The sequence below is a fragment of the Dipteris shenzhenensis genome, chromosome 6, assembly GCF_047967505.1.
Source record: "Dipteris shenzhenensis isolate YYH24624 ecotype China chromosome 6, Dip_SZ_1.0, whole genome shotgun sequence".
NCBI lineage: Eukaryota > Viridiplantae > Streptophyta > Polypodiopsida > Gleicheniales > Dipteridaceae > Dipteris > Dipteris shenzhenensis.
Genome location: NC_141601.1, coordinates 35,300,264 through 35,372,352, shown reverse-complemented (window position 1 = coordinate 35,372,352; position 72,089 = coordinate 35,300,264). Strand labels below are relative to the sequence as shown.

The 72,089-nt window shown below is 43.8% G+C and overlaps 1 protein-coding gene across 3 annotated transcripts; it reads right to left on the bottom strand.

Moving 5' to 3' along the window:
• Window positions 1-18,025: 18,025 nt before the first annotated feature.
• LOC147901110 (myb-like transcription factor family protein) lies at window positions 18,026-61,275 on the bottom strand. 3 transcript variants are annotated; one of them, XR_015541171.1, is made up of 17 exons: window positions 60,746-61,275; window positions 60,542-60,631; window positions 60,343-60,408; window positions 60,151-60,210; window positions 59,940-59,996; window positions 47,437-47,566; window positions 31,640-31,707; window positions 24,603-24,695; window positions 24,361-24,408; window positions 24,079-24,270; window positions 20,347-20,457; window positions 20,051-20,146; window positions 19,475-19,555; window positions 19,310-19,388; window positions 19,119-19,153; window positions 18,834-18,984; window positions 18,026-18,305 (listed from the first exon to the last, which is right to left on the bottom strand). XR_015541171.1 is itself a non-coding variant. In XM_087376004.1 (16 exons), the coding sequence occupies exons 1-16, from the start codon at window positions 60,860-60,862 to the stop codon at window positions 18,904-18,906; spliced, it is 1,404 nt and encodes a 467-aa protein (XP_087232130.1). In that variant the 5' UTR covers window positions 60,863-61,274; the 3' UTR covers window positions 18,026-18,903. The 3 variants fall into 3 exon arrangements, 2 of the variants coding, with proteins under 2 accessions (XP_087232130.1, XP_087232132.1); XM_087376004.1 differs by having other exon boundaries at window positions 18,026-18,984; window positions 60,746-61,274; XM_087376006.1 differs by having other exon boundaries at window positions 18,026-18,984; window positions 24,361-24,405; window positions 60,746-61,274.
• Between the last annotated feature and the right edge of the window lie 10,814 nt (window positions 61,276-72,089).

The following is a 72,089-nucleotide window of genomic DNA, read 5'->3' as shown; positions in this document are numbered from 1 at the left end:
TCGATGCTTAAAATTTTGCTACTCCCGCAAATTTTAAATTTTCCCACCTCCCGCCCATCGAATCTAGGAAGATTTAAGTAGCTGCAACCTGTCCCCACCCTGCAATGCCCTACAACCCACACGCACCTTGACGTGACCTTGCACAGACTTTGGTTTGCCATTGTCTTCTTTCGGATAAGTTGTCTTCTATTCTTCGCTAGCCTCACCAGAGCTAGCTTCTCTAGGTGTATTCTGGACTAATCGTGGGCATGGCATCAATGGCAACATCATGCAACTGTAGGTTGGATTAGCTCAATCGCCAGTGATATGATTGTCCTGAACCAGCATGGTTGAACAAACATTAGTTGTTGTCCAGCTCGATGGCATGGTTGAGCAAAAATTAATAGCAATATATTTTTATTTTACTAAACTAGCCCGGTGGTTGGAACATCATGCAACCGTGGCTGCTTCATCTCAATCACTAGCTATGTGATTGTCCTGAACCAGCGTGGTTGAATAGACATTAGTTAATTGACCAACCCAGTGTTTGAAATTATAGTGTTTCTTAGTACTTAAATTTGTTAAATTTAATTTTCTGCTATTCGGGTTATATACCACTGTTAAATTATGGAATTTAGAAATGAAAAGCAATATATTGTTATTTTCTAATGGTGAAATTCAGAAATGAAAAGCAATATACTTCTTATTGTCTAATGTGTGAAGTTGAGACCATTAGGATAAACCATCCTGGTGGTTGAAACTGTGACAGTGTCCTAAACCATCCCGGTGGTTGAAATTGTGACTGTCCTAAACGTGTCCTAAACCAGCCCAATGATTGAAATTATGGCTGTTCTAAACCAGCATGGTGGTTGAAATTTGTTTTTCTTCATTATATACTTTAATTAGACTGTGTTTTGTATTCTTTTAGTAGTAGCAAAAAGGGGGCTCATTGTTTTGTTGTTCTCACATATTGGGTCAGCAGATGGAGTTGTATCTCAAGTTTATGGATCAGAATATAGACATTTCAATTGGGCAGAGGAGCTTTGAGCATTGTAAGCCCTGGTACATCAGGAAACTCAAAGACAAGAATGTTTGTTGTTGCAAAACACACATAGACTTTGGCCTGGTGGCAAGCTATGAATGACTTGAGATCTAGTCATGTTGGAGCATTGCTCCATGGGGATCGATGCCCATGCCTCCCCAATGAATGCGCAGTCTGTAGGCCACTTGGATCCTCATCATGTGTTGTAAGGGAGGGCAGGTTTTGTAGCCTGGGGTCTCTATGGGAGCTAGTGGTTTGTCCAAAGGGAGACCGTGAGTGGCACAGGATTGAATGCATTCACGACACATGCAAGCATTGCAGTTTGAAGCTAAAGAAGAAGACATTCAATGTCTGTCCTAATGAAATGAGGGAAGACAACCATGTTGCTCTAAAATGGAGAAGACTTGAAAATGTCAATGTTGAAGGATCTGATAAAAAGAAATACTGTCATATAAGAGCACCTAGCCAAGGGAGTTTGTAGGTCATGTGGTTCAATCCATCCCAAAATATGTGCTTCACAATTTGACAACCAACTAGCAGGATAAGCAGTTCAGGATGTGCCTTGCCAATTTTCCCCATGACACTATTTTATCTGTCATAGATTTTGCAAAAAATTATTCTTTTAAAGAACAAGATGAGATGCAAATTGCTCACTGGTACAACAAGCAGATAACAATTCTTGTGGATATCACATACAGTCATTTGCTTGACTCTTCCACACATGATGCCAATCTACTTGCTGACTCATAGGAGTCCATGTCAGTGCAACACACTTACCATTTCTACATTTCAGATGATAGGGAACATGACACCCTATTTTTGCAGCATTTTCTACTACATTGAAAATGGCTAAAAAAGAAAATTTCCCATGCTAAAAATATAAAACAACATTGGATGTGGTCAAATGGTGCTCCTACTCAATTTAAATTAGCACGTGGATTCTACTTCATCTCAAGGTTCAAATCCCTGATAGATCTAGACATGATGTGGAATTTCTTTGAGTCTAGCCATGGCAAGGGTAAACATGATGGATGTGGTACTGTTATTAAGCAAGCTCTGTTTAAACACCAATTAGCGTGCCCTCAAGAAAAACTCAATGATGCCCATGATGCTGTAACATGGCTTACAGTCCAGTCAACCTCTCCATAAGCGCACATTCACCATATAATAAACAAAGCCTTAAGAATAGTGTAGTACGCAGAGTGTTCCATGAAGTGAAAGTGGATGAAGTGCAAAGGAGAAGCCGGCACGATTGCGAGAAAATTAAAGGAGCTCATGGTCTGCAGAGCATATGGGGCTTTTCAAACAACCAATTGATGAAAATGAGAAAACTTTCTTGTTTCCGTAGTGCGTGCATCATAGGGGATCATGACGATTGTGAGAACATTGCAACTGCGAAACATGGGAGCAAGTTCAAGTTTTTCGTCTACATTCAGATGGAGTCACAAACAATGGAGAGACAAACGACTCACCACAGTTTGGGGAGAGTTTCAATGACCTCACTAACTGTTTGAAAGAGGAGGATAACTTTGCAGTTGACGTAGATTTCGGGGAACAAGGAAAATGACCCATACTTTTTGTTATAGTTCACAAAACCTAAGTACAAGGTTGAGGAAATATCTAAGGATAATTGGGGAACAACCTATACAAGACAGTAAGGAATTAGAACAACTGAAAGATAGTAAAAAATAAGCGAATTAAATCAAGGATAAATTTTAAAAATAAATTAAGGGGAGAGATTTAAGAGGGGCGTGGAAACCAAAGGTCATGAATCAAAGGGGGGGAAGAGGGGGGTAAATAAAAATTTAAGGGGAAATTTAAATTTTAAGGGGGTTAGGTTGGTGGGATAGGAATTAGTTTAGGGTAGTCAGGGAAAGTTAAAGGGAGAGTTGATTAGGGAGAGAAGGGGGGTTTAGTTAGTGAGAGGGAAGATAGGAAATATTAGAGAAAAAATGAAAAACTAAAAATTAAGGGAGTATTAGTAAGATAGATAATGAGTTTTGGAAGGAAAATGAAGAGATATGAGGTTTGGGAGAGAAATCAAGAGACAATATATATATATAGAGAGAGAGAGAGACAGAGAGAAATGAGGTTAGGTAGAGAAGTAAAAAGACGAGAGAGAGAGAGAGAGAGATCGTAGAGAGAGATAGGGAGAGGGTAGAGAGAGAGAGAGAAAGAGAGAGAGAGAGATTGAGAAAAAAAATACAGAGAAAATTAGAGACAAATTAAGGGGAGAATAAGGGAATTTGAGGGAAAAGAAATTAGGATAATTAAGGGGAACAAGTGGCCAAACCAATGGAGGAAGGGATAGTAAGTGTGTGTGTTTTACTTATCAATTCCATATCCTTTTCTACTATTTTTCTTTTCTCCTTTTTTTTCTATTTTTCTACTCCTCCTTTCCCAATCCCACTGTGATCATATGCACCCAATTCCCCTTCCTTTTTTTTATTGCTTGTACCAAGCTTCTGGAAAAGTAGTAGCAATAGTCTATGGTATTTCTACCTTCATAGCTTCCCTATTCTTTGTGTGTGATACTTATCTTAACACTAGGGTTAGCAGTATGGGGAAGTTCCTTCCTTGTTCATTTTAGCTTCTTTTCTTTTCCAATCATGGGTAGAACTTTGACGGGGTTAGGGTTCTAATTAACTTCCGATTATGAATATGATGTCACCCCACCTATATAATAATCATTATGGTTATAACAGGTTTTTCCAGAAACTTTTCAAGCTCAAGGTCAATCCATCCAACATCCTGATATAATTCCTAAAGAAATATGGAGTCTTCAGTTTTTTACAAAATGTTTTTTCAAAAAAACTTGTCAAAGCTATACTAAAATTTCAGAAAGCAAGTGTCTTCTGGAGAAGATTCTGTTACTGCTTCCCCATAAAGTTCTGGTATGGGGCAGCAGCAGATAAAGCCATCCATGTGGCTCCAAGAAGAGTGGTTTTTCAATGTCATATGTTGTCAGTGGAGTGTCCCCATTATCTCCGCATCTGTCAAAAGGCTGGGAAAGGTGGCCAAACTCACTTGCGTCAATCAAGGTAAAGCAATAGTTAGAACCATTGTCTGACGCTTGTAACTGCAGGCTTCAATGCCCAGCCACGGTTGTTATCCCTGTCATTCCCAATATTTCAATAAAATAGAGGAGTTTGCACGACAAGTACCATACAAAAAATAAAGAATAGTATATTTGACTTCCAAAGGATATTTTCAATTTCTTCATGTACTTTTAATAGAAAACTAGTTACCGGTCCCTTGTCTCAAATTTCATAAGATTTCAATGATATATTGCTTTTGTAGTCTCTCTCTGCATACTAAATATGCATCTGCTTTAGTAGTCTCTGTAAATTAATCAAATCTCATTTTTCAATAGAGTGTAAGATATTAGTAAACTTAAACTAGTTTGTTGTAATATAAGTTCCTAAAATACGTAACATGCATCGTTAAGATGAGACCCTTGTATGGAGTATACTGATTACAGTATAAGCGAGCATTGCTCATTATCCTCCTGCCCAGTAGCTGGTCCATCATCAAGAGGGGTTAAACTTAATAGACATATACATATTGTTGTCATGTGAATAAAGCCGATGTCATCGGCTGTATAGGGTCGTTATAAAAGTTAGAAGGAGCTATATTGATCGAACTATTTATCATCAGCTCACTCTTAGATTTTAATACCGTAGTTCAAGTATAACCTAAGGCTAAGAAGCAAAATCTGCGCACTATTCACAACAAAGTCCAGCTACTCGATTTTTAGAAGCCCCACTTTTATCAATCACTAGTACGATATGTAGAGCTAAATCCGCCGAGTATTGTGGAGTGTGGAGACTTTAGTAAACAAAGCGACTCAGTGGATTCGAGGTAAAAAAGAGCTCAAAGGGCGCCTATTTTATAGAAGGTCACGACTTACAGCAACCTCTGTGGAGAAAGCTCATGGACAACAATCCTGAACGGGAACTTGTGATGAGCTGTGGCAAACAGTTTCGCACAAGAGATCCAAAAAGCTCAGGGAGAGCCAAAATGGTGAGTCATGAAGCCTGGGTGAGCTCAAGAGGACTCATGCCTATGTTTGGGTCTTCTTTACTCAGGGGGAGCTTCCTAGAGGTAGAGAGCGCTTGGGAGGACGAGATCTCAAAGGTGGTCGTGAGGTGCACTCTCAAGTAAGAAAAACTCTAGTCAAGATCAAACCAAGTCGACGAGACTAGTGGGCTGAGAGTTTGAGTGGCATCAAGAGTTGTAAAGCGACAGGCAAGGCTTTCTATGTGCATGACTCGTGAACCCCTGTTATATTCTCCTTTTGGTGGAGCTTGCGTGACCAAGCACGTAAACGACCGTGAACTAGGCATCTCGCAAAGGCTCCATGAGTGCTTCATACAACAAATATGGAGGTCCAAACCCGAAAAGTTAAAACATGCAGCTTCTCATAGCATCTCGGCCAGCCTTATCGATCGTTTCTTCCCTGCATATGTAAATTAAGCGAGTTCATTGGCCATCAAACATAGACTGTGTCAAGCATCGACGGGTCTAGTCTATACCGCTTCGTATGCCTCGACTAATGCTTGCTAAAGCATCTTGGCGTCTATCTTCCATCTACTATGGATGCCAGTACCTAGTAATATAGAGTATGCAATCTCATTGCGTAGTTCCTTCATCGCATACCGCCGGAGATCTGTAGACCCCATTGTCACATAACCAGTAAAAGGGCACACGAAATCCACAGTCGATCATTGACTATTGCCCATCACACTTAAACCCGTGGGGTGTCTGTGTGGGAGTTCCTTGTGAGATTTGGTTGCGGCCAAATAGCAAGCCATCTCATCTATGTGCCTCCTGCTCACCATCTCGAGGCTCAAGCAGTCATATACGATCACGTAAACTACAATACAGCCGAAAAGAGGAGCGAAAAGCGTCTTGGCTGTAGAAGCCTTGCTGGAGCATACGAAGTCCACCGTCGGCCGCTGAGCATTGCCCATCACATTTGAGCCCTCAAAGCCATTCTACTTGCTGCGCTATCGTCACCTTGCTCCTTTTAATACGCATGTCTATCCTATCATGTTTTTGCTTCTTGTCTTCAGCTTCCCAGAGCGCATATGGGCTCTCAGCCTTCCTTAGACAAGGTCGGCGACCTACCAACGGAGCTACCAACGGGTGGACAGAGGGGAGGGTGAAACAAGGTATCCATCAAGGGCCATTTGGCGTTTTAGAGGTCGCCATTCTCCTCGTGTCTTCTCGAGCTCTCAAACGGTCCATATTGCATAGGAGGGGAAGGGTGGCGTTGTGCAAAATATTCACAGGGTCATCGAGGTTTCTACGTTTCCATAGGCGCTCAATCCTCTCGACTTGGTACTTCGTAGCAAGAGAGCAGAAATGCTCAGCACTCTATACAAAGACTGGTGCTCTAGTCGTAGGGGTTTTCAGATGAACCAACCAATAGGCTCGCCATATGCTGAGCATCTCGTTGTTGGCAGGTTGTGGCGTGGAGGTAGGTGTATGTCAGGGATTTTTCGCCTCGTGCTCCGCACCGTGGGCTGGCCTTCAACTCTCCAAGTCGTTGCCTTGTGGTTTCTGCAGTCAAGGAGCCCTTGCTGCTTTGTTGCAGTCGAGGTTTTTGTCTCTCCTTGATTGCTTCTAGCAACCTGGGGTCTGGTGCCCTTGCAAAAGGAGCTGTGGATACTCTGGTGTACTATGGTTCCATCTCTTTCCTTCTCCGCACGCGGGGGGCGGGAAAATAGTGATTAATATGCACATCTCCCCATAGTGGAGTACTAGGCGCTTTAGCGGAGGTTTATATCTTCCACGATCCTTGGTTTCAAATCCATCCGTTGGTGTATTTCCAAATATACGTATATTTTTGCATTGCAAGGCATTTCAATCCACAAGTTCTTGTACGTATGCTCAAGTGCATATATCTATGGTGTATCCTGTTCCTGGTTTTCCCTTTTTTTTTTTAAGAAGAAACAAAAGGGGGCATATAGGTTCCAAACTTTTGTGCCTTACTACCAAGGTGGCTTAGTGGCTCAATCCTTCCTTTTTAATGCCTACCAGCCCTATGGTAGTCCTACTTATTGCTTTCATGGGACCTTTCATTTTGCTTATCATCGATGGTGTTTATCATCCAATCTCTTTGTGCTCCCTTCTTGTAAGGATGGGCTCATGCCATTCGAGTTGGTCATGTCCCTTGGGGAGGCAAAAGAGAGAGTGTGTGTGTGTGTGTGTGTGTGTGTGTGTGTGCGCGTATGTGTGTGTGAGTGAGTGTGTGTTGTGTGCAGCATTCTAATCAAGTGCCAATTGGCAAGATATCAAGTTTTATAAAGAAAAAGCATTTAGTTAGAGCTATTTCAATTGAGAACTTCTATATACATGTAATGGTATTTGTTGGCCATTATGAAAATATTAAAAACATAAATAAGGATCGCAACCAACATGGTGGTAGTACAGCATAAGTGGTCTCATAATTTAGGATCGCAACCAGCAAGGTGGTAGTACAGGATAAGTGTGTCACCAACATGGTGGTTGGTTGCATATGATATATGGCCTCCCTCTAGGGGGAAGGGTCATATCGACATGCCCTATATGTCCACTGGCATGCCAATATGGCCCTTGCCCCTAAAGGAGACCCCTCAAGGGCCATATAAACAATTGCATTTATACAAGTTGTTTTAGGATCACAACTTGCACAATGGTTGGTTGCACATGATACATCATCTAGGACTAATTGCCACCAACATGGTGGTCTACTCAAAATTTAGTACAAGATAAATGTGATCCCCAGCCTGATGGTTTTACAAGATAGGTGGCATACCTTTTTTATATATATACTTTTGTAAGAGTAGAATACATCCAATCATTTGGGATTACTAAAAAGCATGGTGGGTTTGGGATTTACTATAAAAACCAAGCGCAATGGATGTAAAACAAGCACGATGTGGATTTAATATTTGGGATTTACATAAAACAAGTACAGTGGTTAAACAAGCATGGTGGGTTTGGGATTTTTTCATTTTTCTAGGACAAGTGGAATGCATTTTCTTGTACCGTCATAGTTGTCCACTACTCCAAGAGACCCCATGATGTGCTCATGCATGTCTAAATCATTTGAAGATACTCTTGCCCTTCTTTTGTCTAGGAATAGTTTGCAACTAGAATTTAATAGCTCTTACTGAATGAGAGTACACAAATGTTTGCGGACTCTTATGTAACAGTTTGTAATTGTGGCCTCTCTTGGATGTTTTTTTGTACCAAATGGCTCCAACTACTACATCTCACTTTTCATAGCTTGTTCCCCAATGATCCTTAAATGCTTCCATAACCTTGTGCTTGGGTTTGGTACACTGCCACACAAAGTATGGGTCATCTTCCTCATTCTCCCCAGAGTTAGCGACAACTACCAAGTTATCCCCAACTTCCAGGCAATCAGTGAGGTCATTAAAAGACTTTCAAAACTATGATGACTCATCGTTGTCTCTCCATTTTTTGTCACTCCATCTTCACGTAGAGGGAAAACGTGAACTATCTCCCATCTCTTCATAGTTGCAATTGTCATTATCCCTCCTCACAATCATCATGATTCATGATCCCTCCTCACAATTGTCGCCATCCCTCCTCACAATTGTCATTATCCCTCCTTACAATTGTCATGATCCCCTGTGATGCACACACTGCAAAAACAATAAAGTTTTCTTGTTTGAGCACGTTGTTGTTTGAAAAGCCCCATATGTTGTGCAAACTACAGATTTCTTTAATCGCTCTTTACATCCACTTTCACTTCATGGAACACTTTGCACTCGACGCTATTCCAGAGGCTTTGTTTATTGTATCTCGATTGTGGAGAGGTTGGTTGTGAGCCATGTTACAGCATCATGGGCATCATTGAGCTTTTGTCGAGGGCATGTTAGTTGGTGTTTGAACAAATCTCACTTAATAGCAGCACCACATCCATCATGTTCTCCCTTGCCATGGCTAGACCCAAAGAATTTCCATGTCATGTTTAGACTGGTTAGGGATTTAAATGTTGAGACAAAGTAGAATCCACACGCTAATGAAAACTAAGAGGAAGCACCATCTGACCACACCCAATGATGTTTTATATTTTCTTGTACATGGGGATCATCATTTTTTAGCCATTCTAGATGCAATAGAAAAGCATGCTGCACAAATAAGGTGTCACGTTCCCTATCATCCAAAATGTAGAAACCGTATGTGTATTGCACTATCCTGGCCTCTAAGTCAGCAAGCAAATTGGCATCAGTCGTACAAGAAACAAGCAAATCACTATACATGATATGCACTAGAATTGATATCTACTTGTTGTACCAATGAGCACTTTTTATCTCATCTTCTTCTTGAAATGAGTAAATTTTGCTAAAATCTATGGCTGAGACAATAGTGTCATGGAGGAAAATTGGCAAGGCACTTCTTGAACTACTTATCTCTATGAAATTGTGAAGCATGTATTTTGGGATGGATTGAACCAAGTGCTCTACAAGCTCCCTCGGCCTAATGCTCTTATATGATAGTAGCCATCTCTTTTCCTATGATCCTTCAACATTAACATGTTCAAATCTCCTCCATTTTAGAGCAACAACGTTGTCTTCCTCACTTCATTTGGACATACATCATATTGCCTAATCTCTAGACTACAATTCGTACATGTGCCATGAATGCATTCAATGCGGTGCCACTCAAAGTCTCCCTTTTTGGATAGACTACTGGTTCCCATAGAGACCTTAAGCTACAAAACTTGGTCTCCCTCACAACACATGATGAGGATTTGGTCATTCAAAGCATGTCATAGTCTGTGTGTGCTTATAATCTCCCAAAAGTTTCGGAAGAAGGCCGGAGTCAATCCATCCTCACCAGGACACTTCTAGGTTGGGAGAGCCTTGAGGGCTTCCCAGAGCTCCTCATTCATGAAAGGCTCAGAATCCTATTGCTCCTGTCTGAGGGGGCGCAAGACTCTAGTCTGTTGGCTCTATCGACTCTGTGGGCGAGGGGGGGAGGCACTCGAGGGTGGCCATGGGGGTAATCTCTAGCGAGGTGACCCATCTGTCTTCATCGAAGGCACTGGCTTGGTAGCCCAAAAATCTCCACACGCTGGCAAAGTGTGCCCCCTTCAAGGGTCTCAACTCTAGGAGGACTCTGGGCTCTCAACCACCAGTTTAATCTTGGGGACCCCATCATCTGCTACAATTGAGGCAGCAAACTCTGGCGGGGACTCGAGCACAGTGCCAAATGCTCGACCAATGGAGGGTAGGATGGCTCGATACTCCTTAGGAAGCCTTGGGAAGCGGAACGAAATCAGAAAGAACATGGTGTGTTGTCCTCCACTATAAACCCATGATACCAAGGAAAGAGGTAAACTAGATGTAGGCCAAGGAGGATGGGGCTCTGCTCCACGAGTGTTGAGGTAGTGTCAGGGGAGCTCGGCTGGATGAGGAAAATGCCTCTTCCATAGATGGTGACCTCCTGGATGTGGTTGCCTTCTAATGTCAAGCTCGCCTAGATCCACTCTTGCACCTATCTCTATGTAGGCATGATGTCCACAATTTTGCCCACAAGCGCCTTGTCTTGGAGGGACTGAATTGTTTGCTGTACCTGTTGCTTGTCAGTTGGGGAAAGAAGAACCTTAATGGATGTGGGAGTCAAGGCTGCTACCATAGAGCCCCTCTGGCCAGACCAAGGGTCACCACCAAGATTTTCTATCACCTTAACAAGCACAAATGCTCCCACTGTAGGGAGGAAGATGAGAAAAAAGGGGAAGAGGAAAGAGGGCATCCGAGGGGGAGGTGGAGGCGAGGCGAAGAGGCAGAGGAGAGATGTGGAGAGGGTAGAAGGGAAGGTGGAAGGGAGAAGGAGAAGGAAAGAAGAAGGAGAGGAGAAGGAGAGGAGAAGGGAGTGAAGGAGTGAAAGGAAGGCGGGGGAGGAGAGGCTTCGAGTGGAGGAAGAGGGACGGAGAAGGCGAGAGAGGCAGAGGAAGCGGAAGACCACCGCAGTGGCATTCACTCTACTTAAGCCTCCATTATTCCATTTCATTTACCATTCTTGACTTCTTTCACTATTTTGTCTAATTACTCCTTTGCCAATTCTGACCATTCTCTCTCCAACCTGTCTTTGTTGTACTCTTCCTACAACTCTATCCCCTCTCACAATGGATCCCCTCCCAAACATGTCATCCTACTCCTCCATCTTTGCATAATATGAGAGTTTCTCACACAATCTTTCCTCCCCCAATTCCTCCCCTAATCTTGAAATTGTGACATAAGAGAGCTCCTCACAGAGTCTTTGATAGCCCGATTTGGATTCTCTCTCCAACTTCACCAAGTTCATAGGTGAACTGAACATGAAGGATGGATACATTGTCTGTCAAAGTTAGAAGATTAGCATCAATGAAAGCATGATTGAAAAGACATAGACATTCTTGGAGGAGATTTGCAGCACAATTCTTGGAAAAATCGTGGAAGAGATCAGATATTTTAGATTTATACCTAAACACTCAGATTAGTGCAGATGGTGGAGTCAAGGTTTCGAGCTTGGCAACTGATGTTGAGAATGTATTAAAATAGACAAGTCAATACTTTCCTGATGTGAAGTTCTAGCATGCTCAAGCAAGAGTAGAGAAATTAAGTGGACATAGGTCTCTTTTTCAAAGGCGATCTCCAAAAGCATGATGACAAACTGGAAGAATTACAAAGGATGGCAAATCCAAATTATCATCTTAGTCAAAAAAAATTGATATGCACCTAATGGGGACTTCTCCCAAATCAATTTTTGAGCAATATGATAAGAAGATGAATTTTCTACATATGAAAGCCACCAATATAGTAAAAGACAAAACAAATGAGAGAATGCTCAGGGAGGGCATAGAAGCCAAGGTAGAGGAGGCAGAAGTGAAGGCCCTGCAGGCACTAGAGCAAGCTAAGGCCATTGAAAAAGTGACCGAGATGGAAAAGCATAGAAGAGAAGAGCTAGAGAAGCGCATCAAGCCACTACATTAGTAACTTGATGAAGTTAGAATGGACAAGGAAAAAGCAGAACAAGAGCTAGCAGGGGTGGAAAAAGTTATTGAAGATTAGAGAGCCAGCAAGGAGGCTCTTTACTAGCTCTAGAAAACGTAGAACACATTGGACATCAAATGATAGAGCAACTGAAAAGGGAGAATGCAAAAACCAGAGCATTGATGCAGGAGCTTCGAGAGAGTTTCAAGTCAAGGAAGGACGCACGTTGGGCAAAGAGTAGTGTGCAATTTTGACGGCTATGAACAACTCCATGAAATCGGATTATAGTAGGGCTGTGCAAGAGCTTGCCATGGCTCTTGAAAGTTTTGGCAAGCGGTCCTCTATCTTGTCTAAAAATCAACATAAAGTGGATCTCTTGGAACATGCCTATAAAGAAGCTGCTACACAATTTCACTAGGTTCACTAGCAGCAGTAGCTAATAGAATCAAATAGAGCTACAGCAAGTGAGCATCGAGTGGAGGTGCTGCAGGAGAACATCCACACCCTTAGTATGAGGTAGGAAGGAATCAAGAAATAGCTTACTAATGCATATGGTTAGAACATGGTATTGGAATCCACAATAGTTAAAGTGGATGCCTATCCTCTTGAGATATGATAGGGTCAAAAGTGCATTGTATGTCGTTTACACATCATAGATGAGTGCATGATCTGACAGCCCACATCATTGAAACATCAATTGTGCTATGTACTGCATCTATCCATAGCAAAAGACGAGATGCTACAGTAGAAGCTGCCAGGTGGGTCTACCAGGAAAAAAGAAAGGGCCTTGAAGGGAAGAACCAGGCCCCTAAAAGAAGGGAGCCTGAATCAAAGAAGTCCAAGCTCAAGCCTAGGGAAGAAGGGCCAATCCCCTCAAGAAGGGAACGTGAAGGGAAGAAGTCCAAAGTTGAGCCTCTGGAAGCAGGGCTGAACCCCCCAAGAAGGTAACTTGAAAGGAAGAAGTCCAATCTCGAGCCTCAGGAAGAAAGGCTAATCCCCCCTTTAGGGCCGATCCTCCCATCAGGGACATAGACCAAAGAGCTCGAAGCAACCTAATAAAGGGAGCTCAAAGTAGAAAGTAAAATGTGGAACCAACCCCCTAAATGAAAGGAGCAAGAAGGACCCATCCTCTAAGCGATCGGATGAAGCTAAAGGAAATCCAACTGATAGGATGTAACCAAAAAATCTCAACGTATGAGATGGATCTGTGCAATTATTAATGAAACCATTTTTTAATTATTGTCAAAGTTGTTGTATCTGAGAAAGCTACAGTTTTTATACCATTCAATTTTCCATACACACATCATTTGAAAATGATACACCTCCGAGGGCTTCTCTTGTTCACCACCCAACCACGACTTCATAGAGTGCTCCCTCATTCATACTCTGTAAACTCCCTTGTCCTGAGTTCCTTCTTCTCTTTCTTTCCTTGTGGAGCCTTCTTTGGAAGTCTCCCCTAAACCCAGTGCTTGCCATGTGGACCCCTTTTATGCCGAGTGTCCTTTCAAAGGACCTTACTCTTTTGACCCCTCTTGGCATCCTTCTATAATGCTAGGTCTATTTTGCCTAGGCATTATTTCATTTGGTGTCCACCATTGCACTGTCAAGCCCTCTTGGTCTCTCAGCTCACCATAACCATGCCTCAGACTTGCGCAATTATGGCTGATGTAACATTCCCTTCCCTTCAGAATGGTTTACGTCCTCGAAAACAAAATTAGAGAGAGAGAGAGACAGAGAGAGACAGAGAGAGACAGAGACAGAGAGAGAGACAGAGAGACACAGAGAGAGAGAGAAAGAGAGGCACACATGCATTTTGTGTGTGTTTGTGTGTGTGTTTAAGAAAACCTTATAACCAAAAAGAAAAAGAAATAAAAGTGACCAACTTGATGTAATGAATGAGGCAATAGGAGATAATGTTTTGTTGAGTCTCATGATCCACCGATGATGATTATACAGGAGTACCTACATTTAAAACCATGCAAATGATGTTGTGCCAAAAAACGTAAACACTCTGTCCAAGGAAATTTTTATTCTTTGAAATCAACCCTTCCCTCTTGGCCATCGTAGGCTAGGTAATAGTATTTGCATTTAATTTTTTGTACTAATCCCCATTTGCAATGACATCATTGCCGATTATGTTGCTTAAGTCATCATCATTTCTCATTGAAAGATTTATATTGCGAGGAACAATCCTATTCTTCTTGTTGTGTGTGTAGCATTCCGAGCAAGCCATTAGGAAAAGAGGGAGCTCATTTTGGGGCTTTTTAGCCTTATCAATTGAGAATATTCTCTCAAAAAGGAGGGCATGGAAAATATTTTGCAAATTGTCTCAAAACTTGTCGGACTTTGCATTTTTAGAACCTACTCATTATGTGAAATATTCTCTTATAAGAAAGGAATCTTCCTTGTATATTTCCATCCCCTTCTCCAAACCCATCATGGTATTCAATGATCATTGGAAACCTCTCATGCCCCCCTTTTTTGAGAGAATATTCTTAAGTAGATTTCTCCCAAGGCCCCAAAATGAGCCCGAAATTTCCCTAATGGCCAATCGGCAAGATCTCATGTTTTATTAAGAAAAGCATATAGTTTGAGCAAGTTGGATCTGAAACTTCTATATACATGTAATGTTATTTATTGACCATTATGAAAATAATAAAAACGTAAATATGTGAGAAAGCTATAGTTTTAATATCATTCAATTTGCCATACAAACACCATTTGAAGGTACATTTCAACCGAAATTCCTCACGTATGATAATTTTAAGTATTTCAATGAGAAATAAATCAAATTGATTTGCTCATAGCTATATTTTAATCGACAATTGTTTAACCTTTTTAATCAATTAAGGCTATCTTTTTCATATCATTAAATTTTGTATACACACATCATTTGAAAGTACATTTCAAATGAAATTACTCGATCATTATTCTTTAAAGTATTTTTGAAATAGAAATAAATCAAATAAATGTCGTAAACATGTTATTTTAAAATATATGGTCCCCTATGATGTGACTTACATAACATCTAATTCTTTAGCATAGGTAACTAGCCATCCAACGTAGTTTTTATATCATTCAATTTGCCATTGTTTCTAAAAAATATATGGTCCCTTATGATGCGCTTTACATAACATCAAATTCTTAGCACATGTATTTAGCCATCAAAACTCTAACTCAATTAACATTTTGGTTGACAAAATCCATTACAAACATTAAAGTCAATTGTTTGGGACTTGTAAAATAGTTGTATGCTATAGCGATTGTTTTGTTTTAGGTATCTCTATGAATAATAGTATAGCCTTGTTAATGTGTGTGTGTGTGTGTGTGTGTGAGAGAGAGAGAGAGAGAGAGAGATTGTTTGTAAGAAAACCGTAGCTACAATGAAAAACTGATAAAGTTGGAGTTGCATATAGCCATGTTTTTTAAAAATATATGGTCCCCTATGATGCGACTTACATAACATCAAATTCTTGAGCATGTGTATTTAGCCATCAAAAGTATAACTCAATTAACATTTTGGTTGATGAAATCCATTGCAAACATGATAGGCAATTGTTTGGGACTCGTAAAATAGTTGTACGCTATAGAGATTTATTTTTTTCGGACGTGATACTTTCTTCCCCTCCCCAATCCTCGTCCCCACAATTCTATTTGCTTTCCGTAGGTTCTACCCCTTTCCACCCTATGATCCTTCTTTCTTTCCATAGCATCTCCCTAACCGTAGCACTCTCTTTGCCCCTCTCTTTGTAGTGCGAAGACCTATGTTCTTTTGCTTTTCCGCTTCTTTATATATCTTTTACTCCATTTGTGGAATTTCTTTCTTTGTCAATTTCTATGTTTCTATTGCTTTCCATTTCTCTCTCATCCTTATCTCTATCTCTATGACCTCTTTCGGACGTATGGCTTTCTCGCTCTCCCTGTTCGACAGTATGTACCTGAAAAATCTCTCGAATTCAAGTGGTAGAAAGATTGTTGAAGAGCAATTCATCCCATCTGTGAGCTTTTGAAGGCTCATGTGGAAATCTGAGTCTATTTGCGTCCTGACGAAAGCAATGCCCCAACTAAGAAATTGTCAAAGTGCTCGACAGCAGGTGTCCGTTCACATTTTCGTATATGTGATCGTAAATGTTCGTAGAATCTTCTCCTCATTCCCCAACGCAACTACTGCCATGGCAACACTAGCGTATGTCCACGCCTAGTTGGTTGATTTTGAGAGATGGCATTCCTCTTGGTAGCGCTATCAAATGCTACTTTATTGGTGGTGTTGATAGCCACCATGATCTATGCCTACACAGGAAATCTATTCCTAGACAACTTGTTGCTATCGTTGGAAGATGGCAATAACCCACGAAGGTAATTCAAGTTTCCTCATCCACATATCACGCCTTCTATCCTCCCCTCCCACCTCAGGTAGAGTAATTTCTTCCTCTCCTTTCCCAATATTTTAATTCACTTCATCATCCTTTCCCTATATTTTAATTTGCTTCAAATGAGATAACTATCCCATAAATCTCCCCAATTGTTTCAAAGTTTTGGGTGCAGAGGCTTTTGTAATTACCTATATCTTTTTGGGATCAATGGCCATACCTTCCTACGATATGATGTATCCCAACAAGGCTCCTCTTTTGACTCCAAAAACACATTTCTTAGAGTTTAGCTCGACCTAGCTATCCACTTTTTCAAAATAGAGCTTTAAATGCTATGTTTTTCCTTTTTACTATACACTGAAATCATCTAGAAGTACTCACATAAAAACAGTCACAACAAGCTCAAATACATCTTGAATCCATTTCTAAAAAGATTTTTAAGGCAACAAGCAAAGGCATCTTCTATCTTAAGGAGCCATCAAAATTTGATTGTATCCACTAAATCCGTCCAAGAAGCCATATATTTCATGATTTGCAATTACATCCAACATAGCATCACAAATGGAAGCGAAAAAGGGTCTATAATTGTAGCAACATTCAATTTCCTATAATCCAAAGAGCAAATTACAACTCTTCTGAGATACAATTCAAGCCTTGTCTTGCATTCACACCTCGACAGAGAGAAAAACGATAGCCATGTGTTGTAAGAGAGATTCCTTTCTTCTTGTTACAAGCTATTGCGCCACTTTTGTGTAAGAACTTTATTTGAAGAACGAGATAAACCCTATATTTAGCCACTCACTATGTTTCATATACTCTTGATGGTAGAGAGACATGTGCGTCTAATGAGTTTCACACCAATGAATTTTGCAATTGCCTATATAAGAAAATACGAGTTGCCAACTCTACATATAAGTCAAACAACACAATCATTTGATCCAACTAGCACATATATCCAACGTTGGATACTTGCAAGCCAATCAAGTAGATTACTAGAGTTTGAAACCAGATTTGTGGTATGTAGGACCTCAAATGGACGACAAGGCTGAAACGCTCCTCAATGTTGCAATTTACCTATCACCACCCTTCTGAGTAGAGGCAACAATCAACCAAATAGTAACATGCCCTAGCATTTAGGTGGTGAGAAAGAAAAGACCATTAAGATCTCACAATTCACTTCAGTGTCCCTTATCTCACAATTCACTTCAGTGTCCCTTAATTCATTATGCATAAGACTTAAACCGATTATTGACAATGTATTTGAATCCAAAATGTGCTACGTGCCCCAAAAAAAAATGTTCCTAACATTTATAAAATAAACATATTGGAAAAAAATACCTTCATCAACACATAAGCGTCACACCAAAAACTTGACCATGCATCGCAAGAATACATCTTTACGTCTCCATCATCCAAAAGTCGATGTAATATTTCTGGTAGTTTTCAACTTTTCATATCAATAAACATGCTAATTTTGCATTCATATCCAAAGGCCAAAACCAAGCTGAACCGTGATAATGGCTTAACATGCAAAAACATAATTAGATAGCCACCATAAAAGAGAGAATAATGAGCTAGCAACTTCAAGTTGGGGAAAATTTCAAGATGCTCATCTTGTCTTCACTCAAACATGTGCCCTTCATTTCGTATTAGTCCATTTGACTTTCAAAAAAATGGCCTACAACATACATCTAAGGCCTAGGACAGCCATTACTCCAGTAAATATGAATAGGTTTTTCTATTATCAACATGTGCCTTAAATAACAATTTATGAATATCAACCTTTACATATTGAGAATACATCTCTAGTTATGGGCATGAAATCCCCTTTACAACAAAGGCTGGGCCAGGAAGTGGATGCCTCCAAAACCTCATATTTTGCGACTTTGCTCTCCTGTGTAAGACTCCAATCTTCATCCTCTGCCACAAATAGCCTTTTCAGGAACGAAACATTTTTGTTTCGACGAGTACTACAGGGTCTTACTAAATGGCACAGCAAAAACCATCCCTTAAGAAGTTTGAAAAGATGCCAAAAAAAATTTAACAGAGGTTCCATACAGGCGAAAGGCATCACCTAATCTCTTGACTGACATTGAAAGCAATACCAGGTGTACTTATCCTCTATGGCATCAAAGCCAATAAAGCCTTTTGTTTATCATCAATTTGTTGCAATATGAACAAGGGAATTTTACATCCAATTCGGTTTCTCACGTGAACTTAAGCTACCCGGAAATAAAATAAACGAAAGCTGCTTGGCTCAAGCAAGACCACAGAGAAGGATTCGGCCTCCCATTTTGCAGCTAAAATTAAACTCCAAATAGAGCAATGATGTCAAGGGGACCCTGTTGCTCAACAATGCCTATCCTATTCAGACAGGTATCGAAGAACCTGTGAGGTTGTGCATCCATACAATCACAGACGAGCATAACTTAGCAGGTATCAATTTACCCTTCATGTGAATGCATATATACAGTCTGTAATATCGCTTCATGACCAGGCCACCAGGCCCTAAATCACATCATCCTTCTGATGCCTTCAGCTTCCGAGATCGCTTACTGCTTGGTGGTGACGGCGGACCTTCAGCAAACCTTGCAGGCACCTAATCAGCAGGTAAATGTGTGGTTAGATTATATGTTGAGTATAGCTTTCCTTTTTGCTTGCTCTATTCAAAATACACATCATCATATTGGCTAGTAGGCCAAGGTTTGCATACCCAACCTAATGCTATCTTACCTTTCGTTTGTGCTCCCGTTTGCCAGCCCTTTCCCCTGCAAAGTATTTCAGATCTCAAGAATATGTGTAAGTCAAAAATTTGAGGATGCTATTCAGCATGGAGTTGTGTTAAGAGAGAAATGAAGATGAATACAGATTCACAAGCAGCAAACAGTGCACAAGCCAGAGTACAGCATCGAAATTAATCTCACCGGGGAAACTATCAATATCACCTCCAACTGCTGTTGCCCGTGTAGAGATACGATCATGATCACCCCCACGGTGAGACCTCTGCAAACTCTCTGGATTACTACAAATATGAAGCCTTGGATTAAAAAGGGGGGGCAACAAGAAAACCTTTTCCAGTTTTGACATACCTTTGGTGTACTCGGTGTAGGTGGGATATCTACATAAGGATTGTCCCTTAATACTGACACCTCCGTTCCCCTCCATTGCAACTGCTCATAGAAAAACAATCACGTGAAGAGAACAGTAGGGCTACTACAGTTGGACAGGACAGAAGGGTGCATAAAAGGCCAATGTAGATCCCTCTCATATCTATAGATCCCATTTACTCAGTAGATATTACAATTACATTTGCCTGCTTAAAGTAACAGATCTGATCATCAACAGAAACATAATTTGCTCAAGAAGGTTGCATAAAAGGCCAATGTAGACCTCTCTTATCAAATTACCAACTAGATTTGCCTGCTGAAAAAACAGAACTAATCTAACAGAAATTTTGGCTCCAAAAAGTTGTGCTTTAGATAACCAAATAGACATTTCACACTCGTGAGCCAAGAACAACAGACTGGAAATCAATAAGGGTTTGAGGAAATGAGACTACAAGGCTTTCAGAAATCATACTATAAAAATTAATTCGTTCAAGAAAGCATTCGTGGCATTTGAAAAAAACCCCGGATCCCAGATTTAATGGAACAAGGAATCCGTACCTGCTTCTTTAGATTTAACATCAAAAGCACATCCTTGCGAAGTTCCAAGTGTTCGGCACAAACTGCCTGTGTAGGGACCTTGGGCTTCGTCTGAACCTGTTGCAGCAGTCTCATTCTCGTGTTATATATGTACTTTAACTCATCCATACAGTATTATCACAATCTACATGTCTGACACAAAGAGATCTTTATAAAACCAGGAAGAAAAAGTAACTAGGAGGTCCCACACAAAATTATCCAAAGGAATAAATGTGCTCTCCAACAATATTGTTCATAGAACAAAAAAGGGGAAATACCCCAAGTTCTTCCAGTGTTTGTTCAATACGCTTAGCTAGCCGTGCTCCACCTGCTGGAACCATTGCATGCACTGTTTGTGCCAGCATTGCAGCCCTCATATAAACACGCGGCTGAAACACAAAGCGAACAGTTATTAACCAACTCCAACCGGTCATCAAAGATGGAATCTAAAATGGCCTGTATTAGCAGTGTCATTTTAAAGAGTAATATTAAAGAAGAAACAGGTCACAGGAAACCTCAAAAGATTTCAATTGACCAGTCACCAAATGCTCAGATTTTATCAGGAAGGATTGGGTAACCGTACAGCATTTCTGCATCTTATACACTCAAGGCTTTATTATGGATAGCAAATTAACTGAATGAGTTTATTGTTGTCTGATTCAGGTCTATGGAGATGCCATACCTGAGGCTAATCACATGAGAAGACTTTAAACAAGGTACTGCCAAGGCTGGTCAGTTGAAAACACACGTACACTTGCATGTCGCGCAGCATAGCTAAAACAACATCTAGATAGAACAATGTCCTCGCAATTGCAAGACATCTAGTGCAGAAGATATGCCATGGACTGCCCATGGTACAACACCCAATCATCTCGCTTCAAGATTTGCACAGATACAAGAAGATCAGAGAGAGAATATGCAGATGGACAGCCAAAATCGATCTCATCTATAGATATGGAAATCTGTACTCCCAACACGTGCAGCAAACATCTGCTTGAGATATGGCGCCAACACGAGCTCTGTTTGCTGAACCCTCTACAGTAGAACCCCTTCTGGATCACCACATGCCTCTCATAGGCTTCAGTAGCTTGCCCAAGGGTGCCCACATGCTGCTCCCTCCTGCACTCACATGTACTCTCCTACAGCCTGTAGGTATGTACGCTGTGGAGCCCAATACTGGCTGAGACTGCAAAACTGAAGTAAGGACTGCCCCCTCAACAGCCTTTTATAGGTTAGGAAGCCTTCCAGACTGGCCGGCCAGATATATAGGTCCAACTGACTGGGCCGCACCAGTCTGCGTATATTGACTGCAGTTCCTGCCACGGACAGTCTGCCACTGGTCTGATCCTGTCTCTCCTCTGCCCACCTGCCGACCTGCAACCAGGCTGTTCCAGGCTGCTGCCGACCTGTCAGGTCCATTCCAGGACCTGTGTAGGATTTGCTATGTAGCTGCCTCTTTGCTGGATCTGTACCAGCTCTTCTGCACTCTGAGTGGGCCCATGGCTGGGCTTCTTTCATACCCACAGCCAGCCTTAAAGATAGGCCCCTAATGAAGAACTGTAGCCAGGGTGGCTGCCCTAGGAAGACATATGATTGCTGCCCCTGTCTGCTTCCCACGTGGCAGCCTCTCTCGATCCCCAGCATGTGCCAATGTGGCACAGTCTACACCCAACTCCTATAGATGTCAAACCCCATTGCTCTATCTATTGGAGGCTCACGAGTGGTGCATTGACCCTAGATTCCCAACACCCCCTCTCAATGACCAATACCCACTCTATTCAGGAGCTGTTTCATCAGCTTCCATGCAGAAGCTTTCAGGAACAAGTGGAGGATGTCTTCATCATCTGGTCCACAAACCCTCCAATATCTCCAGATCTTCCAAAATTGGGAACAAGCATACGAGTCACCATGGTTACTTCTGTAGATTCTATCACCTTTGCACTCGCAGCTCACTGAAAACCTCCCTCGATCAATGCACGCCTACTAATTTAAAGTCATGTTTAATTTTAGGAGCAAGGGCCTCCACCTTCAATCGTCTTCAAAGCAGATATTTACCACCGACTCTTGGCCACGATTGGAGTCTCTTTTCCAGTTGGTCACAAGGGTTCCCCCTCTCCCTGGTTTGCCTTCTTCTGCAACAGAGGCAGTCAGGGCTGACAGGGTACCGACAGTTAGCTGACCCTAACATCTCCCATGACCACATTATGCTTTAGCAACCAGATGGCTCTCTTTTACAGTAGAGAGTTTAGATTCAGGATAAGTGTCAGATTTGTAGACTCTTTGGGCACTTCGCTAGAGACTGCCCAAACAAGAAGAAAAGACCCAAGAAGTTTTCAGGCGGCATCTCCTCAAATTCAGTTCCAGCAAATCCAGAGACCCCTCCGCCGGATCTTGGCCCCCATCTCCCCATCAGCAACCCCTCTCCACTTCAGCTCAGCAGGTCCTCCTTGGACCTAGAGTGGCCTCCAACTCCCTCATCACCGTCTCCGCAAGCAGGGACTCCCAAAGGTTTGCAACCACTTTAGAGGTTGGTGGCAATGGGCAATCTAAACCACTATACCTTTGACCACCTTGTCATTGCAAGAAGAGCAAAGCAGTGCAAATCAGAATGCCTCTATCAATGGTGATCAAGCATTTGCTACCCATCATAAGGGTACTGGAAAGACAACAAAGACTCGTGGGAAATTCTGGTAACAATTCTTATTCTAGTAAAAATGCAGACAACAAAAGAAAAGATGCAGCAGCTGCAGAAAGCCAAGACATGACATATCTGAATGCAAAAAGCACATTGAATCAAAAAAGAAGAAGCAATCTAGCCTTCAGTGACTGATGCTTCACCTTCACATGAAAGATGAATCAACATATTGTCCATCATGATTGGGCTTTTATTGTCACATACCAGTATAATGCTTCGGTTCATGATTCATGCATGGCTGTCACTGATACATTTACTACTTGGTACTTTGATGGTGGTGCTTCCAAGCACATAACTTCATGCAAAAAGTCGTTTCTTTCATTGAATGATTCGGAATACCTGTGGGGGACACTTTGACTAATGCCAATAATGCTTCTTATGCCATGAAAAGTATTGGCCGAGTTCAGCTCACTTCAGCATCTGGTGTCTCTTCAAGATGTTTGATATGTTCCAAGATAAAAAAGAATCTCATATCGGTTTCAGCTATTGCTATAGAGTTATTTCTATGGTTACTATTTTTCGATCAATGATTTGCAGCAACATCATCGTCCTTACAAGAACATTGACTAAGGATCTTTACAGACTTGATGCCTATGAGAGAGAGAGACTGTCATAAAAGCACTTGCAGTCGAGGATTCAATCATTACAGACACTCAGTAGTGGCACAAGCATTTTGGACATCTTAGCTATGGCAGTTTGGTGGGTTACATTCACAAAATATGGTTGTTTATATCCACAAGATGCATTATCCAAACATGTTTGTAAGCAATGCTTACTTGGAAAAATGCATCGGTTTTCTTTCCCTAAAGATGGAAGTGTTAATGCATCCCGCAAGTTGCATTTAGTTCACAGTGATGCTCTTGGGGCTTTTTCATACTTAATACAAGTCTTTTTCCCCAGGGTAGGGAAAAAAAGAAACTCGTAACATTCTCCTTTGAAAAAAACCAGGTCTGACCAGTCACCCACAAACTTAAAAACCATAGAACTGATTGGCCAAGATGTCATCCCCATTGAATAAACTCATAACATTATCCTTTGAAAGAAACCAGTTCTGACCAGTCACCCACAAACTTAAAAACCAAATAACTGATTGGCCAAGATGGCATCCCCATTGAGGCAATTAACACCCGGTGGTAAATGCAGAACATGTATAAATATCCACACAGCCAGAGACAGACAAGAGAATGCATTGTGAACCATACAAAGAGTACAACCAGATACAACTTCAAGATAGATAAATGCTTGAAAAGTGTTAATTTAGAGCAAAGGAACTGTTGTCTGACAAGGAGAAAAAGGTTGTAAAGTTAGGAATAACCAGTCGGAGTCCATTGGATGTTGTTGCATTAGCTGAAGGTAACGCAGGTGCAGCAGTGGCAGCAGAAGGACGAGGAGGATGCACTGGAGAAGGAGATCCTGGCCTAGCAGGAGTGGAAGGTGCTTTTTCTGCCACATCTCCATCTGCAGTAGCTCCAAATACAGAGCCAGACATATCTGCTTCGTTGCCACCCTGTTTTTAAGCACAGGGCCAATTCTTTATTTAGAACCGCCAACAAACTTGAAAAGATTCATTTGACAGAAAGAAACCACATGAACTTACCTTAGCAAGACGAGCTTCTGAAATGCGCTTAGACTCAGCTAGTACCTGCTATAGACAGAAGGGGAAACTCAACGTCACAAATAATATACTTTAATGGCCCATAAATGAAAATCCAAGATGAGATTAGTTCAAGCTGAAAACCATTAAATTGACATTCAAATGTCAAATCCAAACAGATTGCATTTTTTTGTCAGTCTAATGCTGATCCTTTCTACAGTCTTCAACAGTGATGGAAGAGAGACCTCAACATCGTCACGTTCTTGCTGGCGCGATTGAGACATGACAACCCCTAGAGCACGCTTACGCTCTATTTCATGTGCTGTGTTGTATGAATCCTACAAGAAGCTGAGAGATTAGAAAAAATAGCACAGTTGTAGCATATGCCGTTTGTCATTCAAAGTTCCCCACCCCACACCCAACCCCCCAATTTTTTTTATTAACAACTAATTTCAAAGCAAAAATAACAGCCAAAGGACATGAAACACAGACACCACACACTAGTCAAAAGCATCATTTCGTTTTCGTGAATTGCTGTGTCCGCTTCAAATCTCTGCCTATGGCAAAACAAGACAGGACATTTATGATAAAGGAATGGAAAAGAACAGGGAAGGGGGGGGGGGGGATTGTCAATGGTTTCACAGCGTGATACCTATACCTAATTACAGCCCAAGCATGGCTAGCAGCTAGCTTTAGATCTGAATGAAACAGCCATCCCACCGTTGCACCAGTGTGAAGAAAATCACTAAACAAATATCTATGAGAGCCTATCTCCACCCCTAGAGCGGACCCCCCAATTCAAAATATGTATATATACACAGATGTCCTTTTGGGTAAACTAATTGTGCCCGGTAGCTTTAAATTTTAACATGAACTATAAGCAAATAGTTCCACCATTGAGAAAATCACAGAAAACTTAAAACACCCATACCAGATCTAGCAACCAACAACCCTAGTACGTGTCCTATTCATAGTTAGGGGAAACGGAAACGGGGAAACGGGGAACGGAAACGGAAACGGAAACGTTTCGGGATTTCTGGGAGGGCTGAAACGGGGAAACGCCACGTCAGCAAGGGAGGGGAGTAGATGATGATGGAGGGCTGAAGCAGGCTGCAGGAGAGAAAGGAGAGGAAAGGAGTGAATGGGGCTGAAGGAGGGCTGGAAAACCTTGAGGATGGAGAGAGTATGAGGCTGAAGGAGTGGAAGGAGCCTGGAGACCAAAATCAAAAGCAAAAAGACAAAAAATGTGATTTTGGAGACCTAGCAGCCTGTGTTGTCTGAAACGGCACGTTTCAAGGCTCTGAAACGCGTTTCAGACTGGCTGAAACGTTTCAGCCAGCCGTTTCAGGGTCCTGAAACGTTTCAAGACCCTGAAACGCGTTTCAGGAAACGGCGCTTCTCTGAAACGGCGTTTCAGGCCTGGCTGGGCTCTGAAACGCGTTTCAGCGTAACTGTGGTCCTATTGTGCAAATGCTGCATTTATTGATCTGCATTGTTTATTTTCAAATCCCTTTGTCTGTTGATCACCTTAAAATGAGAACATAAATTAGGATGCCTAACATCTTCTTGTTCAAGTATAAATTTTCGTAGTTAACTATCAAAATGGAAGGGATCAGAGTCCATAGACCATCACACACTGATAGCCTACATTTGTTCACAGACGTAGCATCAAAGCAAAATAAAAAGGTGCAATCCTGACTTCACAGAAATCCACAAGCAAACTTCCAGCTATTCATTCTGATATGCACACCATCCTCAATGTCTGACTAAGAGCAGCCAACGTGCACGAACATATCCCCAATTTTCTTCTCATACGTTTGTACAGAGGCCAAGGTACGATCTCTCTAAATCTTGCAGCTAAGCTATTAAAATGCACTCCTTACAATATCATTAGATCATTAGCCTTTAAGGAAGGTAATTAGCTAGAATGGTAAGGTCTTCAGACTATGATTCTTCAATGACTCTCCCTGAAGAGACATGGGTTCATGTGTTCCACTGAAACATGTGATGCCAATACTTTGATCTGGACTGGAAAAGTATGCCATACATTATAACTTGAAGAGGATCTCGCTTTCCTTTTACTTGTTGGGACAAATCACCTCCACATCAAAGAAAAGATTTTCCCTATGGGGAGACTAGACACTATTGATGCCCTCAAAAAAATGCTAAATGAATACAAACAGGGCTATGTAGACTATGAAGGCAAATGAACTTGAATTTCAAAAAACCAAGCAAGTGCAAGACAAGGATAGTACATCTCACGACTCAAACGCTGATAAGGTCACGCACAGGAAGACTCTATTTCTAAAGAAAAGCATTGATGAGCTGACACAAAAAAGGATGCACACACAAAGGAGAGATCTTCATGGGTGGAAGTAGCCCAAACAAAAGCCAGAAAATGGAGGCTAAGCTTGACATAAACATGGCTAAATACACGAAGGAGGGATCTTCATGGGTGGAAGTAGTCCAAACAAAAGCCAAACATATGACTCAAAAGACCTTCAAAGAAGGAAAGTGGACGCAAGGCAAAGCTTTGATCTCAAAATAGCGAGCACATGGACATAACCAGCCCACTAGACACCATAAGAAAGCTAAGGAAAGACAATTTTGGGATTCAGGAGATTTAAGTTGGAAAAGCATTCATGGATCCAACCCTTCACGAAATCAAGGTCAGGATTGGATGCTCTATGCCTTACCTTCTAACCTCTCTGCGCACTCATCCGACATCAAGCTTATGAGTAGAGCTGGAGGACCTAGTTTGGCAATCACTTATATAGTCAGATCTTCAAACATTGCAATTACTAGAGTGGATGCCTCATTTTCTTCTTTGGCTGCCCCAATTCAAGCCGCGATCTTCAGGACTCCAGCTCCCTTTCAACTCATGCTAACCAATGCATTTACTCCTTTGGCTGATTGCGGAGACTTTCTGAGTTCTTGCCTTCCACTTTTATTGATACTCCAACATTTTTGGAGAAGGCATTGAACCCCACTAGTACAAGACAAATGCTATCATGCTCTCCCCAGCAGACTTCCCACCCCTCAATTATGCCAAGAGAGGTTCAAAGAGAGCAACAGACACTCCTCCACCAGATAGGGGAATTAGTTCCAAAGCTTCTTCCACCCACCAATGAGGATCATTAGTTGGAACATTTAGAGTCTTGGTGGTGTTCCCTCACCATCACCAAAGACAATTGATTCATAATCAGTTGCACCTTGGGGTTTGAAGGTATCAATGGGCACAAGCTAGATCTTAGGGATTGCAGTAACTCAAGTAAGTTACTTTCAAGTCATACTTTTTAGTCTATTGCACTTGGCACCATGGGAGGAACCTGTATTTCTATTTCAAACACCGTTCTCCCCCTTGTGGTTGGCCATGGTATCAGCTTTCCATCTAGGAGTCGGTGGATTATTTTGTTGATAGATGGATGTAAGATCAACTTCCTCACAAATAATAGAGGAGAAAGAGTTATTTTTTGTAAGGAGCTTCTTTCTTGGGCCCATATTGCTAATTCCTCGGTAATTGGAGGTGATTTCAACATGGTAGAGTTGCCTAGAGATAAAATAGAGAGACAAGGAGTCTCGAGGGATGCTTTCCTTTTTTAGTTTAGAGACAGACACATGCTTTGCCTTACTCGCTCCTATTTTCCTGCTCAAATACATTTAGTACTATTTAGGTCCTATGGTCATATTCTCTTAGATGTTAAGCACCACTGTCATTATGCTACTTAGTACTATTTAGTACAATTCAAGTACCACTATCATATGCTACTTAATACTATTTAGTGCTACTTAGGTATAGTGTCATACTCTCATATGATAAATACCACTATAATATGCTACTTAGTACTATTTAGGTACTACTGTCACACTCTCAGATGCAAAGTATAGTTACCACTGTCATATGCTACTTAATACTATTTAGGTACTACTGTCATACTCTCAGATGCTCAGTACCACTGTCATATGCTACTTAGTACTATTTAGCACTATTTAGGTACCACATTATATTTAGTACTATTTAGGTACAATTGTCAAACTCTTAGTACTATTTAGTACTATTGAAGTAATCCTATCAGACTCTTCTAGGTACTATTGTCATACACTATTTAGTACTTAGTACTATTTAGATACTACTGTCATACTCTTAGCACTACTTTTTAGTACTATTTAGGTACTACTGTCATACTCTGTCAAATGCTAAGTACAATTGCCATATCCAAGGCGTTTGCTTGCGATGCACATTGGCCTTTAATAAAATTATAAATATTTCCCAATACAAGAAAACCACATTCAATGTAACAAGAATCAAGATCACGATGAAAAGAAGAATTTCAAAGAAATTTTTTATCTCCACATTGTAATGGGTGATATCTATAATTTTATGAAATGCCAATGCAATCCAAGCGATTTTGCCTCTAAATATGTATCTCTATAGTTTTTTTAGTAGTACTAAATAGCTACTCAGTAGAACTAAATTAATGCTTGGTGTTATTCTAAATATCCAGCAATAGCAGTACTAAATAACTACTACTTTTTATAAATAGTACTATTTAAGAGTCATAAATAGTTGTCCACTGCACTAACCCTTTCTCGATGATTGAATGTACGATGTTTGAATATACAAGCGAAATTCTTCATGAATTTCAGGAAGTTTCAGCCGGAGGTAAACATTGGCTTCTATGCATTTGGGAATCTTAAGCCATGCTATGTTAAAAGACTAAAAGAAAAGGATACTTGCTGCTGTGTTTATCATACAAGGATAGATTTGTTGCGACTAGTAGTGAATTTCATGAGACAAGATATATCGTCATTGCATAGGGCTATGTGTGACTGCCTATGTAAGATTCGTTGCCAACACTAGCACCTACTCTTCTGTGTCTGAGATGTAGAGGTTAGTGATATGTCTAAAAGAAGAATATGCTGAATGGTCAGCAGTATGTCTTAAATAAAAATATGCTGAATGGAAAATCTTGACTGCTTATGTCGCAAAGGCAAGCAATGTCCAAACCCCATCTTGTGCCCACGCGAGCTGAATGATGCAAATGATGCATTGATACGGTGGAAGACTCACTGAGAATCAAAAGAAGAGAATCAAACTTGTATACAATGAAACAACCCCATCCACCATCATCCCACAATTCTCGCACCACTTTCAAGTTTTTATCACCCACAACTTTTGTAGTTATTACTCTCAATTTAAAGAATGTATCGACAATTTTCCAAAGGATGTAGTGGTGTCAGTAGTTGATTTTACATAGAACTATACTTTTAAAACGCAAAATGAAATCCAATCAATGCATTGGCATAATGACCAATGTACCATCATGGCTCATATTAGATATTATTGGGAGATGGGAGAGATACAAAAGCAATCCATCTTTTACATTTCAGATGACAAGTAGCATGACACACTATTCATGCAGCATTGCTTTGTGCTCTACTACCAATGGCTAGGATCTAAAGGCCTGAAGTTCAAAAGACATTGGGTTTGATCAATAATATTACTTCTGCTCTATAAAGCATTTGGGACTCCAATGTTATGCCTACTTCATTTATTGAAGGTCTCATCCATTTGAAAAATTAGTGGAGGTCGATCACACTTTTGGGCACTACATATAAAATTCTAGCGAAGGAAAACGTGTTAGATCAGAGAGGTTTCATATTTCTTGATTGGTCCACCAAGGATGCCCTCTTGCCCCTTTGTTATATTTGTTCATGGCAAAGGCTATGAGCTTTTTCTTTAGATTTTCGGCAAACATCCTTGGTTTGAGACTCCCCCTCTGACTGAATAAGGAGCCTTTAGACAATGAGCTTGCAAATGACAACAATGCTCTCATACCTTGGACCCAGAGAGGGCTTTCAGTTAAGTATCTGGACTGTCAGGTTGGCATAGGAGTTTCTTCTTCTAAGGAGTTTGCTCCCATGCTAGAGAATACCAGGAGGAAACTCCTCTTTGGAGTTGGCTGGATCTAACCTCAAGAATGGCATTGTTAACCAAGTTTTGTTGACCACTACTTGGTTTCTTTGTTCATGTTGGTATCACTCTAGGGGCTACATTTCTCAGCTTAAGAGACCTATTAGAAACTTTCTTTGGAGTGGACTAGGTTGGTCCTCAGATAGGAGAGCCAGAGTTTCTTGGGAGACCTTGGTTGTTTCGACCCAAGAGCGAGAATTGAGCATTATTAACCCTGATTTTCAATGTAGAGCTTTGCTTTGCAACTTTGTTGTCAAGGGACTTACGCTGGGTCAAAGCCTTAGAAAAATCTCTTTCTTCAATGTATTGGGTCTCGCACTCCCTCTTCCAGCGGCGGTGATTGGACTTTTTCTATAGACATCAAGATGCCTCCTTCACCTCTTATGGCTATTACTATTGAAAAAGCTTGGCGGCGTTTAAGAATTCATTACAAAGGTTTCCCGTTGCAAAGGATGAGATTGACAGATAGCTCGTTCTGTGGAATGGCTCTATTTTGGATAAGAGTGGCAGACCTCTTGGTGCCTCAAAATATGTTTGCAAGAGTCTAGGTGGGAGAGAGGTCTTGCTTCTTCTTTGGGTTCCTAGAAGGTTTTCAAGTAGCTTGCTTAAGATAATAGACTTCAACTAATCAGTCATCTTAGAAGAAATGGTAGGAGACTGTTCAGATAGATGCTAGAGTGGCCCTCTAATATAGGGGAAAGCATAGGCATATCAGATGGATTTTCAGGCACAAGCATTCCTCTTCAGGTCATAGAAAGTTTCTTCAATGGGATCTGGGCAAGCGGGAGTAGATTGTAGCAGACAACCATGCACACAGTCTTCCCTTTTTTAAATTTATAAAAAGTAACACCAGGAATTTTCAAATTGCTGCCAAAAGGTTCGAGACTTTCCAGAGCTCATTATTGGGAGATCTTTCAGATCACCTTGGGGACTCTCGTGTTCCCTCAAGAATAGAAAAGTTACTTTTGTCCTCAATCCTCTTCAACTTCTGAGGCTATGCACTGCCTTTGGAAGTGTGACAGGCCAGGATCATTTGGACTGGGATTGCAGATCTGCTGCACAGATTTTTCCTCCTCTTACATTATAAACTGTACAACTGGGACTGGGAAGGACTAGTAGATTGGTTACAAGATTTCAGGCTTAACTTACAGCATACAGGTCTATCTCGCCTCATAGTAAATGCCTTAGAAATACTCCTAGAAGTCATTGTTCTAAGTTTCTTGATATAACACTATCTAAATATTTTTAACCCACCCACACAGCCAAATAAGAATATAAGTTAGGAAAAGTGGATCCCCAAACACTTACCTTAACAAGCGTGTGATCAGCTACATCTTCAGGTGTTGCAGCTCTTGCAAGGATGATTGCCTTTGCAGCTGTCAGTAAAAAGTATGGATCTCAGGTAAGAAGACGTAGGCGTGCTTGACACCAAAAATTGCAAAGAAAAGAAATCCTTGATAAGCTTTATTCAGAATACATAAATTTAGAACTCCATGCACCTCCCTCATACAGAACAAATAATTATACAATTCAAAAGCAAATTTCAGTACCATGGCAAATTTAATACAGTTTATGGAGTTTATCTTAAGTTACACGGTCTTCCCCAAGTCATTATGAGGGAAAGAGACGCCAAGTTTATGGGGAACTTTCAGCAGGATCTCTTTGTCATCATAGGTCCTTAATGCACATGCATTAATTCTTGAAGCTAGAGGACCCTATCTGATGACGGTCTGAACTGGTCCAACAAACCACTAGAATTAGGTTGATTGCTATGTCTTCCACGAAACGATGAGCTAGAATTTTGAAATTTTACCAAGATGATATCTTTCAATACTTCCCTGCTGATCCAGGTAGTAGATATATGAGATCTAGCATCTTTTGTTCACGAGTCCTGCATACTTGTCCCTGCTAGGTTTCATAAATTCATATGATTGATTGACCTCTACACTGTTGTAACTTATCACAAGAGGAATCATTGCTCTCATAGTCCATAGGCATTTACCCTGTCACATTTTTATCTCCCTTAATCTTCTAAAGCACCTGCGCTACTCCCCTCATCTCATTCCTGATGTTACCTGAAATCCACCAACAACTACAGTCAATCTCATCACTTCATCAATTGAACACCTTCAAGGTCAGATTAGGAGTGATTGGAGGTGAAGCTATGGATGCAATATCTAAGATGGTAAGAGCGGAACGAGTGTAAACTTGAGATCAACCTTAGGATTGAATATGGCCCGAATTACTTAGGGGTCGAGAAGACACCCTATGAACAGGCAAGGAGTGATTACTATGAGATCTTGACAGTGAGTGGTGGCTATGAACTGGCGAAGGGGGTAAAGAATGATAATGAAGATGGGTAGGCACCTCCTCGTTAGGCTGTGCAGATTATAAAATTGGACCCATTCGTAGTAATCCAATGCACCGTGGCAAGTTCCTGATGGAAATTTTTCATGCTGTGAGGCCACAACCTGAGAATGTCCAGCTGCATCCTGAATCTGTTCCTGCTGCTCCTTGTTCCAATGCTTATGTCCTCTTTGTCTTCCCATTTTTTAGGGAAAAGCACTACTAGTCCAAAAACAGATAAAACAATAAAATCAACACTCTTGTAGCTAATTTTTAAGAAAATTGTAAACACAATCGACTATGCAATCACAGTAAATCTTTAGTGTTGTCTTGTAAAAACAGTTCCAGCACTTCGATAATTAGCCTTTTCTGCAAGAATGTCTGAACTAAACACCACCAAAGAGCTAGTAAACCTCAAATAACATGAAAGAAGAGTGATGTAGCAGTCTGCAGTGACTCTGCCCCAATACTTTCAGAATTTCGTCAGTTGAGTGACCTCAGGTCCTGAAACAGGATCAAACTTGGTAAGAATGTATATCAGACTTGGGAGAAATCTCTGATACGCTGAAATCTGAATTTGGAGCTGAATTCCCTCATTGGTTTCATCATGCTAGCAGGATAAGCAGTGATTCTGCATTTCAATCATTCTTTTGGGAGATAGTCTGCGGAGATCTCAGAGGCTAAGGATCCAAGGGAACCAGTCACAGATGGTAATTGATTCTCAAGGTTCCAAAGCAAAGAGTGTGGACATTCAGGGGGGGTATTGGAGGTCAGTGCTCCACCCTCTGTTATCCTTCACTTTTTTTTTTTTTGCACAAAAAGTAGTGCTAGTTATATTGCTTGAAAACGGATACAGCCCGTGGTAACAAAATACTAATTACAAGCCTCTCAGGGCATAATCATTGGAGTGTGGACAAACAGCCACGGTGGGGGGGAGTAATGCCACTGAAGACTCTGAGCAGAGTGCTGGAAGAACAGCTCTCGATGGTCCCAGTCGTGAAGGAAGCGCCGTCTCCTCCTTCCCTGCCCGAGACTCCCCCTGAATCTGATCCCACTGACCCTTGAGCGTGTGAATGATCGTGCTCCAAATGTCCGCTAGGGTCTGGGTAGCAGAAGAAGCCTAATCTCCTAAGGTCTACGCGCATCTCGAAGTCCAGATATGCCAGCCTGCAATACTCCCTATGATCTCCCAAACTGGGTGCCGAGTCATCACTCCTGCATCTGTCTCTGTCAGATGCCAAGGGAAGCTGTCCATGTATGCCCAGGTGGCCTGCGTGATGAAGAAAACTGGATCCTGCCTAGAGAACTCATAAGCCAAGTGATGTCCCATCTCGGTGCTGCACCAGCAAACGGCTCCCCAAGTGACCAGTCCTAGCTCAGGTGCAGCCCTCGCTAAGATCCCCATGACTCCCTTCCACACTGTCTGAGCATGCGAGCAGCTCCAAAGGCAGTGCTTCAGGGACAACTCCTCTTGAAAACACATCTGGCAGTGCCCCTCCTGCCCCATCTGCCTCAGCCACCTGCCAACTGGTAGCCCCTTGTGGGCCACCATCCAAATAAAGTAAGAGATCTTCCTCAGCCGCCAGCTTGCCCAAAGAGTCTTCCAGAATGTGCGAAGAAAGACCAGAGATATCCCTTAGGCATACCAACTATGTGCCTGTGTGGGTAGCCTGCGCTGGAGAGCCCCAAGAGAACGCCTACCAGTACGCGCACTGTATGAGAAGAAGGGGGTAGGGTTCTCTGAGGTCTCCAGTGGTGGCCAACGCCACTCCCCTGGGTCCCACTCCACCTCTGTCAAGGAGTGGCCCTCCCGAATCCAGAGTCTCCAGTCCTGGTCCTGCATAATCAAGGGGTCTATATGCCACGTTTTCCCTTGCAGCCCTATGATGCGAAGGCACTGCCAGGGAAGCTGGGGGTCGATCACGGCCTCTCTGCTCTAGAGACAGCTATCATCGGCGACGGAGAAGAAGTGAATCGAGGAGTCCGAGAAAAGGCCGGCAACCACCAAAGGAATGCCACGGGGTGTGAATTGCCCTAGCCACCTCTCATCTCCCGGGAGGAGCTGTCTGGTGATCATGGGAATCCTCCAACCTGCACGAATGGCAGCATCGATCTCCGCTCGCCGAGCCTGGATCCCACGTGCCGTACCTACTACTGCTGCCAGCTCGCCTGGGCTCAGCTGGCTATAGACGTCCCTCCAAGCCCGGAGCAAGCGCGCGGGCCCACGCGCCCAGAGCGCCCAAGGGATATGGGATCTCTCTCCAAGCTGGCGACCTGTATCATCTGTCACCTGGCTGCTCCAGATCAGGGGCTATCTGTCTATCTCCTCTCGGCAGCTAGGGGGAACCTGAGAGAGGCTGTGTCGCAACTTCCTCCAGACCGAGACAAGGCTACGGAGGAAGGGGGAACGGGGCTGCGTCAGTGGGGCAGAAGTGAAAATCCACCGGATAGACGGCTGCCAATCACCCCCTCTCTGGGAGGTACACGCACTGAGACCATGCTGAAGCAAGAGCTTCCACGTCTGCCCTCCTGGGGTCAGACCGCGGATGACTAACTTGCCAAGTAATGCCTGACTCTGTAGTTCTGGATCTATGATGCCAAGACCGCCCTCTGTCTGGGGGAGAATGACCATCTGCCAGGCGACCCGGGCTCTAGTGGTGCCGAAACCATCTGAGCCAGACCAAAGAAAGTTCCACACCAGTCTCCTCAGCTGGGCTACACACGATCTCGAGAAACACCAGCAAGATGCCACGTACCAAGCGCTGGCAAGAAGGACCTCGTTGACCACAAGGGCCCTGCCTGCCAAGGATAGCCGAGCCGTGCTCCAGAAGGCTAGCTTCCGTCGTATGGAGACTAGGACCGGTAAGAAATGCTGAGCCGGCGTGATATCCAGGCCTACCTGGAATCCCAGTTAACGTGTCATCTGTCCTCTAGGGATCCAACGAAACCCCAGGAAAATACCCCACTGTGAGCTGGCTCCCGGATCCGTAAGATAACCAACTGACTTATGCCAGTTGATTTTCGCCCCAGCGGCTAGGCAAAAAACCTCTAAAGACAGTCTCACTTGCTCCAATGACTCGATATCATCCTGCACATACAAGGCTGTGTCGTCTGCATACTCGGAGTCCAGAAGTTCTGCATCGTCCCGAATAGGGAGGTGCATCCCTCGAAGACCAATGGTACGGACTCGTAGGAAGTGAGTCATGGCCTCCGTAAAAAATAGAAAGAGGTAGGGCGCAAGCGGGCAGCCCTGACGCACCGAGCGCTCAAGGGTGAATCTCTCCCCCATCTTGCCGCTGATGATAACCCGACTGGAGGCCTTGTAGAGGCTAGCAATACCTCTGATCCACTCGTCTGGGAAACCGAACCGAGAGAGTGTACCTTCCAAGAAGGACCAGTCTCCCTGTCATACACCTTCTCAAAGTCAAGAAGGAGTATGGCAAGGTGCTGGCCACTGTGCTGGGCCCACTCCGTCACCTCTGAGAATGTGAAAATGTTGTCCAAAATGCTGCGATCTTGGACAAAGCCAGTCTGGGTGTCATGGATCAAGTCATGTAGCAGGGGGCGGATGCGGCTACTGATCATCTTGGCAAGGATTTTGTAGGCAATCGAGAGGAGGGTGATAGGACGCCACTGTCTGATCTCCTGACGGTCCCCCCCTTTGGGGATGAGGCAGATCAAGCCTGTCGCAAGGCTCTCTGGCATCTGTCCGCAGGAGAAGATATGCTGGAAGGCTGCGAGCAAGGGCTCGTGGACCTGCTCCCAGAAGGTGGTGAGGAAAGCTCTAGAGAGCCCATCCTCACCTGGGCATTTCTACCCATCAATAGCACTCACTGCATCCTGCATCTCTGCCACAGTGAAAGGGGCAAGAAGGGTTTCACTCATGCTAGGCTGCACGAGCAACGGTGTATACCTCCACACCTCCTCCCTGCAACGACGGGCACGAGGGTCTGGGGGCTCCTGCTGGAACAGGGATCTGTAGAAATCTGTCGCCAAGTCCCGAACCTCATCTGGATCTGTCCTGACACTACCATCCTGCACTCTAAGAGACCGGAGCTGTTCCCCTGCTGACCTCTGGCCATGAGTCCTGAGGAACTCTCTGCACATCATGTCGCCTTTCCTAGCCCAAAAGGACTTGGAAGCATGAATCGAGAACTCTGAGCGTGGATGGGTGATCTCCTCTAGCATGGCTCGGGCTCTAACCTCCTGCCGTCTGAGCTCCTCAAAGCCTGGAGAAGACTGCTGCATCCGCTGTATCGAGGCAAGATCTCGTCTCAGACCCCTCTCCTTCGCCCACCACTGCTGCCTGACCTGAATCGCCTCCTACTAACAGATGAGACTAGACTCGGCAAGAGCCTGAGCTACCTGAGCTGCCATATCCCCCATGGGGTCCCAATCCTGCTCCCACAGGTCCACTATCTCGCTGCGAACCGCTGCTCTGGAGTAGATGGAGTCTGGGATCCGGCACGAGCGTGGAGGTAAGGAGTGAGAGGCTGAGTCCAGGACTAGGATGACTGGGGCATGGTCAGAGAGGGTCGTCCCTGGAACCACTCCTGACTCTCCACCTCTGCCTAGCGCCCAATCGCTGACATAGAAACGGTCCAACCGCTCCAGAAGTCTGCCTCCCTCCCTCCTATAACCCCAAGAGAAGTCCAGACTCCTTGTCCATCTGCAAAAGGAAGGCTCCCTCCAGCTGTCCCGACCTCCCACAGCGAACAAGAAGGAGCCCCAATCTGCCTATTCTGCCTGAGCTATACCGAGGAACTCTAAGCCCCGTCCCTGCTGATCCTCTAAGGTCTCAAGGTTATTCAAGTCCCCTCCTACAATCCAAGAATCCATCTCTGGCAATAAGTCTGTCAAAGAGCTCCAGAAAGCGGCTCTCCATCTGAGGTTGGTCACGGCATAGATATTGAGGATGCCGATGCGGGATCCCTCAATATTCAAGCCCACCCAAAGCGCTCGTCTTGGGATCAGGGTGCCAAAACCACACACATGCTGAACTAGAGAAGCGTCGATGGAGGTACAGACACCCCCGCTCCTCCCCTGCTCGCCAATCGAAGGTTCCCAGCAGGTGTGATAGCATCCTGTGAGGACCTTCCCACAATTACTAGTCTGAGAAGCCGAAAGCTTGTGTTCCTGCAATAGGAGCACATCTACCCTTCCCACCAAGGCTGGCTAGAGCTCCTGTCTGAGCACCATCTTCCTGGGGCCGCGGGTTCCTGATGAGTGGAACCCGTTGACATTCCAAGAGATAATGCGTATACTCATGAAGAGGGGAGATGGGCCACAAACAAATGTCTGCTTGCGGTCGATGTCGAGGTGGTCGGAGGATGTTCAGTGTGCAAACGAAGGCGCTTCTGTGAGGGTTTCGAAGGAGAGGCCGGATCATCGGATCCATCCTCTAAAACCTTCAACAGAGGGGAGAGGCCCTTCGTCCCATGGTGGTAAGCTCTCTCTAACCAACTCAACGCCTCCGCCAGGAAAATACTGTAGAAGCCCGCTACCTCTGAGGTCCTCCACGGGCGGAGCCCTTCTGTGTAGATCCACTCCAGAGGCGGTCGAATAATGACCAAAAGGCGGAATCATTTGGCGCTGTGGCGCCATCTCAGACGAACGTCACCCTCCTTCCACTGCTGCTGAAGAAGCTCCGCTGCTCTGCTACCGATCCAGTCCTGCACCTACTCCTGGGACTGATCTCGAATCATCTCCCAAACATTTTCATTCGTCCATTGCTCATTCCTGTCACTGGTGATAGTGAAGGAATAGCTAGGACCATCGTGGGGGGGAAGGACAGACACCTTACCCTCCGCCCCCTTTCGGAGGAAGAAGAGGTTGATGTCTAGGCATGCAGGGAAGGAGCCAATACCTGCTGCATCCAAATAATCCCAAGGTCCTGCTCCAAAGGTAGAGCTCTAGGAGCTGCCCTTGGATGTGGGGACGAGGATGAGGAGTCTAAACCAAAAAGAGGGGTGCTGGCTGTCGAACAAGCTGGAGTGGTGCTGGCCATCTGCGGGGAAGGGCCTCTCCCCTCCGCCGGGCCAAGAGGGATAGGCGTGGGGGAGGTCTGTGCTGGCTTCGAGGCCGCAGGCGGAGGGGGGGGTTCCCTCGGGATCATGCTCGAGGGAGAGAGGGGGGCTGAAACCAAAGGTGCTGGAGGGGATCCTGGAGTGGGGGGAGGTAGGGGGACCAAGGAGGAGGGGGGAGGGGGGGGGGGGGGGTGAAGGATGACGGGGAGGCTGGCTGATCTTCTCCTTCCCCTTACCGGGCTGCTCCTGATTGGTGACCACAGGGGGCTCTTGCTGTAGATGGGAAGGCTTTTTTGGCCCTGTTTTGTTTCCTTTCCGTTTTCTTTTGACCTCAGTCCAGCCTTCCCCTTCGGAAGGGGGTGTCGATGCCTAGCGGGGGGGATCTTGAGTTGCCTGGATGGGGGCCATCTGAGGTTGTGTCCTAGTGAAGCGAGGGCGATGCCCGAAGCCGTGGCATCTCAGACACTAATCTGGGCGACCATTGACCATAATGCGCTGCGTCACCACACCTGTGTCCGTCTCAATCTTGAACTCCGAGGGGATACTATGCGGATCTAGGACTACCACTAAGACACGTGGCACCCCTTGGGCTGCTACCGCATCAACGAAGGTGTCCTGCATGAGCCAGCCAAAGTGCGCCCCCAGGTCCTTGATGATCAGGCGAAGCTCGCTTGCGAGGCTTGGGAAAATGAGGGTAACTGGATGGCGAGGAATGCGGAAGCGGGCATCGAACTCCGCTACACTGAAACCCCTATACCATGGGACCATAAGGATGATCTTCCCACCCACAGAAGTAGGGGACCGTCTGACCATATCGCTCACAGCCTGTGCTGAGGAGAGCTTGAGCCAGAAGATACCACGTCCCATGAGTGCAACCTCCTCAATGTGGCCGTCCTCAAGGTAGAGGGTGGACTGCAACCAGTCCCTGATGTCTACTCGTGAAGGGGCGTAGCCAATGACTCTCCCATAAACGGATGTCTGGGAGAAGTCCGTGGCGGCCTGCTTCACCAAGGAGACCTAATGCTCTGTCAGTGTTATGCGGTAGGCTGATGGAGGGGTCCGTTTGGGCCACCGGTTCCGGGCTCACGGCCACCATACCGCACCGACAAACTGTGAACGCTCCAAAAGGCGGGGGAAGGAAATGGCGAAGACGAGGGAGGGGAGAGTGGGACGGAGGCGGGGGAGGAAAGAGGGAGGGATGGAGAAGTATGGGAAAGCGGGGGGGGGAGAGGTGGTGGAGAGGGAGCGAGTGGCGGAGGGGGAAGGAAAGGAGGAGGGAGGGGGGGGGGGGGGGGGGGGGGGGCAGCGCAACGCAGGGCGGGGAAGAGGAGGAAGGAAGGGGGGGAGTGTGGCAGCGGAGGGCGAGAGGGGGCGGGGAGGAAGGAGGGGAAGGGGGGGGGGGGCAGCGCAGCGCAGCAGCGGGGAGGGGGAGGAAGGGGCGGGGGGTGGTAGCGCAACGCGAGGGGGGGGAGGCGGGGAGAGGACAGAGGGGCGGAGAAGGGAGGAGAGGGGGGGGGATGGCGGGCGGAGAAGGAAGAGAGGGGGACGGAGGGGCGCGGCGGGAGGCAGCGGAGAGAGAGGAGGGGGAGGGGAGAGGGGGCCGCGCAGCACGAGGGGGGGTAGACGGGAGCGGGGGAGGGGAGGGGGCATTCGCAGGAGCTGATCCTTCACTATAGCTTCATTGCTCACTTGTAAGGGCCCCATATGAGGAGAAGTCATGAGCATGATAGAAGAGGTGAAGAAACATCATTCAGCAGCCATCCATTACCATGATGAGAGGGGCTACATGTTGAGGAAAGCTCTTTGCTGTCCAGGCCAACTTTAGGCTATCCATGAGGGTGATGTGGCACACAGCCACATAGGCACCACCCGAAGTCATGACATGACACACAGCCGACGTGTATAATACGACCACTGACATGCCAGCCCCGGCAACTTGTTGATGTGGCAAACTGGCCACATGTGCTGCAGGCAAGCCAACATGGCAGTAACCAAACATCAGGTGCTGGGGAAGGTCAGTAGATGAAGTAGCAGATGTTGGCACATGATGTGGCAAGGTCGACCAATGATGTGGCACAAATGCCACATGGCAAATTAGCTACAGGTCAGCTTGGGGACCGGTTTCAGTCCAGGGTTGGTCGGTCAAACCGCAGCCGTTGTGTGGGCTATATATATGTGGAGTTTGCATCTCCACTCTCCATCACACTCTCTCTCCACCTTGTGTCTCAAGACCTGTGCAAGAGTGTTCCAGCATTGTATAGTGTGGCACATTATTCCTTCACCTCCCATCTCAAGAATTGTGCAAGGGAGGCTACAGAAGTCCAGTAGAGGAGAGCATGGTTTCCAGCGGTGGAGTGTCAGTGTTCAGCCTGATTGGCTGTGTATAAACAGATCTAAATTGTCTCTTCTATATCTCTCTATTCTGAGCATTACATGCATGGTGAAATCTCTCTCCAAGGTTGAAACCGGCCTCTAATCACTCAGAGGGCAGTGGAACTAAACCTTTAATCACTTCAGCACTTATTTACAGCTCACAAAGCATATATCACAACCATTAACCATTGCATGATCACCATTTGGCATTTACCCATTTGTTCACAAACAAAACCACTGAAAAAGGGATGGAGGCTAGAATGCCCCTGCTCAACAGACATAGACAAGTGCACCCGATTGGCCCCAAACACCGTGGCGCCCCTTTCGGTATTTCTTTATATTTCACAGTGAAATGATTACAAGTTGCATCTGGGAGACCTTCCCTGCAACTGAGCACGCAGCCCCAATTCACTAAGCCTTCGCAAGGCTTTCAAGCATAGAACACCATCACATAAGTGCACTTAACCCATAGGCTCAACCCAAAGGCATTCTCTTTTCCGAGTGCAATTCCATTGGCTGTCCAGATGCAATCACACTGCACCCCAGCTGCACTCTCTTTGAGTGGTTTCCAAATGGCATTCACAAAGCTTTTCAAAGCTCCAAAATAAAATCAACAAAGTACCCAACCAAAGAATGACTCATATAGCACTGCCTGGGCACCTGTGAGCCAAGAAAGAGGCGGCACACGCACACGAGGCCAACCAATAGCTTATGGCAAAAAGAAATTGCAGTAGCAAAATCACAACTCACCAAGCCCTGAAGACTCGAACCAAGTCCTCAATCGCCAAAAGGACATAGTAGCCAATGCCCAATTGCATTCTCAGCCAAAGAGGAGTGCAAAGGCATGAAGAAAGAGCATTTACAAGAGCCGACCAGCAAGAATTCCACTGAAAAATGCGAAAAGAAGCACTTCTGTCGCGAAGAAGTGGGACTTCTTGGGCTCAAAAGAAGCGTGCTTCAGAGAGGAATGCATTGAGAAGGTTTTGGAGAAGTTTCATTGCCGGAAAGTCCTCCAAAACTAAGAAAAACCAGTCAACCAGCGCGTCGGACCACTCGAAATTCAACAGAAAGCTGTAGCTTTGCAAAAGGAGAGGCCCAGGAGGCGGTAGAAGAAAAAAGGTCCAGAAAAAGCCACTTTTGCAAATTCGACCAGCAAAAGAAGTGCTCAGCTCTGCCCGTTCTACCAAACACACGGAGGGAAAAGCATATCACTACGAAGGGGAAGCAGAGGGGAAGCCATCGGGCCAAACGGAAGTCGAGGAATCCAAACAGGTGAGGAGTTATGAAGAAAAACGGAATTCAGCTGGAGGAGGCTGAAAAACCAGTCCAAAATCTCAACAAAGGAAGAAGATGAGAGAGAAAACCACACATGTGAAGTTAGAAGGCCCAGGAAGGTCCAGGAATGGCAAAGGAGCATGTAGAAGGCACTAGAGCCACCTGGAACTCTAGGGGGGCCACTGAAGGTACATGGCCCTCTAGGGGGCCCATTAAAAATGCCACATCATCATTTCCCAACAACCACTCTTTTAATTCCTTGGAATGCCTTTGGGCCTAGGGATTAATTACGCTTATGTGCTAGGCACCATGCCGCGTTTAATTACACATTATTAAGCACACGCTTGGACTTTTAAAACCAAAGTTGTCACGGTCTTGTAGTACATTAAAGTACCTAGAATTTCACGCCCCCATGACATACCCCTCTCGTCGAGGAATCCAAACGGGTGAGGAGTTATGAAGAAAAACGGAATTCAGTTGGAGGAGGCTGAAAAACCAGTCCAAAATCTCAACAAAGGAAGAAGATGAGAGAGAAAACCACACATGTGAAGTTTAGAAGGCCCAGGAAGGTCCAGGAATAGCAAAGGAGCATGTAGAAGGCACTAGAGCCACCTGGAACTCTAGGGGGGCCACTGAAGGTACATGGCCCTCTAGGGGGCCCATTAAAAATGCCACATCATCATTTCCCAACAACCACTCTTTTAATTCCTTGGAATGCCTTTGGGCCTAGGGATTAATTACGCTTATGTGCTAGGCACCATGCCGCGTTTAATTACACATTATTAAGCCCACGCTTGGACTTTTAAAACCAAAGTTGTCACGGTCTTGTAGTACATTAAAGTACCTAGAATTTCACGCCCCCATGACATACCCTCTCTTGAAACAGCAAACCACAGTTTGCTGCCCCAAAACACAAGAGCGAGCATGAAATATAGCATAACAGAGTATACAAGAAAGCCGCAGCTATAGTATACAGAGATAGTGAAAATATGGCTAGGAGAGGCATGCATCCATCCATATATACTGCTCAAAATCTATGTGATCCTCGGCGATCAATAGTCAAGATGCATCAATATCATGAAGTCTCACAGCAGAAATACTGTCAGCTCAGTATCTCGGATGAAACATACAGTGTCATCAAGCGACCTCATGAAATCACAGTGACCCCGTCTGTACTGAGGGAGTGGAGGTGCTACCCCCCTCTCGAACATCAGGTAATGCTCCAGACGCTCGCTCTGCTGAACTACCTGTAGGAGCCCGGGCCGCAGTCGGCTCTAATTGGAAAGCATCAAGGTAAAGCTGCAATATCCCAGGTGAATCTGCCAGTTCACCTTCCTCCATCCATTTCGCATCAAGTGATGGGTAATTTTGAAATTTTACCAAGTAGCGACGGATAACTTTACCCTTGAGCTTTCTATCTCTGTGTGCCAGAATCTGCTCTGGGACCAGAAGTTCATCCTGTTCTTCCACTTCAGGCTGTACGTCATCAGATACATCCTCGGGAATATCTCCATGATATTGCTTAATAAGCTCACATGAAAGGCATTATGTATCTTCCAATGCGGAGGCAACTTCAGCCCTGTAAGCTACCTCGTTTATCTTTTCAGAAACCTGGAAAGGACCATAGTAACGCATGTTCAGCTTTGTGTACAACCTTTCCTTGCCTTTCTTATTTTTCAGCCTTGCCTTTTGAAAACGCAGCAAAACCCAATCACCTTCTGTGAATACCAATTCCCTGCGGTGCTTATCTGCTGCTCTTTTCTGCTTGTCTTGACTTCTTTGCAAGGCATATTTGATCTTCTTGTAAGCCTCTTCAAGGCTTTCCACAAAACGATCAGCTTCGAAGATTTTCTCTTTTGTATGCAAAATGGGAGGTATCTTCCTGGCGCCTTCCACTATTTCAAAAGGTGCTTTACCTGTGGATATGTGCACCGTATTATTGTAAGCATATTCCAGCAAAGGCAAATAATGCTCCCATTTGCTTTTGTGGTCTGAGACATAGCATTTAAACATATCCAAGATGCTAGAGTTTTCCTGCTCCGATTGTCCATCAGACTGAGGGTGAAAAGATGACGAAAAATTCAGCGTAGTGCCCATATTTTCAAACAGTCCTCTCCAAAAGAGGCGGTCATCCTCGGATCTCTATCACTGATTATGGATTCAGGCATCCCATGATACTTGAAGACATGCTGCAAAAACAATTTGGCCATTTGATCTGCTGTAATTTTCTTTCTTACTGGCACAAAGTGGGCTTGTTTGCTAAACCTGCAAATTATTGTCCACAATCCATCATGTCCAGTGGGAGTACGTGGAAGATCAAACACAAAATCCATAGCTATGCTTTGCCATGGTCTATCCGGAATTGGCAAAGGGTGTAACAACCCAGGTGCCTTCTGCCTGTCAAACTTTACTTTCTGACAAACCATGCATGTTCTCACATATTCTTCCACATCTTTCCTCAAAGATGGCCAATAAAAGTATTGCTCCACTGCTGTAATTGTTGCTGTAATTCCCCTATGTCCTGCATATGGAGGAGCATGACTTTCCATTATGACTTTCTGTCGCATCTGATCAGTGACACAGAGTCGTCCATGCATCAAAATGAAACCCTCTTTCAACATATAGTGATCATGCCTTTGACCATCAGAAAGCTGTTCATAAATAGTTGAAAAATCAGCATCATTAACATACTGATCTTTCATCACATCTAACACATTGTTGTAAGCAATGCTCACTAAGCCCTGAGACTCGAACCAAGTCCTCAATCGCCAAGAGGACATAGTAGCCAATGCCCAATTGCATTCTCAGCCAAAGAGGAGTGCAAAGGCATGAAGAAAGAGCATTTACAAGAGCCGACCAGCAAGAATTCCACTGAAAAATGCGAAAAGAAGCACTTCTGTCGCGAAGAAGTGGGAGTTCTTGGGCTCAAAAGAAGCGTGCTTCAGAGAGGAATGCATTGAGAAGGTTTTGGAGAAGTTTCATCGCCGGAAAGTCCTCCAAAACTAAGAAAAACCAGTCAACCAGCGCGTCGGACCACTCGAAATTCAACAGAAAGCTGTAGCTTTGCAAGAGGAGAGGCCCAGGAGGCGGTAGAATAAAAAAGGTCCAGAAAAAGCCACTTTTGCAAATTCGACCAGCAAAAGAAGTGCTCAGCTCTGCCCGTTCTACCAAACGCACGGAGGGAAAAGCATATCACTACGAAGGGGAGGCAGAGGGGAAGCCATCGGGCCAAACGGGTGAGGAGTTATGAAGAAAAACGGAATTCAGCTGGAGGAGGCTGAAAAACCAGTCCAAAATCTCAACAAAGGAAGAAGATGAGAGAGAAAACCACACATGTGAAGTTTAGAAGGCCCAGGAAGGTCCAGGAATGACAAAGGAGCATGTAGAAGGCACTAGAGCCACCTGGAACTCTAGGGGGGCCACTGAAGGTACATGGCCCTCTAGGGGGCCCATTAAAAATGCCACATCATCATTTCCCAACAACCACTCTTTTAATTCCTTGGAATGCCTTTGGGCCTAGGGATTAATTACGCTTATGTGCTAGGCACCATGCCGCGTTTAATTACACATTATTAAGCACACGCTTGGACTTTTAAAACCAAAGTTGTCACGGTCTTGTAGTACATTAAAGTACCTAGAATTTCACGCCCCCGTGACAAAGGTAGTGCGTGCTTCAGAGAATTGGTGAGCTTACGTACAAGTCCACCTTACTAGAACAATGTTTCTCTCTTCTATCTCTCTCTCATGTGTGAACTATTCTGAGCATTACATGCATGGTGAGATCTCTATCCAAGGTATTGTGTGCTTCAGAGAATTGGTGAGCTTACTTACAAGTTCACCTTACTAGAACGATGTAGAGTGCATCCAATTGGCAATGTTATGTTTGTCGTTAAAGAAACGACTACTTGAAGGTGATTATCTGGAAGAAGAGGAGACTATCATAGACTTGTATGAACCTTCACTGCTTCCACATGATGTTAAAGAAAGGCGTATGCGCCATACAACTATTTAAGAATAGTACAGTCGAAACATGGTTGGAAGAGAATACTTTCTATGAAAGTGTAAACAAACTCAAAAAAAGCAATTTTATAATATTGTTGTCAGGGGCGTCTGGCATTACCCCTAGGGAGGTGTCTCGGGTTACAAACTAGGAAGTAACGCAATGGTCAAATAGTTAGGCCTACGTGGCCTAAGAGCCCAATTAGGACAGTTTGTACATTTAGTACTAACTAGAAATCCTAAGTGTCCTAGGAGCCCTAATTATACTAGGTAGTTCATACATTTAGTACTGGCTAGCAGTACAAAGTGTCCTAGGAGCCCTAATTATACTAGGACACATTTGGAAAGTGGCTAAAACTGAAGTTGTTGACACTATGCTTCCTTGCAGTTCCTAGCAACTGCTCGTACTCTAAATATGGGATCCACTATTTTGGCGCTCCACACCACATCTCCAACTCTGATCTCCTTCCTTTGTTGTGTCACTTTATTTCAAGGCTTCTCTTCCACATTGCTACTGTTGCTTTCCTACTGCTGGTATTAAATGCTTTGCAATGTTATTCCTGGGCTACTCTCTTAAAACCACAGTCGCAACAGACCGTTTCAAAAATTTCCTTGTTTTTGGCATTTGGAAGTTCTGTTCCCCCAGAAGTGGTTTACAGTTAAGGTTTTGTGGGACAAACATTGTTGGTGTCTTAAAACAGGTGGATACTTGCCTACTAGTGATTGGATCCCAAAGCTTCCAATCAAATTATTCCTCTACGTTATAGAGGGATTTATTTTGGGGGCACATAGAATCGAGTTGGTGCCAAGCTATAGAAAATCTGTCTTTGCTCTTCCATTGGTCACCTTGTAGAGATGCGAGAGCAAGTCTCCGAAGAAGTGAGCCTTCCAAGGATGGCACGAGTACTGCTTTAAATGAACCGTCAAAAACAACAAGCAGGCTCCATACAGGATCGAACAATATTGAAATAGATTGCAGTTTTGTAGGATACACTACATGGATATTGCATATGCAAACCTTTACGAACATCAATATAAAAGGACAGCATACGGTCATGATAAGAGGCATTCTGATGAAACCTTTACCTGAATAATAGCGGCTTTTAAGCTCTTCCACACTTCGAGGAGGATAAAATCTGTCCGCGATCACTATGAAACGCAGATCAAATTGTTCGCAGAGATCAAAAAGCTGATCAGTCTCTTGCTTGCTCCAGTTCTAACCAAAACAGCATTTGAGGAATTAGGATCTTAAACAAGACACAAAAGAAAATTAGCTTTGTTAGTAATACCTCCCTGTAGAAGGATGTAATTAGAGCACCATTAGTCTACATTTCCATGGATGTGTCTCACATACAAAGATGAGGTAGGTAAGGGTTGAAATAATAGGGGCAGCGCCTGCCTGTGAGCCCCATCAGGGGACATCAGGCCTGCCCAGCACAGGTTTCATGAGGAGCTATTATGCCCTCATTTGGGAAAGGGCAGGAAAAGGGGAAAGGCAGGCGCACCCGGGGGGGGGGGGGGGGGGGGGGGGGGGGTTCCTTTTTGTACTTTGTTTGAGACGGTGTCAGCCCTGTTTGTTTCTATGGTAAGTGTATACCTCAGCATAATTGCCATGCAGCATTGCCTACATACAATTATAAAGTTTCCAACTTCACCAAGAAAAAGGTGGTATTATAGTTGATTGCAAGCTGTACACGCATACGTTCAGCCACAAGTGCATGCCAGACTCAAGTCCAAACTCCATTGCATGTTTTGTGGGCGTGTGTTGACCATGTATATCAATGCATTTTAATATCAAGCATGTGTACACATATGGTCGCTGCAAACGCCGTCAACAGAAAGGCAAGAGAATGAAAAGCTAAGAGGTATATATCGAGGGAGCACAGTCCTGACTGTATGTGTTCCATGTCCAAAGGTCAATCTCAGGGTATCAATATCACCTGCCCAATCACTACCGCAGAAACATCCCAACTCACTGCCTCTCGTATAAGTGATGCCATAGGTGCACGTACCCTTCAAGTACCTTACCACCCTCGTACATGCATCCCAATGGGCTCTCTTGGGTGATGCAGAAAACTGACAGAGCAATCCAACTAAGTAGCACATATCCGGCACATATCCGGTCTGGTATCGGTGAGTTAAGGCAAACTCCCCACCATACGCCGATACAGTGATGAATCAACCGGCTGAGATGGATCACGCACACTCAGCTTCAGACCAATTTCCATGGGAGTCACTGCGGCTTTGCAATTTTCCATCTGAAAGCGTTTGAGCAGCTCCCTGCAATATTTCTCCTGTGAAATAAAGATACAGCTCTTTCCCTGCCTCACCTCAATCCCAAGAGTATGTCTAAGTCAGTCATTTCGAACTCCTCCACGAGAAGTCTCTTGATCTGAGCAATCTTCTTTGTTTGATCCCCTATAATGATGAGGTCATCTACATAAAGAATCAATACCAGCCGCATATCCCCCTCTGTGTCGAGATAAAGATTTGCTTCTGATGGACTCCGTTGAAGCCCGATCTATCTACTGGTACCAAGCTCTAGGGGCTTGTTTCAGCCCGTATAAGGCCGCCTTCAGTTTGCAAACTTTTGATGGGGATCGTGGAATCTGAAATCCTGGTGGCTGTGCCACATACCTCCTCCTCTAGGCTTCCATTCAAAAATGCAGACTTGACGTCCATCTGAAAAATAGGCCAACTGTGATAAGTAGCCAAGGCAATGACTGTCCGAATGGTCACCATCCTAGTTGTGGGGGCGAAGGTCTCGTCGAAGTTAAGTCCTCTGATTGTGCATAGCCTTTCACCACCAATCTCGCTTTGTACTTGTCCAAGCTCCCATCTAACTTGAACTTAAGCTTGTACACCCATTTAGTCCCAATGACCTTCCACTTGATTGGTTTGGGCACTAAATCCCAAGTGTCATTTTTCAAAATGGCATCCATCTCTGCCTACATGGCTTCCTGCCATTCTGGAATATCCTTCGCTTCCTGGAAGGAACAGGGTTTCTCAAGCTGAGCCACCATAGCGTAGTTCACGGAGGGAGTCTTCATGTTGCATTGAGACTGCACTCCGGAACTACTCTCAGGAATGTCCGTGACTCGTGAGTCTCCTGAAGTCTTCAAATACCACTGAGGTAGCTTCTTCTCTGATGGAGGTGCCTTTGCTGGAGTCGCCTTGGGAGCCGGTTCAAGAATAGCACGCTCCTCCTCGAGATCTTCAGTCATCTCCACCTCTTGGATGGTGACCTTGAGTGGGGGTAATGACAGAAGTTTAGGAACCTCTTTTGCAGGCTGTGGCTCTGACTCCTCAAAGATCACGTCCTTGTTGATAAGGATCTTCTTCTTTTCCGGGTCAAAAAGACGATAGGCTTTGGATTCTTCACTGTATCCCACAAAGATACATCTTCGGCTATGGGAATCAAGCTTCGTCCGCTCATCTTTATGCACATGAACAAATGCATTAGAACCGAAAATCCGTAAATGAGATATCGTGGGCTTCTTACCATAGTAAGCTTCATATGGAGTCTTGTCATCAACAGCCTTGGTCTTGGTTCTGTTGAGGATGTGAATAGCAGTGTTCACGGCTTCACCCCAGTAAGCTTTCGAGAGATTCCTCCCTTGCAACATGGTCAAACCTGTCTCTGTGATGAACCTGTGCTTCTTCTCAAAAACTCCATTCTGATGAGATGTGCGAGCTATAGTGAGATGTCTCTTGATCCCATGCTTCTTGCAAAATCCATTGAACTCGATAGAAGTGAACTCTCTCCCTCTGTTTGTGCGAAAGGCTTTGATTACTTCCCCGCTCTCCTCTACTACCTGAGCCTTCCAGTCTTTGAATTTCTCATAAGCCTGGGACTTTTTGGCCAGGCAGAGTACCCACATCATGCGACTGAAATGATCCACAAATAAAAGAGAATACCGCGAGCCTGCAAATGAATTTGTTGACATAGGGCCGCAAATGTCGGAATGAACCAACTCGAGCGGCTTCTTGGCCCGTGATGAGGCATCCTGTGGGAACTTGTCCCTCTGTTTCTTGCCCTCCAAGCAAGCCCTATAAACACATCATTGCTTGCAATCGATGGAAGTCCATCCACCATCTTTGACTTCTGCATCTCGGTGAGAGTGCCATAATTGACGTGACCAAACCGCTCATGCCACAATTTGGATCTACCATGGTCCCCGTGCACCAACAGAGCGTTGAGCCAATATAGCCCATGCTCTTCGACTCCTTGAGCCACCACCTTTCCATTTGCCTTGGATGTGACAGTGACTTTGCCATTGTCGAATAAGACCGACATGTTGTGCTTGTCCATCTGACTGACGGACAACAGATTCTTGCACAAATTCGGTACATACAGTACACCGGAAATCAGCTCATCGTTTCCTACAGTCGTAATGAATGGAATACTACCGACTCCCTTCACAGGGCATGACCGGTTATCCCCCACAGTGACCTTGGAATGGGGATGCGTACCTTCAATGGATTTGAACCACTCCTTGTTGGACGTGTTTTGAAGCTACACTGTCCATGTACCAACCTTCCGTTCCTTCACTGACTGCATAGGCTGAGCAGTATTCAGTGATGATGGAGAGAGCGCCAATCATGACGTTTGCCGATTCGGTCTTTGGCTCCTCCTTGGACTTTGACGACTCCTTACGCTTGAGGTCCACCGCCTTCTTGCGGCACTCCTTAGCAAAATGACCAAGCTTTTCACAGTAAAAGCACTTCATCTGCCTCTTTTTCTTTGCATCCTTGGTCTTGTTGTTGTTCTTGGAGTCTTTGAACTTACCCTTGCCGGGCTTGTCCCTTGCCATGAGAGCCTTCTCGTCCGATTGAGTAAATAGCTTTTCCCGAGCCTCTTCCTGCAATAGTAAAGGGCCAAGCTCCTCAAAGGTGAGAGGCTTGGTCCTCTGTCCTGCAATGACTGTAGTCACGAAACTACCACCTTGACTTTTGTCAGATAGACATGAACATTGTCCGCCTCATTCATATCCAAATTGTACAGTTTATGTTGAAGAAGCAAAATACGAGATGTGTTGACTATTTCATACAGATCCTTTAAAATAGCCCACGCCTCTACAAACGTCTCAGCTATCTGGATGTGCGGAAGAACAGAGTCCGCCATGGTCCCTATGATTAATGCTAGGGAGTGGGCATCTCTATCTTCCCAATTCTCAAGCTCCTCTCCATCTACTAAAATGAGAATCTTCCCCTTGCTGTCCAGCATATCTTCCAGCTTTGTCTCCACCCCCATTGTCAGTTTCCACAACTTCCGAGCCACTAAATGACTAAAGATTTTCACCTTCCAGATTGGGTAGTTCGACCCATCTAGTTTCCGTTCGGGATGGTGAATGAGAGAAATCTGGAGGAGAAGGAAGGAAGAGAAGGGGCTGAAGAGGCAATAGTAGAATCCTTGTCCTCCATCTTTGCTATAATAGCGAACAGCAAACTGAAAAAAAAAATGACTTTGCGGTAGAGAACTTGACCACACAGCGAACCTTAGTGTTGATTGGAGTCGCCTTATAACCGAGGAACTCCATTCTAGACCTAGAAACCTTGCTCTGATACCATGTTGGAAAGTAGAGGATAGAATCACTCACACCTCAGACTCCCGATCACAGCTCAAACAACACTCAAAAAGAAGGGGAGAGAAAGATAGCAAAACTCAGATATATATTCATCCACTGATGTGGGCAGACAAAAAGTCAAAGGTGAGCATACAACCAACCACGAGATGCTGGAACAAAACCTGAGTGTCCTCCTCTCCCTGCGCGCTTGCCTGTGCAAGGCTGTTCAGTGCAAGTGATGAGGAATCGAGAAGGAATGGGAAGCTTTATATAGGAGAGCCTGGAGCCCTCAAACTAGCCGACCTGGCCAGTCGGCTTCAGCCAACTGTACCGACCAGGTCAGGGCCCCTTTTGGGGCTGAATCTGGGCCGACCAGACCTGGCTGGTCTGGCCTACAAATAGGCCACCCTCTGTGGGCCTTTTGGGCTGCTGGCCCCCCAGTGTACTGCATCCCGTGTTTGCTGGCACAATTCCATGCAGGGTGTGATAGAGAATAGGAGGGAATGAATCACTCAAACCTCCACCCAAGATCTGTCCAACTCTTCCACACACTCAACTCAGATAGATGATCACAGATGCAATAAACACTCACTCAAAGATAACTTACACGGAGAGAGAGAAAGAGTATATTCATCCACCGGAAGGTGGGCAGAAATTGGCTCCAAGGGAGCAACTCTCTCTCACAAACTGAACCAGCTCTGAGTGCACAGCACAGCCTTGGAAGGAGGCTTTCAGTCTTGCACTGGATGATGGAATGACTGAAGGAGTGGGCCTTTTATAGGCACTGCCCAGGCCCTTTGGGTTGACCGACCAGCAGGGTCGGTACCCTGTCTGGTGGCCGACCAGATGGCCCTGGAAATCCGACCAGGGTTGGCCCTGGTCGGTGGCCCTGGTTGGGCCGACTTGGCCTGCCACAGGCCCCTATACAAGGGTGCCCTGTGCAGCCAGTCTATGCAGCTGCAGGCGCCTCCAAGGGAGGCCTAAGGCCACCTATTTCTCTGCTGTTGCAGGCAGCAACCAGCCCGTGTGCTGGTTGCCTATGATGTCAGCCTGAGTCTCTCTCTTTCCCAGCCCTCCTACCTCTCACTCCACCTTGTCCCCTCAAATCGGGGGCTCACAGGTGGGCACAGTGACTTTCTAACACCCCCCCTCAATGTCACAACTGTGGGCCAATCCCCATGCGTTTGATGAGGTGCTCCATCTGTTCTCGAGGGAGTGCCTTCGTGAAGAGGTCGGACAAGTTGTCGGCAGTCGGGCAGTAGATAAGCTCGATCACGTCTTCAATGATGAGCTCTTGAACAAAGTGGTAATGAACTTCGATGTGCTTGGTCCACGCATGGTACACTGGATTCTTGGCAATGGCTATGCAACTCTGATTGTCGCACATCAGCACTATTGCGTCCTCCTGACACACGTCCATGTCCTCCAGAATCCACCTCAACCACAGTGTCTCACAAGCTGCTGTACACGCGGCTCTGTACTCTGCCTCTGTAGATGAAAGGGCCACTGTGGGTTGCTTCTTACTCAGCCAAGAGATGGCACCAGATGCAAGTAAGAAACAATACCCTGTTGTCGATCTTCTGGTGTCAGCATCACCCGCCCAATCACTGTCACAGAACCCGCCTAGTTCGATGCCTTTGGTGTGTGATCCCATAAGTGCAAGTACCCTTTAGATACCTCAGCACCCGTAAACCTGCATCCCAATGACTCTTCCTGGGAGAAGCAAAGAACTGGCATAATAGCCCAACTGCATAACAAATATCGGGTCGAGTATTGGTAAGGTAAAGCAAACTTCCTACCAATCATCGGTACAAGGGAGTATCGACCGGCTGAGATGTGTTGTGAACACTTAGCTTGAGCCCGACCTCCATGAGAATTAATGCTGTCCTGCAATCCTCCATCTGAAATCTCTTCAGAAGTTCTCTGCAATATTTCTCTTGTGAAAGGAAGATCCTGTCTTTGGCCTGCTTTACTTCAATCCCAAGGAGGTAATGTAATAACCCTAGGTCAGTCATCTCAAACTCAGACATGAGTAGCTCCTTGACCTGTGAAATCTTCTTGACATGATCACCTGTCAAGATAAGATCATCAACATAAAGGATGAGTACCAGTCGCAATCCCTTCTCAATGAACAAGTAAAGGTTTGCCTCAGATGGACTCCGACTTAGCCCTATCTTCTGAAAGAATACATCAATTCTTTGGTACCAAGCTCTGGAGCCTGTTTCAGCCCGTATAACGCCTTCTTCAACCTGCAGACCTTTAATGGGGACCTTGGATCTTGAAAGCCCGATGGCTGCTCCACGTATACCTCCTCCTCCAGGGTTCCATTAAGGAATGCGGACTTCACATCCATTTGAAAAGTAGGCCACTGGAATTGGGCAGCAAGGGCAATCACTGTCCGGATAGTAACCATGCAAGCTCTGGGAGCAAAAGTTTCATCAAAATCCATGCCTTCAGTTTGAGCAAAACCTTTGACCACTAACCTTGCTTTATACTTATCCAAGCTGCCGTCTGATTTGTATTTAAGTTTGTATACCCACTTAGTGCCGATGACTTTCCGTCGCAGGGGCCTGGCCACTAAGTCCCAGGTATTGTTCTTCAGGATAGCATCCATCTCTGCCTACATGGCAGCCTGCCATTCTGGATGGTCCTTTGCCTCCTCGAAGGTCCTTGACTCGTCAAGTTGAGCCACCAACGCAAAATTCACGGATGGGGTCTTTTGAAGACGTTGGGACCGACGCAATCCGAAACTGCTACTCTAAGGTAATTCGGTGACCCGAGACTCTTCCAATGTCCATAGGTACCATTGGGGCAACCTTTTCTGCTTCTCTGTGGGAGGAGGAACTCAAACTTCTTCTGGAACATCCTGCTCTTCCTGAGTATCTTGTGGAACATCAACTTCTGATTTTGCCATCTCTTGGATGGTCAACCTGGGGCGGGGCGAGGCGGGTTCGGGGGTTGAACAATCTCCTCCTCCTCAATCTGAGGCTCCTCCTGGGGTTCAGGTTCCTTTTCCTCGAAGACAACATCCCAACTGATAAGGATTTGCTTCTTTACTGGGTCAAAGAGTCGATAGGCCTTAGATTCTTCGCTATACCCAACAAAGATACATTTTCTGCTCCGGGAATCAAGCTTGGTCCAATCTTCCTTGTGCACATGCACCCATGCGTTAGAACCAAAAATGCGAAGATGAGTGATAGAGGGCTTCTTACCATAAAATGCCTCATATGGAGTCTTGTCCTTGACGGCCTTCGTCTTGGTCTTGTTGAGAATGTGTACGGTTGTATTGATAGCTTCACTCAAATAGGCTTTAGAAAGGTTCCTCCCTCAAAGCATAGCAAGCCCTGTTTCTGTGGTGGTTCTATGCTTCCTCTCGGCTACCCCGTTTTGCTGAGAAGTATGTGCTGTGGTGAGTTGTCGCTTGATCCCATGCTTGCGACAAAATGTGTTGAACTCATTTGAGGTGAATTCTCCCCCCCTGTCTGTGCGGAATGTCTTGACATCTCCCCTGTCTCCTTTTCAACTCTAGCCTTCCAGTTCTTGAACTTCTCGAAAGCCTGAGACTTTTTAGCCAAACAATATACCCAAGTCAGTCTACTGAAATCATCCACAAAGAGAAGTGAGTCCCTGGATCCTGCCCACGATGCTGTAGACATTGGACCACAAATGTCGGCGTGAACCAACTCAAGTGGTTTGCTGGCCCGAAATGAGGCCTCTTGTGGGAACTTATCCCTGTGCTGCTTGCCTTCTAGACAGGCCCTACAGACATCATCCTTGCCTGTAATTGGTGGAAGTCCATCCACCATCTTCGACTTTGACATTTCAGCCAAGATTCCATAGCTGACATGACCGACGCGCTCATGCAAAAGTTTGGACTTTCCGTTGTCTTCATGAACCAACATTGCACTAAGACGGTACAGTCCGTTCTCTTCAACTCCTTGAGCCACCATCTGTCCATTTCCTTTGGATGTCACGGTGACCTTGCCATCTTGAAAGAGAACTGCCATGTTGTTTTTGTCCATCTGACTTACAGACAGTAAATTCTTGCAAAGGTTGGGTACATAAAGTACTCCACAGATATCCTTCTCCTCACCCACCGTTGTAATGAAAGGAATGCTACCGATGCCCTTCACAGGACACGTCCGGCTATCCCCGACAGAAACTTTGGAATCCCGGTGTGTACTTTCCATGGTTTTGAACCAAGTCCTTCTGTTGGACATGTGCTTGGAAGCACCGCTGTCAACATACCAACCCTCTTTACCTTCACTGACTTCATATGCTGAACAATGTTCACTGATTAAAAACAACTGTCCAGTCGTCACATTGGCAAAATCATTCTTAGGTTCTTCTTTGTTCCTGGCTTCTCTCTTCTGCTTCTGATCCGCCTTCTTCTTTCGGCATTCTTTGGTGGAGTGGCCAAGCTTTTCACAATAACAGCACTTCATTTTCTTCTTGCGGTCAGTGTCCTCTGACTTCTTGGAATCCTTTGGTTTGCCTTTTCCAGGCTTGTCTTTGGCCACTAATGCCTTCCCGTCGGTTTGCGTAAAGAGTTTCTCTCGAGCCTCCTCCTGAAGCAGGAGTGGGCCAAGCTCCTCAAAGGTGATTGGCTTAGTCCGTTGACCCGCAGTGACCGTAGTCATAAAACTTTTAAAACTCCGTGGCAACTTGTGGAGTGTGAGCAACGCCAATTGACTCGAGTCCAGCTTCTGACCAACCCCTGCGAGCTGGTCCCGCACGACTTTCACCTTTGTCAGATGATCATGCACACTATCACCCTCATTCATATCAAGATTATAAAGCTGATGCTGAAGAGTAATGATACGGGCTGTATTATCGGTTTCATACAGCTCCTTCAGTATGGCCCACGCCTCTGAAGACACCTCTGCCAACTGGATATGAGGAATCATAGCATCTGCTGTCGTGCCAATAAGCATTGCTAAGGCTTGAGCATCCCTCTCCTGCCATGCATAGAGTTCATCCGCATCTGCTTCAACTAAAACTTCAGCTCACTATCTTCCACACCTTCCGTGCCAACAGATGGCTTCAGATCTTGACTTTCCAGATTGGATAGTTCGTCCCATCGAGCTTTCCAGCTTCACCAAAATTGGGAATAAATGAAGAAGGAAGATGACTGGAGAAGGAGGAAGGGCGAGCAATGGGTGTAGAGGCTTCTGAACGCTGATCCATCTCGGTGAATAGCAAACTGAAAAAACTGAAGCAAAAAAGATGTACTGACCTCCCGTTCTAGCCTAAGCTGAAAACAGAATCGCCTTACTGCCAAGGGACTCCTTCCTTCAGAGAGTGCTTTGATGAAAAAGAGTTGAGAGCCTATGGCTCTGATACCATGATAGAGAATAGGAGGGAATAAATCACTCAAACCTCCACCCAAGATCTCTCCAACTCTTCCACACACTCAACTCAGATAGATGATCACAGATGCAATAAACACTCACTCAGAGATAACTTAAACGGAGAGAGAGAAAGAGTATATTCATCCACCGGAAGGTGGGCAGAAACTGGCTCCAAGGAAGCAATACAAAACTCAGCGAAGTGCTGAGGAAAACTGATGGAACTCTCTCTCACAAACCCAGTGGCGATGCTGGTTCGTCGACGCATGGACATAATATTTGCCCTCTAAACCCTCGACAAAGTCACTGAAATCTAGCTTCCTAAAGCAGGCTCCCACGCACAGGCGAGCCTTGTTCACTACTCTCACATCTCCATGAGTTTTGATGGTGAAGAGTTGGAATATGCACGGGCTACATGACCATGCGCGCAGCTAGCCATAGTACCTGATTCTACAATAGGAATTGCACGGGGCGTAGTGAGGGGTGGAACCCTGGAAGCTCCTACTTCAGCAGGGGCTTCTTGGGAATACGCCTCACACCGGCGGAGAGTGGCAGCAATCCTACAGGTTGATCTTCTCCGATGCTCCGCTGGCGAGGAAGGGCTCTCCCGTTGATGCGGATCCTCTACACAGTGTGGCAGAGATTGCAAGGAGAGATGAGTTTGAGAGACATCCGCTCATTTGGCACCCAGAGGTCAGAGACTGGGAGAGACGCATGCTCAGGCAACGGACACATATCGGTTAGGCACAGTGGCGCAATGGACCGGCCAGATCCTTTGGGATGTGGAGACAACTTCGTGGGGAGACAGGGGACCGCAGGCAGGCTCTCTCTTATCTCCGAGGAGCAGGCATCAGGATGCAAGAGATTGAGGAGGCGATCCCGAACTGTTGGTGGGAGGGATTACAAAGCCCTTGGACACCCCATTGTTGGTCAGGACAATTCTAGCAGACTGGGGTACCACTCCGGATCCGCTTCTTTCGGGAGTCTCTTGGCTTCCCCCAATCTCGCTTTTATTAGGTAGGACCGGGAGACTCACTACAGGCGGAGTCAGAGACAGAGAAGGAGACAAAGGTGGATATAGAGGACCTAGAGTGGCAGACGGTCTGGATTGTGATCCACTTGGACAAGACTTGGTACATCAATCCATCCATAGTCCTATCGACCCCGAAGGGAGCAATTTGGCGCCTTAGGATAAGTATATTCGCAGTATACACCTTTAACATCATGTCATGCTATGAAGCCATTCCCCACCAAGGTAGGTTTAGCCTTATTGACTCGCTTCAAAATCTTATTAATATCCTCAGTAAAGCAGGTTACCTTGGTTTTAAAAAAGCCAGGAAACAATTTGTACAGACAAAGAACTATAAAGAGGTTATGGTCAACTTTAAAGATTTCATTAATCTCAACCTCTTTATAATAGAAAATTGTTTCACTAAACTAGGTGGAGATGTATACGTGCAAAGTAAAGGTATTCCTATGGGATACTCATGTTCTCCACTTTGGTTTCTAAGAAACACTAGAAAGAAATGTGGTTTTGAAAATTACATTTCCCTTACAGGTTAACTCTGAGTAATCGCATCTGGGATCATTAACCAAGCATCATGGCCCAATACAACAAGGCTTACCCCGAATTTCAGAATGAAGGTATCATGAACTAGCTAAGGGGTTCAAAATCCCTAGCAGATATGTAAACCCTACAGATGAGCAAAGCATCTCATTCTTGTACGACATGTTGATACTATCTAGTAAAACCAAACAAGCCTTACGGGCTAAAACAGTTTCAATTATTGTGAACCCACCACATGCACTAGCTTCCAACATCTCGTCAACTATGATGACTGGATGAGCAAAGTAAAAATGTATAAGATGTTACAAAATGCCGACGCCACTAAATGTGCAGAAAAGTCAACATCTGAGTTTGACTGTAGCAAAACCTCCTTGAGGGTTGTGTGACCTTTAATAACCACACACAAAGCACCACAATCCAAATTAACGTCAAATACTTCTGCACTAATTGAAGCTGTACCATCTCACATTGCTATGATATTTGAATTTCAAATAGACCACTTTTTGCTACTGGACCTAACTCAGAATTGTTAGCCTTAACCTGCACAGCATGGTAAGGCTACTTCATTTGGCATCAAAGGGAACTAAAGCTGAGTTCAGCTACATTTAGCAGCCTACAGACTCTGGCATCTAGCTATGGATCTTGAAGTAGGATGAGAAGGGAAGAGGTGGCAAACGTACATGAACAAGTGCCAAATCGATTTAAAGCGATTTTTGGGTACATTTTATAATTACAAGAATACATTTAAAGGAAAGGGGATTTTAGGTGGCAAATAGATTTTTAGGTACGTTTTAAAATTACAGGTATACATTTAAAGGAAAGGGGATACATTGGAACCACACCTGCTTTTAACACACACACACACTACCCCCAAAAACAAAAAAAACTATTTCCTGTACACGTACTGTACTGTGCAGAACGTGTCATACTGTACCATACGGAAAAATCCCGTACAATATGCGTACCAGAATTAACTTGCATATATCTAGATGAATCCAAGAACATGCCCAAACTAATCCTAAAAAAGCCATTCGTGTGACCGGCAAGACTGTCTGAGAGACATTGCTTATGCTATTTGAATGTACATTTGCAATTTAAACAACTCACTGAATCACAAAGAAACTTGCTGTATTCCTCATCTGTGTACCGTAGAACATCAATGGTCTGCATGCACAAGGCAGTCAGATGCTCCCTTGCGGGTTGGCCACTTGAAATCTAGAAGTTTCAGGTCCATGACATGTTGAAATACTTGTATATACGTTTGTAAGACTATAATATATCCAATCATACAAATTCAAGTTTTCGTTGAAAGACTTACCTTGTTGTATCTAGCAAAGTAATAATCTCCACTTGGAGGTACTCCATCAACAACTTTTACCTGATTAGAAACGCAAGTAAAAAGCACATACATTTAAAGAGAACCAAATTCAAACATCCTGTGAAACCTGTCTTGTATTTTGCCCATGGGGGTCAAATTTCTAAGCACAAGGGGAAGACTAATGATACTGACCCAATGATACAACTGGAGGTTATCTTTGCGGGCAGAGGAAGTGAATGGTAACCATTGCCAAGATATCTGCAAGTTAGAAAAGCAAATCATGCTTCCAGGTTGCAGCAGCTTCATGCAGAAAACCCTAGAGGCAGGTACATTCAAACTATGTGCGTCATAGGACTTTAAAGTAATTCCTTGGAATGAAATTCGCATCAACCTTTTTGGTGTTCGATATAGGTCGTCTCTTCAGGCCTGCTGTGTCTAAAGCTGGCATGACAGGCGGCAATCCACCTGTAAGAGCGTAGACCTGGAGACAGGCGGGAACAATATGAGGGCAATGTGCTAGAAGATGCTCTTTCCCTAACGATCAACGAACGCAACTGCAGACATACGGCATCGTGAGAAAAACCACGATAATCACCTCACGCGAGACGCCATCAGGCTTCTTGGGATTCTCTTTGGGAGCTTTACTTCGCTTTTCTGAGCCAACTCCGAAAGATGATTTAGGGAGACCCAAAATCTCCTTGGCGTCTGCCATGCTTCAAATTGTAGCATCTATACGCAGGATGAATTCAGAAGCAGAGAAATCTGATAAGAAATTTGGGTTAACATCTTCGGTTCCAAGCTTTTATGATGCAAGTGCTCGATTTAGGGAGATGTCGTTCCATGGACTTCCTTTTAAGTTCCTCAGCTCGATTTACAAGCTTCTGCACATCATTGTTGGGCTGACAGAAAATGTAAAGGCATAGTATGTACTTAAAATGAGAGGGAAAAGACCACAACGTTGGTCAACCTAACATAGAAAAGGCAACCTTAATAGATTTGATTTTTTCTCAGAGAAATGTAACAGCATTAGATGGAAAAGACCACATAGCTGCTCAAACAATTAGAACGAGTTGCATCAACCATCTACGACGTATTACAGACCCGCTCCGCTCCGCAAGGTCTCAAGGGTACAATCTTAAAATGTCAATAAACAAAAATTCAAGTTTCATGTAACCCAATTTACTCAACAAATGCAATTCAATTTATTAGCGGAGCCCTATTGTCTTTGCTCTATACTCACCAAGGGTGCATGTATGCACGCAAGCACTTGGCTCTAACTTGTGGGTTTTACGGGTCTTTAGACACAGTCGATTGTTTAGTAAGAAATAATAAAAAAGAAACGCTTTGAGGACTCGCAAGATCTAATAGGATTTGCCAAGGTTCTATAGTGCATGCTCTCACACTGACTGCAAAGCCACTGCCTTTTTCAAAAAAATAAACAAAATAAAAGTGGAAAGTAAATCAGCGTTAGTTTTCCTTGAAGGTTTTACAAATGATACCTGCAAAGTTTTGATGTCAACTTTCTGGGGTTTTTTTGGCTTTATTTTTATAAACAAATCCAATAGACGACAATCTCTTCATCCGCAGGCATAAAGCCCGTTTGGCTGGCATGAAGCCCTTTCAACAACTGGAAAATGGATTATTTTTTACAGGTGAACCTACTTTTCTGGCAAACAGCTTTCTGGATAGCAAATGTTTTTTCCAGGCAATGGCTTCAACAGTTAATAGGCGAACCGGCTTTAGCGCCTTGCTCACAAACAAACATGCGAGACCTGGATGAACGATCGGAAAGCTTGAAGTGACTTGAAGACTTTTAGCTGGAGAAAGCCAAGGCAATCGTTCTAGGGAGCTCATCGACTTTGGATATCTACGCACCATGCCATCAGAGAAGGCAAGTATAAGATTAATGATGCACCAATTAAAATCTTGTTTATCTATAGATGCCATTCTATCACTAACAACTAATTGTTAAAATCTAGACAGTTATAGAACATGCAATTACATTGGAGCCCTAGAATTGATTTAAAAACTAAGAATAATCACAAAACTCTCACTCAACTCAATCCTAAAGCACTGTCTCTAGGAGAGCCAATGCTAGTAACAAACACAATTCAACTTATTAGGGGAGCTCTATGTGGATCTATTGGATCATCTTGTATAATATGGCTTTGGAGGCTTTAAGAATTTCTTTTGTATCATTGTGTTCTTTTGGACATCATTGTGATGAGGACTCTCTCTCTCTCTCTCTCTCTCTCTCTCTCTCTCTCTCTCTCTCTCTCTCTCTCTCTCTCTAAATATATATATATATATATATATATCCATTTCTCTCATAGCATACATACACGTGAGCATGTGTGCACATATGTGATACAAAAATGTATATATATGTGCATACACACACACACACATATATATATGCATATAGCAAGTGCCCCCCCGGGCCCCCAGAACACACACACACACACTTACATATATATATATATATATAGAGAGAGAGAGAGAGAAGCTCCTTTTGGCACATGCATTGATTGGTTCTTAAATTGCTAATCAATTCACCTTGCATACTTGGATTGGCTTTTGAAATTTTGGCTAAGCCTTAACCCATGGCTTTGAGACCTTCCATCTCCTCCTTTCATTTCATTGACCTTCCATCTTCTCCTTACTCCCAAAGGTGAACTTCCATCTCCTCCATTCCATTGACCTTCTATCTCCTCCTTCCTCCCAAAGTTGCCTCTTGTCTTTCCACCTCCTCCCCTCTCATCCAAGAGCTGTTGAGAGTTGTGGTGCCATGAGCACATAGATTAAAGGCTAAGGTATGTGCTAAGGAAAGAATTAAAGTAGCCACCCGAGGATGTGGACTACATGATGTGGAGATGTGGATCGAGGATATCCACAAGGAGAGATGTGGATCAAAGGATCCCACAGATGTTGACTATTCAAAGGACACTCTCTATATAAGAGGCCTATCATGTATTGTTGAGTACAAGAGAGGAATGCACATTCACTCAAGATTCTGTTTATGAGTCCAAGCTAATCTATCTTGGAACCTAATTGACTCGAGGTACATGTCATGAGCATTCTCTTCATCATGTCTCCACATAGGTTCCATCCACCTTAGAACGCTCCATGGATCTTAAGGCATGCATTTTGACATGGTATCAGAGCATAGGTTTAGCTCTCCTAGTTTAGCTCATTAGTAGTTCACCAGGCATTCCTAGATTAGATGTAGGCACGCCTTAGGAACTCATGAGTTCTCCTAGGTTAGTTTTAGTTTTAGATTGAGAGTTCTCTTTCGCTGAGCGAATCTTAGTTTATTTGAGAGATTTCTGTCCATGCCTCTCCATTAAGGGAATCTTTCAAGTTATTTCATTGAGAGCTCCATTGAAAGATTTGTGAAAAAGGGAAAAAAAATTCCATTCCTGAGTGCTGACTCATCAAGAGACAGTGAGGTTGAGTTTCATGAACATGCACTAAAGCTACTTTTCTCACAGCTTGTACTTCACCTTAGCCACGTGCAACTTGACTGAGCAAGCTCCTAGGCTCCCATAGCGGCTCATAGGCTCCCTCGACGGCCTTCTACTACGCAACAGAATGGCTGACATGGAAGCAAAGCTCCAACAAGAGGCTGCAAATCGTGGGCTCTAAGGCCTCGACTTTAACAAGTGCAAAGGACTCGGTGGCTCCATCTAATCTACAAATGAATCATAGCTGAGTTACTCCAAAGCACTCCACCTTAGCCGATTACTCTATACACGAGCAACTCCAGCAGCAACCTGAATGACCTTCATCATCAAGTGCACAGTGCTTCTCCGCCTCCAAGGCCTTCCAAGCTCCAACCAACAGTCTCAACATAGGCAACAACGAACTACAAAGCAACTCCATCAATGAGTAGTGGCTCACAGCTTCCACCAGCAAAACTGCCTCACCTTTTGGTGTAGCTAGAGCTCCTAGTCCAACGATTCGATTGCAACGAAGGCTCCTTCTATGCAAAGGCTACAATAACACAAAGCACCTACCTAGCAGCCAACCCTGACACCTCACACAATCACAACAGTAGCGATAAGGCAACAGGCCTCTAGCACGCAAAGCCTTCGACGCTTAGACGATCGGCCACTAGGTAGTGGGATGCATCAATAGCTCCATCTCTTACAAGGACCAGACGATAGCCCGCTCCATCAAAATGATAGATCACAGGCCTTCATCTTCGACCAATGACGTCCAACCACACGGGCTGCACCAAGCTCCATCTTACGACTCAGCACACGGAGCAGTCCAGCGTCCAAAGCATCATGGACAACCTCCAAGCACTACCTCTCCATGCGCAAACACACAAACGACCTGCCTTTTCAATGACTCAGTGTCTTGCAGATCTATACGATTGTGTGGAGCCTCCAAGCACTCGTCCCAACGGCTCCATAGCTGACAACAGACCACAATACCTATCTAACACGACTAATACTCATAGGCGATTCTACAACAGCTGCTCCAAGAGCCTCGACTACATGGCTCCTCACAAACTCCAAACGTCCTCCACACACGAGCAACTACCTCCATCGACAGCAGCAATGAAGCCCAAGCTTCAGAAACACAATTGGCTCACAAGCCATCAACCACGAGCAAACAAACAAATCAACATGGACGATGCCACGCTCCTTTGCAAGTCACCCGCCCGAATGCCATCGCACAGAGTCACCATAGCTAGACAACTCTAAGGTTGAACCTTGGCCATGTGGCAGTCACCATTGAGTGACACATGGCAAATAGACTAGGCAACTTAACCCACACTAAGCCTGGTTAGGAGTGGTTAAGTTAGTAGGGTTAGCTTGAGTGATTGGACCATCGTTAAGTTTTCTTAACCTTGGGTTAACTCATTTGGGTTAGAAGACTACCACACGTCAGCAGTGCCACCTAAGCACAAAGGCCCTTGTGAAGCACAGTTTGAATTCTGCATGTGAATCCCTGTGCCACATCATCATGCCACCTCTTATTCACAAAAATTTCGACAAGTCGTAACTTGCAATCCATGAAGAATTTGGACACGCTCCAAAAAGGAAAAGTGATTGTCTTTTCGAGCTCTATGCACTTGTCAAATCAAAATCATTGTTAGCAATTAGACACTGCCAATATTGAAAGAAATCAATTGGTAAGCCCTTTGCAACAAATGGAAAAGCGACGCATGAATGCAAAAAGCATGCCAAAAGCACAAGTGCATGAGATGACCATACCATAGAACATGACATCCACACATAAAGCATCAAGGCACGACAAAGCATCATGCATCAAGCTACATCAAGTGAAGAAGACAACGACATTGACAACATGTATTGAGAAGCAACATCCTTACCACCTTCAGCCCATATGTTTGTAATCAAACCTGACCACCTGAGAGTAGCCATGTAAGCGCCCAAGGGAGGATTTGATCTTGTAAAAAACCACACTTGACCACCTTAAGTAGCAATGCATGCATGAAGGGGAGGTGATGGATTTGTAACTCACATCTGACCACCTTGTAGTAGCCAAAGGATCATGGCACCAAGGGGAGGTGTTGAGAGTTGTGGTGCCATGAGCACATAGATTAAAGGCTAAGGTATGTGCTAAGGAAAGAATTAAAGTAGCCACCCTAGGATGTGGACTACATGATGTGGAGATGTGGATCGAGGATATCCACAAGGAGAGATGTGGATTAGAGGATCCCACAGATGTCGACTATTCAAAGGGCACTCTCTATATAAGAGGCCTATCATGTATTGTTGAGTACAAAAGAGGAATGCACATTCACTCAAGATTCTGTTTATGAGTCCAAGCTAATCTATCTCGGAACCTAATTGACTTGAGGTACATGTCATGAGCATTCTCTTCATCATGTCTCCACACAGGTTCCATCCACCTTAGAACGCTCCATGGATCCTGAGGCACGCATGTTTTGACAAGAGCTCCTTCTTTGTGACACGTGTTAGGCTCTTCTCCTCCAAGTTTCCATGTGTCCTCTCTTTTGTTTTCCTAGTGTCCATGGTTAATAGGTCAAAGAAGATGGGGAGTCATCTCCAGATAACAAGGCATGTCCTTCATCAAGTCTGGCAAATACCAATAACATAGATTAGACAGGGTAATAGATTCGATTTCTGCCTGCCATCATCCCTTTATAGCACTAATTTGGTAGGATAACACTACTTAAAAGTACTAGTTTGGTAGGATAGCACTCCATAAAAGTGTCTTAAAACGACATGTCCAAAAAAAAAGTGTCTTTAAAAATCACAACTTGATGTACATGCGTTTTTGGCCTACCTAAAAGGTAGCTTTATTAATGAAACTCATCTTCAAAAGTGAAATTACGATTTTTTATTTCCAATCAAGTTTGTGCCCATTAAAGAGTGGCTGGACAGTGTGACAGATATCCACTTGGCAGGAGTTGCCAAAGTGATGAGTGGAGACCCCAAAGAACATGAGGGAAAGCAAGAAAAGAGCCATCTTGTGGTCTAGAGGGCTTGCAAGGTGCTACATCGATTGAGGGGATGAGTTTGCTAAATTTGGGACAATTGCGTTGCACCATTTTTATGTTGCATGACATAAGCTACTAAGATGTTAGTTTATTGAGCTAACAGGATGGGCGCATGTAAAATGCGATACATGGATGGAGACCCAAAGGGGGGTTTGAGTACTAGTATGGGTATGGAAACTCTTATTGAGTCGAGCACTTGCCGATAATGGAGTGTTTGATAACACAGTTTTTCATGCAGGTAGTACTCAAATTTGAAACTTTGCCTAGAATTCTTAGAAATGAAAATGCTTTCAATGAACTAGACTATTCTTCAAAGTGTTTATAAGTATATCAAACACTTAAGAGTGACAAAAGTTTGCTCTCTTTTTTTGGGTGACAAAACTCTAATAAAAAATAATTTTGGCAAGAATGATTTGGCAAATTAACAAGAGTGGTTAGCCTAATGGGTTGCATTGTAAGTTGCATTTCATAAATAAGCATCTTTATATACCACACATAATAGCCACAAAGTGTCATATCTTAACAATACTAAAATTCTATAATAGGAAAAGTCACCACAATAAAGGCTTAAACTTAAAGAGATTACATGCTCTTAATCTCAACTATCAAAACAAGTTGCACATTAAATTAGCTTTTATAGTTTTTAATTATCACATATGTAAGTGTTGTACATATAACTTTTTTTTTTTGGGTATCACTCATTCATGATTATAGGCACTCTATAAGTATAATTTAAATGTTTGAATATTCTTATGATATCAATCAACCCTTGTATCTTGAAACTAGCATAAATTGTAGCATAATGAATTATCAAAATAAGCTTTAAATTTTGTGTGCTACATGATATTAGGTCCCATGAAAGCTCATGCTACTCCCTAATATCTTATTCAAGACATATACAAAGTATTGTTGAGTTTGAAAGTTGTTAGACATGTTAAAGAATATGCAAAAGATCAAATTATGCCTCGTTGTCTTCACGATTCACTAAAAGTACATTTGAGGCCATAGAGCATAATAGATTGATTATCTAGCTCCAAAGCAATCTAAAAATAAGTGTTATAGTTATCCTTAGACTATAGGACTTACAAACTCTAAAGAAACTTGTATTGGTTGAGAAATATGGCCATTTTATCTAAAATATGAGTAAATAGCTTGAAATGTCTATGTTTGAATGACCTTAAAGTAGAACTTGAAATTTCGATGTTTGATTGGCCTTAAAACTTTAGTAAAACTCAAAGTAATAGGTGCGAGTTCCAATCCATGATAATTCCATGTTTTTTAAAGCACATAAGCTATTATAGCAAATAATCAAAACCCCAAAATACCTTATCCTTCTTTGAATTATTGCTCTCCTACTAAATTTTTTATCTTAAAGATAATACGTTTATGTGGAGAACTAGAGATCAAAATTGTGTGATTGAAATTTTTCAAGGTTGTTAGTGCTCTAAAGGACAAGAAAGTAGAGGCTCTAAGGAAGAAAATAGACATAAACATTCGAGGGTAGATGTTCCGTGGAGCACACCCAATGTGGGTTTCCCTTTAAGTTTTCAAGCTAATCTTGAAGTAGTTGCCTATGATTTCAATCAATTTTTATGTGCAAAGGAATTGGTGGAGACTCGAGATATAGCTAATCTATCATCTCATAAGATGTGGCTGAAGTATGTATTCTATCATCACAAAGAAGTGGCCATTTTTCCCATGACAAGAAACAATTTGTCCCAATAGCACCAAAAATGTTTTACCTCAAAGAGCAGTTTTTTCAAGCACCCTATCAATTTAGTTTAAAAGAGGTAATAAAAATGGGTAGTACTTCGGGTACCTTGTGCTCCCTTGTTTCATGTAGCACTCCATTACCCTACCCTTAGAGCTCCTTGGCTCCTTTCACATATTGTGCATGCATGCTTACTTCTATGTGCACAAGCATGTGCATCCACATGTGTATGCTGAAATAACTTATCATAACAATCAATCCAAAGATTTTGCTATCCAAATATTTTTCTATCATAGATCTATGAAAACTTGGTTTTAAAAATATATAAAATTCTAAGTTTCTTCGTCTTAGGTTGAGTGGACTACACTAATTTCCATTAATCCAAGAAAATACAATTTTAGAATTCTTGGGATTGTGTGTGTTACTAACTACCTCTACTTGTCATCCGCACCAAAATCACACAAAGTCCAATGATTAACCAATTTTTCATTGGACCTACCATTGTTGGTAGACTTTGCTCTCAAGAGATAGCATCTTAAAGACAAATATCATTCCCTAGCATCTTGCCAAAATAGTGTTTCAATCTCAAGCAAAGAGGTTTGATGTAGCCCATAGAGATTAACTCTTTTAATAACCATCACCTTGACTATGCAATATATCATTGAGCTAGTTCAGGCCAAATAGGAGTCATGTGATTGTCCTAAACCAGCGTGGTGGAATAGAAAATAAACAAATATATATTTTGTAATCAAAATAATTGATGACTAGACCTATGGTTGAAATTGGGATTCCATACGGTTCTTGATATCATTAGTGACACTCATCAAATGGAATGTGTATCAGCTCGATGTCAAGAATGCATTTCTCAATGGTTACCTAGATGAGGAAGTCTACATGCAACAACCAGCAAGTTATGTTGAACCAGGAAAGGAGAATAAGGTTTGCCATCTCAAGAAAAGTCTCTATGGCTTAAAGCAAGCACCTAGAAGTTGGTACAGTAGAATCAACAAGTATTTTGTTGATCTGGGATACATGAAGTCCAATGCAGATCATACTCTCTACTACAAAGTTCAAGGGGAAGACATTACTTTTGCACTTTTGTATGTAGATGATCTGATTGTGACCGAAAGCAAGGATAGCTTCATCAGAAAGCTAAAACAAGACTTATCTGCAGAGTTCAACATGAAAGATCTTGGACTTATGCACTATTGTCTTGGAATTGAGTTCTGGAAAGATTCAGATAGTACATTCATGAGTCAGCTCAAGTATGTTGACAGTCTCCTGAAGAAGTTTCATATGGCAGATTGCAAGATTGCAGCCACTCCCATAAAACATAGTTTGAAACTTACTAAAGATTCAAAAAAGCCTATAGTCAATGACAGGTACTACATGTAGCTCATCGGATCTCTTATATATCTATCACTCGGCTAGATATTTGTTATGCAATAAGCTCACTAGCACAGTTTATGGCAAATCCAAAATAGCCTCACTGGAATGTAGCCAAAAGAGTCTTGAGATACATCAGAGGTACAAGATAGTTTGGGATAGAATATAGAGGAAGTCATCCATGGTTGCATGGGATACTATGACAGTGACTATCCTGGAGATCATGAGGCTAGGAGATTGACACAAGGATATGCATTTTTCCTTGGTCAAGGTGCTATATCATGGTTATCAAACAAACAACCAACTATTTCTTTGTCTTCCCGATTGAAGCAGAATATAGAGCACTCACTACAGGTGCATGTGAGGCTATATGGCTCAGAAGACTATTGTCAAAAATAGATTACTTTGATGAGTCAAAGCCAACAACAATATACTGTGATAATCAATCGGCTCAAGCATTAGCCAAGAATCCATTTTATCAGTCTAGGATAAAGCACATTGATGTTAGAGAGCAATTCATCAGAGAAAGAGTGTTACTTGGTGACATGACACTGTAGCATTGTGATAGCAAAGAGAATGTTGCAGACATCTTTACCAAACCACTCGGTAAAGAGCTTTTCGAGAAGTACCGATTAGCTCTTGATTTGATGCAAAGGAAGGACTTTTTCATTAAAGGGGTGTGATGAAATGTAATGCTCAATCCTTCTTCGATTCCCCAAAATCATCATCTTGCGGAAAGGCCTACTTCATGATGTTGATCTTGAGGGAAGGTGTTGTGAGTTCATGTGCTCAACATCATGTGATCACATGTCCATAGCACCATCATGTGATCATATGTGCATAACACTAACCCAATAGAGTGCTATAAAGGAAAGGGTTAGATGCCCTTACCCTAACCCTAAATGGGTTTGTATATATTCTACATTTTCAACTAAATCTAGTGTATAGTTAGTCATTTGTGGTGTGCTCTCTAGCTATGCCCTCTCTCCTCATCTCCACTCTTCTCCTCTCCCCTCTTCATATTTTGTTAGCTCCCTCTTAGCTTCCATTGTGTCCTCACAACTGGTATCAGAGCTTGGTAGTAAAGCATGGCAGTAGTGTGAGCAGCCCGATGTAGCCTCTAGCCCATAGAGAGAGTGGTGCATCCCAAGATCCTTGTTCAGCAGAAGGAGCTGCTATAGCAGTTAGAGAGAAAGGGGCAAAATCCTCTTGGGCATTTGTTTTGTTGGGTTGCAAAGTTAAAGGCGCAGGTTATAAGCAAATCTTCTCAGACACACATATGTAGTGGCACAAATATCCGGAGTTAAAGATAGAATTTTGACTTGAAGTCTTCAAGGAAGTTGTAGATCGGATTGACAGCTACATTTTCACTTTTAACATGTCTGTCATCCGAGTTTTCAGTGAAAAGTTACAGCTTAAAAAGTGATGAACATTTCTTGCAAGGATTTTGTGTATTGGATCTCCATATCCAGGCCACTATTTGCAATTCTGACACTCCCAGTGGATCCAGAGTGGTCCAAAACTTCTACTTGAGAAGCTCCTTCTAGTTCCGTGAACTTTTGAAGCTATGGTGAATCTTTGTCTACTTTGACGTCTTCATTTCGCCATTTCCTATGTGAGTGGGATCTCAACATCCAGGCCTCCATTTGCAGAGCTGTCTATCCCATTGGATCTAGGTCTACTGCCTGAAACATATGTCTACAAAGCTGCTTGCCATTCCATGAAGAATCGAGAGAGTTGTGATTCTCTGTGTTTTTCTATCATCTCTTTGAAGGAAATTCCTCAAAGTTTCCAAGACCTTCTCATTGATTGCCATGTGGTATTTTGGCTAAGGTTAAGTTTCCTAAGGTTCATTTTTGCAAGTAAATGCAAGGGTTGACTAACTCTTACTCCATCATTGGATGAGATTTTGGAGTTGTGGCAGAAGAGAGACATTTGCAAATTGTCTTGTTGAGTTCGATTATGCAGTGATGCCCATGTTTTGAGACATCTCAAGTTCTACTTTTACTAGCGGTCATTGTTGTAAGGCTATGATTTCTTGGATATACCTTATGCAAATCACTCTGATTGCAGTCTATGCCATGTGCACTCATTTGTGGTTTGCATTGAGTTATAGTGGATGCTTTACATGCCATTTGGATGCATTGCAACCCTTGTTAGATGTGCTGATTGGTCCAGATTGCCTTGTGGGATGCTTTATTGTGATGGATGTTTAGCATACAGATGCTATTTTATGCTAAGGGACAGCTCTGACATATTGCAATGGATGCACAGGTTGTGCTATGATCTTTTGGATGAGACATTATTGATGCTTATGCCCGTGGACGGTGTTTATGCTTGAGG

Bases quoted from the DNA above. Each gene is read 5' to 3' on its own strand.
- LOC147901110 (XM_087376004.1), bottom strand. From the start codon at position 60,862: ATGGCAGACGCCAAGGAGATTTTGGGTCTCCCTAAATCATCTTTCGGA. The intron at 60,632-60,745 runs GTGATTATCGTG...GCCTGTCTCCAG, and splicing joins CTGATGGCGTCTCGCGTGAG to GTCTACGCTCTTACAGGTGG. The intron at 60,211-60,342 runs GTCAGTATCATT...GTTTCTAATCAG, and splicing joins ACCTCCAGTTGTATCATTGG to GTAAAAGTTGTTGATGGAGT.